The sequence below is a fragment of the Nicotiana tabacum genome, chromosome 11 (assembly GCF_000715075.1).
Source record: "Nicotiana tabacum cultivar K326 chromosome 11, ASM71507v2, whole genome shotgun sequence".
NCBI classification, from domain to species: Eukaryota; Viridiplantae; Streptophyta; class Magnoliopsida; order Solanales; family Solanaceae; genus Nicotiana; species Nicotiana tabacum.
In genome coordinates this window covers 180679265-180751043 of record NC_134090.1, presented here as the reverse complement: position 1 = coordinate 180751043, position 71779 = coordinate 180679265, and the positions used below count along the sequence as shown (strand labels likewise).

General features: G+C 37.5%; 4 protein-coding genes and 1 long non-coding RNA gene across 7 annotated transcripts; 1 reads left to right on the top strand and 4 right to left on the bottom strand.

Annotated features, from left to right (window-relative positions):
- Nucleotides 1-23703: 23703 nt before the first annotated feature.
- LOC107828722 (cyclic nucleotide-gated ion channel 1) lies at nucleotides 23704-30893 on the top strand. 2 transcript variants are annotated; one of them, XM_016656084.2, is made up of 9 exons: nucleotides 23704-23833; nucleotides 24342-24492; nucleotides 25014-25593; nucleotides 25838-26050; nucleotides 26493-26788; nucleotides 27084-27195; nucleotides 27972-28208; nucleotides 29049-29443; nucleotides 30331-30893. In XM_016656084.2, the coding sequence occupies exons 2-9, from the start codon at nucleotides 24461-24463 to the stop codon at nucleotides 30632-30634; spliced, it is 2169 nt and encodes a 722-aa protein (XP_016511570.2). In that variant the 5' UTR covers nucleotides 23704-23833; nucleotides 24342-24460; the 3' UTR covers nucleotides 30635-30893. The 2 variants fall into 2 exon arrangements, with proteins under 2 accessions (XP_016511570.2, XP_075081921.1); XM_075225820.1 differs by having other exon boundaries at nucleotides 23735-23872.
- A 295-nt stretch (nucleotides 30894-31188) lies between these two features.
- Nucleotides 31189-33526, bottom strand: LOC107828728 (uncharacterized). Its single transcript, XR_012696890.1, has 2 exons — nucleotides 32813-33526; nucleotides 31189-31821 (listed from the first exon to the last, which is right to left on the bottom strand). It is a non-coding gene; the product is annotated as an uncharacterized LOC107828728 (long non-coding RNA).
- A 3338-nt stretch (nucleotides 33527-36864) lies between these two features.
- Nucleotides 36865-44293, bottom strand: LOC107828723 (beclin-1-like protein). 2 transcript variants are annotated; one of them, XM_016656086.2, is made up of 9 exons: nucleotides 43932-44293; nucleotides 42488-43023; nucleotides 41994-42118; nucleotides 41198-41246; nucleotides 40904-41062; nucleotides 39333-39418; nucleotides 38706-38777; nucleotides 37991-38140; nucleotides 36865-37286 (listed from the first exon to the last, which is right to left on the bottom strand). In XM_016656086.2, exons 2-9 carry the CDS (start codon nucleotides 43019-43021, stop codon nucleotides 37055-37057), a joined length of 1407 nt encoding a protein of 468 aa, XP_016511572.1. In that variant the 5' UTR covers nucleotides 43022-43023; nucleotides 43932-44293; the 3' UTR covers nucleotides 36865-37054.
- A 4259-nt stretch (nucleotides 44294-48552) lies between these two features.
- On the bottom strand, nucleotides 48553-56501 carry LOC107828729 (wax ester synthase/diacylglycerol acyltransferase 11). The gene is made up of 8 exons (XM_016656094.2): nucleotides 55974-56501; nucleotides 54077-54443; nucleotides 52692-52939; nucleotides 51824-51890; nucleotides 51607-51716; nucleotides 50617-50835; nucleotides 49660-49797; nucleotides 48553-49019 (listed from the first exon to the last, which is right to left on the bottom strand). Exons 1-8 carry the CDS (start codon nucleotides 56229-56231, stop codon nucleotides 48831-48833), a joined length of 1596 nt encoding a protein of 531 aa, XP_016511580.1. The 5' UTR covers nucleotides 56232-56501; the 3' UTR covers nucleotides 48553-48830.
- Nucleotides 56502-59178: 2677 nt separating this feature from the next.
- On the bottom strand, nucleotides 59179-70176 carry LOC107828725 (dynamin-related protein 5A). The gene is made up of 16 exons (XM_075225819.1): nucleotides 69854-70176; nucleotides 68218-68281; nucleotides 68040-68144; nucleotides 67761-67862; nucleotides 67091-67141; nucleotides 66828-66889; nucleotides 66513-66603; nucleotides 63052-63116; nucleotides 61887-62081; nucleotides 61528-61647; nucleotides 61274-61344; nucleotides 60954-61179; nucleotides 60335-60385; nucleotides 59979-60207; nucleotides 59691-59830; nucleotides 59179-59554 (listed from the first exon to the last, which is right to left on the bottom strand). Exons 1-16 carry the CDS (start codon nucleotides 69980-69982, stop codon nucleotides 59426-59428), a joined length of 1830 nt encoding a protein of 609 aa, XP_075081920.1. The 5' UTR covers nucleotides 69983-70176; the 3' UTR covers nucleotides 59179-59425.
- Nucleotides 70177-71779: the final 1603 nt, after the last annotated feature.

Below are 71779 nucleotides of genomic sequence, written 5' to 3'. Positions count from 1 at the left end.
GCCATCCTCATTTAGATGTTGGGCTTAACTAAATGACTCTACACATGTTCGAACTTTAAGAATCCGAAATGAAAGTGATGCCTAATGAAACCCATTTTTACGAATTCAGATGAACAAGTTGTTAACATGAAATAGTTTGAACTATTGAGTAATCGCCTAAGGCCTGATACGTATTTGGAACATGCTGTTTAATCGACTAAATTGAACTAGCAGAATGTTACAACTACACTGTCAGTCCATTTAAACAAAAAGCCTACGGGGAAGTAGTTTACGTCTTAAACTGCTATAGGATAAAGCCCATGTTATACATAAACAACAACCAACTGATTCTAGTTCATGCAACTAGCTAACATATATACAAATGAGATTCAATATGTAAACAGAGTTTACATAGGCAATGCATAGAATGTTTTAAATACAGACAATAAAAAAAGAAAGAAAAGACTACATTAAACTATAGCTTCAAATCTTTCCCATTTCTCGCATTTAATCACAGGAGCTTACAAGATGTACCAGTGTGTTCAGTTTGTGTACCTGGTATTTGGAAGAGCAAAGAAAGGAGATGAAGATCAGTGGAAGCAGCAGTAGATGTTCCGCAAATAACAATAGCCAACAGCAACAGTAACAACAAGGCAGAATAAACCCAAGTGAACAAACCAGAAATAACTCAATGAAACAGTACCCAATATCCAAACAACAGACTCAGGAGGCTTAGTTGAGATCCGGAAATACCAATGTTAATCACAGGCAGAAATAGGTGAATCCGAAACAACAATGGAATAACAGTTTCTGATTTTCCGACACTCAAAGAAAGAAACCTAAGTTTCAATAGAACAATAGCAGGTTAATGCTGATTTCAAACAGAAAAAGTGAAGAAAAGCAGAATTTTCAGCTTCAATGGAGCAAAAGAGATTTTCTTTTGTTTATTGTCTACCCAGGATTGAAGTCCAAAAATGAGCTCTCTTTACTAGTTCCAAAAAAATCCTCCTTTAGGTTCTAACTCCTTTTTGGTTCTCCCCCTCCTTCTGCCTATCAGTGACTCTGTATATATCTCCAAAAGATCCCTCATTCCAGCTCTTAAGAGCACTAAAATCAGAAAAATATCCTCCCCCCCCCCCCTTCTTTTGCCCACTATTGTATGTTTTTGTTCCCCACTACACATGTCCTATCCTGTTTTTAATTCAAAGATTATGGGCGACATTTATTTAATCACTCCCCAACAAAACCTCCCCCATACCAATATCTTTGGTTCCTAACTTTATTTGAACAAATGCATTAGATTAATGGTATATTGGTACTTCCTGACAGTCCACTCAAGTTAACCTTCTTTTTCCAAGTTTTGAAATCCCCAACTTACCCCTGAAACCCTTGAGATTCACTGTCCTAAACCAAACCCCTTAAGTGCTGGATACAAACTTTGATCAACGACCTACTCAAACCTACTCATTCACTAAACTGAACCCAACTAGTTACAACAGCTACAATCAATTCAAATAAGCTAGTAATTCAAAAATACTAAATCAGATGGCATTTTGAATGAAACCTAAGAGTTCAGGGCAACATATATTGAACTAGCTATAAATGGGGAAACAATCATATTTAAACTCAGTAAGACAAGATGGACTGAGAGCAACTTGACCAGCATATGCCCTAAACAGATTTGGAGTACAAAAGTAGGGAACAGCCAACAGAGTTTCAAAGGGGGGGGGGGGGTTGACTAATTCAGGATGAACAAACGAACCATAAGTTAGTCTCAATGAACTGAAAACGACCACAGGCTCAAATCTGAACTCAATATTACCTAGGAAAACATGTTACCACAACATTCAGAACACAAACGAAGCATGAGGGGTCACATCCAAGAATGAACTAAACATCAGACTAATTCTCATGTTACTCTATCATTCAAACATATCAGACTAATCGATAACACATTACAGCGTACAACAAATGACAATAAACAGAAAAATGATAATAAAATTGGATCCAATAAAAAGGCCTGACGGGGCACAATGGGATCAATCAAACGAGGCTAAATTATAACCATCTAAACAACAATTAGACGTAACACCAAGAACAAGAGAGGAGGAAAGGAGTACCTTAAACAAATACAAGACTAGACGAACCCAGGTTGAACACTTGACTCGACTCTTTTGAGGTCGAAGGGACCTTAATCGAGTGTTCTCGACTGAGAACACATCGACTAAGGTCCATTAGACACCCAAATTTCTCCCCTTCGGACTGGTTCCAGCTTTGGTTTTCCAGGGTTCTTGGTTTGATTTTAGGGTTCGAATGGTTCCAACCAGGTTTGAAAGGAAACCAGTGTGTCTTAGGTATAAGAGAGGTTAGGGGATGTCAGGGTGTGAGTTTAGGTTGGATTGGGGGTATGTCCGGGGCTTTGCTCGAACCTTCAAATGAAGATTCAAGAAGCTCGAAGATGATTCGATGCAAACGGATACTGGTGTTGGATTGGGGTGGTTAGATGATTTAAGGGTGTTAATTTGGGGGTCGTCGGGTGAACTAAGGTCTTTGACTGGTTTTCGATCTGATATTCGAGACATACTAGTGGGATTCGAGGACAATAGAAGGTATATTCAGAAAGAGGAGGGTGAGGGGGTTCTATGGTGTGAAGATGGGGTTGTTTGGACCACCGGAACCGCCGTGAGGCGATTTCCGGTGGGCGGTGCATGGTGGTTGAAGGCAAAGGGTTTGTTTGGTCTCCGAGATTTGGAGACGAAGGTAAAAGGGGGGTTCGATTTAGGGGGCGTGGGGGCAAGGTGTTAAGGTTATATACGGGGGGGGTGTCTTAATCCTGGCCGTTGGATCAAATCCGTCCAACGGCCTAGATCAGATCATTTAGGTCACGACGTCATTTAGTTTAAGCGTTGGGAATAGGTCAATCCGGGTACCAGTGGGTCGGGTATCTGGGGAAAGTCTGGAGCCGTTAGATGAAGTGAGATGAACGGCTCCGATCAAATACATCTAAACGACTTCGCTTGGAAAACCCAGGTCGTGGACTGGGTCGGTGTAACGAATTGGGCCTGATTTTCAAACGGATTTTTTGGCCCAAATCCGGTATTTTCCTCCCCTTTCATTCTTTTAATTTAAACAAAAATTCCTAATTAAATTAAAACCAAAATTAAACTACCCAAATATTAATTAACATTCAACAATAATTAACACACAAATTAGAACGTAAAAATAAAAATCACAGGATAACGACAATTAGAATAAAAATGCATATTTTATGATTTCCCCCTTAAAAACCAAAATTATGGTTTAATTGATTCCTACATGCACAATTAAATTCTAAGTATGCATGCGACCTATATTTTTGTATTTTTAAATAACTAAAAACAAGGTAAACATTTACGGAAAAAAGATAATTACCAAAATGTCACGCAAATTCTCAAAATTGTACACAGATGACATTTTGTTTTATTTTGATTTTTCTTTTGGAGTAATTTCCGCGAAACAAAAATCACGTGCTCACAGCTACCCCTCTTTGTCCGAAAACACGAAGGGTTTTCGTGCAAAGATAAAGTGAGCGGATATGGGCGATTGTTTGCCCGTCGGAATACTCCGTGTGAAGCGCACACACATTTTCTTTTGAAAGATTTGACCGAATCTTTGCTTCAAAGATTTCCTACATATCCTGGGCTAAACAAGAATCAGGTCAATGTAGTTCGGGAAGTTTTGGTAGCTGGGACTGCAGTGCTTGCTGTTGCTGCTGCCACTACTGTTTTACCGACCTCCTTATTACAACCAAAGAAAATTGAAACTGAACTAACTACTTATGCCTGTTAACCACTAGTTACAAGATTCCTATCTATAAGTCTTTCGCAACTTGATCTTGGGTCTTACCTGATTCTGCTTGTAGACTTCGATCCGAATCATGATGCTCGCAAGTTGTAGGCGCTTGTTTATTTCTTCAGTATTGAGTGAAACGAGATTGGCGGAGCTCGGGAATTTAATCAAATTTTGAGCAACCTGCACTTTGTTTGTTCCAATATTTGGGAACATCTTCTTTTTGTTCTTTTCTTCTTTTCTTTATTCTGGATTGAGACTTATCCCGTAGGCCATCTCGATCCATGCGCCTCGAGGTCAGACCTGCTGAGATAAACAAAACAAACGAACGAAATTTTCTGCCCCAGTTTTACTAGGAAAATTTCGTGAGTTAATTGCCATAAAAATCTACAAAATTGATGAGGGGATTGGAAACCTCAAGTCTAAAGGGCGCAACTAAGGGATCAGAGCCCTAATATTGGCCAAAAAGGAAAACTGCTCGACTCAGGGATTGGAGCCCTAATGTAGGCTAAAGAAAATTGCTCAACTTAAGGATTAGAGCCCTAATGTCGGCTAAAAGAAAATCGCTCAACTCAAGGATTGGAGCCCTAATGTCGGCTAAAAGCAAATTGCTCAACTCAGGGATTGGAGCCCTAATGTTGGCTAACAGGAAAAACCGCTCAACTCAGGGATTGGAGCCCTAATGCTGGCTAAAGAAAAAACGTTCAACTCAGGGATTGGAACCCTAATGCTGGCTAAAGAAAAGTTGCTCAACTCAGGGATTGGAGCCCTAATGTTGGCTAAAAGAAAAGACGCTCAACTCAGGGATTGGAGCCCTAATGTCGGCTAACAGGAAAAAACGCTCAACTTAGGGATTGGAGCCCTAATGTCGGCTAACAGGAAAAAAAACGCTCAACTCAGGGATTGGAGCCCTAATGTCGGCTAAAAGAAAAATCGCTCAACTCAGGGATTGGAGCCCTAATGTCGGCTAAAAGAAAAATCGCTCAACTCAGGGATTGGAGCCCTAATGTCGGCTAAAGAAAACTACTCAACTCAGGGATTGGAGCCCTAATGTTGGCTAAAGAAAAGTTGCTCAAGTCAGGGATTGGAGCCCTAATGTTGGCTAAAAGAAAAAATGTTCAACTCAGGGATTGGAGCCCTAATGTCGGCTAACAGGAAAAACGCTCAACTTAGGGATTGGAGCCCTAATGTCGGCTAACAGGAAAAAAAATGCTCAACTCAGGGATTGGAGCCCTAATGTCGGCTAAAGGAAAATTCTCTCAACTCAGGGATTGGAGCCCTAATGTCGGCTAACAGGAAATTGCTCAACTCAGGGGTTGGAGCCCTAATGTTGGCTAAAGAAAACTGCTCAACTCAGGGATTGGAGCCCTAATGTCGGCTAAAGAAAAACGCTCAACTCAGGGATTGGAGCCCTAATGTCGCCTAAAGGAAAATTGCTCAACTCAGGGATTGGAGCCCTAATGTCGGCTAAAGAAAACTGCTCAACTCAGGGGTTGGAGCCCTAATGTTGGCTAAAGAAAACTGCTCAACTCAGGGATTGGAGCCCTAATGTCGGCTAAAAGAAAAATCGCTCAACTCAGGGATTGGAGCCCTAATGTCGGCTAAAAGGAAATCGCTCAACTTAGGGTTGGAGGCCTAATGTTGGCTAAAGAAAACTGCTCAACTCAGGGATTGGAGCCCTAATGTCGGCTAAAGAAAAATCGCTCAACTCAGGGATTAAAGCCCTAATGTCGGCTAAAAGAAAAAACGCTCAACTTAGGGATTGGCGCCCTAATGCTGGCTAAATGGAAATCGCTCAACTCAGAGATTGAAGCCCTAATGTCGGCTAAAAGAAAAAACGCTCAACTTAGGGATTGGCGCCCTAATGCTGGCTAAATGGAAATCGCTCAACTCAGAGATTGGAGCCCTAATGTCGGCTAAAAGAAAATCGCTCAACTCAGGGATTGGAGCCCTAATGCTGGCTAAATGGAAATTGCTCAACTCAGGGATTGGAGCCCTAATGTTGGCTAAAGAAAACTACTTAACTCAGGGATTGGAGCCCTAATGTCGGCTAAAGAAAAACTGTTCAACTCAGGGATTAGAGCCCTAATGCTGGGTAAAGAAAAAACGCTCAACTCAGGGATTGGAGCCCTAATGTTGGCTAAATGGAAATATTGGGTATTCTAACTAACCCTCTTTTTTGAATTTTCTTCTTACTTCCCTTTTCGTTTTTTTATTATTATTATTTTTTCATTTTTGTTTAGTAAAATGCAGGAGAGAATTTGGGGAAACTTCCCTTTTGGGTTGATTCCTTATTGCAAAGTTGTTTCTTGCATTCACGCATTTCTTTTCCTTTTGGGTGGCACCTGCTTCTTGCATGGTTGCTTTGGATCGCATCTGTTTCAATTTTCCAAACAAAGAGCAATTGTCAGTTTGAAAATGGTGGTTGGTTCGGTGGCCTTGATTGTTCCAATTGCTTGGTCCCGGCCTCATTCCTGTTGAGAAACTCTGCCATTGATTGGATTCACAGGCGAAACCCTTTTAAACTGATCAGACTCGTATCTCCGGATTTTGTGATGATTCGCTCGTGTAAGGCTTTGGTTCTTCCATCCCATCCGGACTCAGTGGGGATTTTTATTGGGGCAGACTCGTTGGGGATTTTTACAAGGTAGACTCTGTGGGATTTGCTGGGATAGACTCTTTGGGGATTTTTACAAGGGGAGACTCTGTGGGGATTTGCCGGTTTTTTTTGTGGCTTTACTTCGAAAGCAATCAACACCATGAACAGTCGGGATCGAACTGACGTACCACCGAAGCGGGGTATTTTCTTCGCTTCTTACTAAACGGAGCTCCGTGAAACCGGTCCTGCCACCTTTTTTTCCAACACATTTGGAATTTAGGGTTAAAACGAAAAAGATTTAAGGAAAGGGTAAACAAAGAGCGGAGAAAACGAATTTAAAAAGAGAAGTGTCCCTTTCGGGACAAGAAAAACTTATCTGAGGCAAACATGCTGACTTTAAATTGACATGACATACTTTTTGGACTGGATGCCCGACCTTCATGAACTTGCATTTCCTCATGAACCAAAACAGATTTATGTTCCCAAACCAAGGAACCTTGCCAGAACTTTCTGAGGTGGAATCATCTTTTCAGCCGACAACGCCCTTTGCGGGTTTTCGCTAGTCGACCTCTCTCATTTCTCTTCTCATTGTCGCCTGATAGCACTCTTTGCGAATTTTTACTAAACAAGCTCTCTCATTTTCGATTTCTCTACTCTCGTCACCTCATGGTGCCCGAAGGTTTTCACCGACAAGACTCTCTCATTTTATTTCTCTCAATTTTAGAATGTATCGGCTTCCAACCATGATATCTCTTGGTTTCTCAAGCCTTTGACAATTGATCCGAAGGACTTGTACTTGGTTTTTGGTAAAAAGAATTATGGATGAAATTACAACTTTTGAACCATTTGGTGGGTCCCAGTTTCAACTTCAAGGTAAATTGGATTTTATTTTTTGTGTGACTGAACCCCAGAGAGAGGCTGCCTACGTATCCTTTCGGAATCAAGTCAGATGTAGTTCAGGCTCAATCAATGTTGGGTTTTTTTTTGTAAGGTAGCCAAAGAAATGTAACCGGCTCAAAGGGCTTGTAGAGAGAGTTGATAGTGTTTGGGTAGTGGGAATAAAACCTTCATCATCTCAACGTGCCAAGACCTCACCGAAGTAAAACTCAGACATAGTACCTTTTGACTGCATCTGCATTCACTGCTGTTTCAGGATCATTTCCTTCAATATCACCCAGATACAACGCTCCTCTTGGCAGTATCTTCCTGATGATGTACGGGCCTTTCCAATTAGGAGCAAATTTTCCTTTCTCTTCCTGGTGATGTGGCAGAATGCGCCTCAATACCAGTTGACCTACTTCAAAATTCTTGGGTCGTACTTTCTTGTTGTAAGCACGGGCCATTCTTTGTTGGTACAACTGCCCGTGACAAACCGCGGCCATTCGTTTTTCATCAATCAAAGTCAACTGCTCCAATCGAGTCTTAACCCACTCGCTATCTTCAATTTCTGCTTCGACAATGGTTCGGAGCGAAGGAATTTCTACCTCTGCTGGTATCACAGCCTCGATCCCATGTAGTACGATATCCCAGCAAAGCAAAGGGTAATTGTTCATGCCATTGTTGGGAACTCTAGATCGTCTTCCTCAAAATCTTCTTGATGTTCTTGTTTGCTGCTTCAACAACGCCATTGGCCTTGGGCCGATAAGGAGTGGAGTTCCTATGCGTTATTTTGAACTGTTCGCATACATCCCCATCAAGTGACTATTCAGGTTTGTCGCGTTATCTGTGATGATAGTTGCAGGAATACCGAAACGACAAATAATATTTGAATGTACAAAATCCACCACAGCCTTCTTAGTGACTGATTTAAGAGTGACAACTTCTACCCATTTTGTGAAGTAGTCGATAGCGACTAATATGAACCTGTGCCCATTTGAAGCTTTCGGCTCAATCGGACCAATGACGTCCATGCCCCAAACAACAAATGGCCAAGGTGCAGACATGGGGTGCAGTTCTGTGGGAGGTGCATGAATCAGATCGCCGTGCACCTGACACTGATAACACTTTCGAACGAAGCTAAAACAGTCCTTTTCCATGGGCATCCAGTAATATCCCGATCGAAGGATTTTCTTTGCTAAAACATAACCATTCATGTGGGGCCTGCATACTCCCGCGTGTACCTCGTGCATGATTCTTCCTGCCTCCTCGGCGTTAACACATCTCAAGTTGAGGTCCGGGGTTCTTTTATACAATACCTCGCCGCTCAAAAAGAAACCACCCGCATGCCACCTAATAGTCCTCTTTTGATCTCCAGTAGCATGTTCGAGGTATTCTTGTGTCTTCAAGAACCTCTTGATATCATGGTACCATGGCTGGGTACTTGATCCCGCCTCGACTACATTACAGTAACCGTGTCTTTCCCTGATTTGGATTTCTAAGGGATCGACGTGGGCGTTGCCTGGGTAAGGTAACATTGAAGCTAAGGTGGCAAGTGCATCCGCTAGTTCGTTGTGACACCGCGGGATATATCTGAACTCTATCGATTTGAATCGCTTGCCGAGATCCTCCACGTGTTGTCGGTAAGGAATAAGCTTGACATCCCGAGTTTCCCATTCACCTTGGGCTTGCCGGATAATCAGGTTAGAGTCCCCCATAATCAATAAATCTTCAACATCCTGATCGATCGCCATATGCATGCCCATGATGCAGGCTTCATATTCAGTTGTATTGTTCGTGCAAAAGAAGCGAAGCCTAGCTGTAGCAGGATAGTGCTGACCAGTGGGTGAGATCAAGATTGCCCCAATTCCTACACTTTTGGCATTTACGGCCCCGTCGAAGAACATCTTCCAAACATGAGCGTTTTCCGAGACTACTTCTATGGTGTTTATTTCTTCATCTGGAAAATAAGTACTCAATGGTTGGTATTCCTCATCACTGGGTTCTCGGCCAAATGATCTGCTAATGTCTGGGCTTTCATCGTCGTGCTAGTGATATAGACTATGTCAAATTCAGTAAGCAAGATTTGCCACTTGGCTAGTCTGCCAGTAGGCATTGGTTTCTGAAATATGTACTTCAACGAATCCAAACTGCTTATGAGGTAAGTAGTATTCCAACAAAGTGTACTTGGCCTCATAGCTGGTGAATTTCTTGCTCAAGTAATAGATCGCCTACTCTTTCTTTCCAGTTATGTCGTGTTGCCCGAGGACACACCCGAAGGAATTTTCCAATACTGTCAGATACAAGAACAGGGGTCTCTCTGGCTCTGGCGGGACCAAGACTGGAGGATTTAAAAGATATTCTTTGATCTTGTCAAAAGCTTCTTGACACTCAGCCGTCCATTTGATTGCTGCATCCTTCCTCAATAGCTTGAATATGGGCTCACACGTACTAGTTAGCTGGGCAATGAATCGACTGATATAGTTTAACCTGCCCAATAGACTCATCACGTCTTTCTTCGTTCTTGGGGGAGGTAGATCTCGGATAGATTTTATCTTTGTTGGATCTAACTCGATACCTCTCCTGCTTACTATGAAACCCAAAAGCTTGCCCGATGGGACTCCGAAGGCGCATTTAGCTGGATTCAGCTTCAGGTCATACTTTCTCAGCCTTTCGAAGAATTTCCTCAAGTCTTGGATATGATCGCCCTGAGTCCTGGACTTGACTATCACGTCGTCCACATACATCTCTATCTCTTGATGCATCATGTCATGAAAAATGGCAGTCATGACTCTCATGTAAGTTGTCCCAGCATTCTTCAGACCGAATGGCATAACCCGATAACAGTAAGTACCCCAGGGTATAGTGAAGGCGGTTTTCTCGGAGTCTTCTTCATCCATCAACACCTGATGATATCCAGCGTAACAATCTACGAAAGACTGTATCTCATGTTTGGCACAATTGTCAATAAGGATGTGGATGTTGGGCAGTGGGAAATTGTCTTTGGGACTCGCCCTATTCAAATCTCGATAATCCACACATACTCGAGTCTTCCCATCTTTTTTCGGCACTGGAACTACATTCGCCAACCACGTAGTGTACTGGACTACCCGGATTACTCCTGTTTTCAACTGCTTAGTGATTTCTTCTTTGATCTTATCACTGACATAAGTCTTGAACTTTCTCTGCTTTTGTTGAACTGGAGGACAATCAGGGTAAATTGGCAATTTATGCACCACTAGATCAACACCTAATCCTGGCATGTCATCGTACGACCAAGCAAACACATCTTTAAATTCAAAAAGGAGTTGAATTATCACGTCTCGCATTTTTTCGTCCGTGTGAATGCTTATTTTGGTCTCTCGGATTTCTTCAGGAGTTCCCAAATTAACCGGTTTGGTGTCATTCAGATTCGGCTTAGGTTTATTCTCAAAGTGTTCCAATTCTCGATTTATTTCCCTAAAAGCCTCTTCTTCGTCATATTCTGGTTCTTGGTTCATTATTTCACAATTAAACAGCTCGTTGTGATCTGGGCGTGAAGTCCGCAAGCATGTCATATTATTTAAAGCCGCATTATTATAACTGAAAGGAAAAGATAAAGGAAAAATAGCAAAAATCAGAATAAAAGAAAAAAGGAGGAAATACTGATTTTATTCCTTGGAATTGGTAAGATAACAAGGTTTATAATTCAGGAATTCAAAACAAGAAACTAAAGAAAAACATCCGAGTTACATCCTAGGATAACTCGTGATGCAGGAAAGGTGGCAGGACAGGTCTACCCGGATTCCTGCCTAGTTGGGAACGGCGTGGCCTCCCAATTCCGAAGCTTGGCATTTGGCCCCACATATAGCATTTCAGCGGTGTTTGTGCCTTCTCCCGGTTGAACCATGTGAGTTTCATAGAGCATTCCTCTCAATGCCCCACATATTTCCTCGATCTCTTCGGCCGTAAAAACCTCGTCGTCTTCTTCTTCAATGTATTTTGGTCCGACAAAAGTCTCATATAAATGTGGCAATGGTCGAGGCAGCTTCCAACCCTCATTTTTCCTCTTCTTTGCCCACTCTTCATCTTTTGGAGTGGGTTGAAAACCTATCCCAAAAAGTTTCTTAGTGGAAGGCAAGGTGATAGGTTCCGTTATTCCTTGCAGCGTTCGTCCAAGCCCTTTCCCTGGTCTGAATCCATGTCGGATCATTTCTTTAGCCACCATGATTGAGGCGTTGGACAGGAAAGGTTGGGGGCAAGGTCTTCCTTCTTCATACTGCTCTGCCAGCACAACTTCGAAAGCCTGATAAACCGTGTGCTCACTCCTTTCCCCTGCTTCAAGATATCGGATGGATGGGTCTCGATAAATAGACTGTTTGTCTTCCCCGTGGACCACAATTTCCCGATCTTCATATTCAAACTTCACCATTTGGTGGAGAGTGGAAGGTACAACCCCTGTAGCATGAATCCATGGTCTTCCGAGGAGGAAGTTGTAAGACGTATCCATATCAAGCACCTGGAAAGTTATTTCGAACTCCACCGGTCCTATAGTCAACGCCAAGTCTATTTCCCCGAGGGTGTCCCTCTTGATGCCATCAAAAGCCCTTATGCAGACATTATTGAGGTGAATTCTTCCAGTCCCAATTTCCATTCTGTGTAGCGTGGAGAACGGACAAATGTCAACACCCAAACCTCCATCCAACATTACCCGCTTGACGTAGTAGTCTTCGCACTTAACTGACAGATGTAAAGCTTTGTTGTGAGCCGCTCCCTCCGGAGGTAAGTCGTTCTTGCTGAAAGAAACCTGATTAACTGCGAAGAACCTTTCCGTCATTCGTTTCAGTTGTTCAACTGAAGTCTCAGTCGGTATATATGCTTCGTTCAGGGTTTTGAGCAAGATCTTCTGGTGTTCGGCCGACCTCATCAACAAAGATAACATAGACACTTGCTCAGGGCACTTGCGTAACTGATCCACCACTTCGTAGTCAGGCATTTTCATTTTTTGGAAGAAAACTTCCGCTTCTTCAACGCTTACAGGCTTATTGGGTGGGAATCGTTTCCGTGTGGTGTTGTTTAACTCTTGAGTGTCTGAATATCTTCCAATGAAAGTATTCTCCGGAAGTTCCCCCGTGACTTCTCTGCCTTTGTACGTAACCAATGTTCTTTGATAGTTCCATGGTACTGTGGACGGGTCTGTCATCGGCTTTTGTGGTACGCGTCCGATGACCACTGGCTCATTCAGCCGAGGTGGTTGAATTGTCCCCCGGACCACATAGGCCCCTTTCGATACGTACATTGGTTTTGCCCTTTTGACTTCTAATCTCTACGGTTTCTCTGCTCGACCTCATGGAATGTAAAAAACTTCATTCCTCGTAGGCACCATTGTTACTGTCTTTGTCTCGACCTTCTCTTCGAGCTCAACCTTGATAGTACTAATCTTCTATTCCCCTTTCTCTAGCTTCAAGGCGGCTCTAGGCTTTTTCCCTGCATCGACGATGGTGATTATAGCTTTCAAGGCGGGATCAAACTCTTTGTACTCACAAATTATTCCAATCAACGACCCGTTATTGTGAGCGGGCAACGGATTGTTGGTCACATTTGGGACCTCCTCGTCCCTCAGTACTATCTTTCCCTGCTCTATTAAGTTCTCAACCACCCTTCTCAAAGTCCAACAATCATTTGTATCGTGCCCTTCTGCTCCCGAATGATAAGCACACCTAACACCGGCTTTGTAAGCAGGTGATGCCGGATTGTGCCTTGTCTGAGGGACTGGTTGCAGGAAACCCATCTGGACTAGCTTTGGGAACAAGTAGAATACGGTTCACCAATGGGTGTGAAAGTCCGTCTTCTGGGTGGTTCTTGAGGGCGGAAGTTATTTTGAGGTGGTTGTGGATTATAGTGGTTCCGGTAAGGAGGCTGATTTCTGGAAGGTGGACCTTGGCCTCGATTGGCTTGTTGCGGTGGCTGGACATAAGGCTGGGTATTCATTACCATGTAGGGTTGAGGAGCATAGGTCACATTTTGGTGGGGGTAGTAATGTTATGGGGTTCTTTCTGGAAAATAGGGCTTGGGATTACGATATTCTCTTGCTTCTGATGCCGCCATGGACGTCTCTTCCTTTTTCTTCCCTCTTGCCATTCCTCCGGACCCGCTTTGGACGACTTGGGAGGTTGCCCTTATGGCTGCCTGACTCAAAATTCTACCCGTCTTCAAACCATTTTCCACCATCTCCCCGATCTTAATTGCTTCCGCGAAAGGCTTTCCCATTGCTGACATCATGTTTTGGAAGTAGTCTGATTCTTGAGCCTAGAGGAAAGTAGTGACCATTTCTATCTCGTCCATGGGAGGTTTTACCCTTGATGCTTGCTCGCTCCATTTAATAGCATATTCTCTGAAACTTTCCAAGGTTTTCTTCTTCAAGTTTGACAGAGAATTTCTGTCCGGTGCGATGTCAATATTATACTGAAATTGTCTTACAAAATCTCTAGCGAGATCATCCCATATATGCCATCGAGATATGTCTTGGTCCATATACCACTCTGAGGCTATTCCTACCAAACTTTCTCCGAAATATGCCATCAATAATTCTTCTTTGCCGCCGGCTCCACGCAATTGGTTGCAATACTTCTTGAGATGAGCAATGGGGTTGCCGTGCCCGTCATACTTTTGAAACTTTGGTGTTTCGAACCCTAACGGCAAATGTACATGTGGAAACATACACAGATCAGTATAGGAAACACTCTTTTACCCGCTTAAACCTTGCATGTTCTTCAAACTCTGCTCGAGGCTCCTCATTCTTTTTTCCATCTCATCTTGCTCAAAAGCTTTGGGATTCTGGTCTTGCCCAGGCATAAACTCGTGTTGAGGTTGTTGAGGATGAGTGCTGGTGGTAAACCGAGTTGGTTCCAGGGAGAAATATGGTGCTTGGAATGTGAATGAGGACGAGTCAAAATTCGGCCTGTGTGTAGCGGGTTGTGCCACGATTGGACAGGGCGGTGCAGTGAATATGTTCGTAGCTACATCTGTTATTGACATCCGGGGATAAGAATCAGAGGGTGATCCAGCAGAGTGGGCTGAAATGGCCGGGTACCCGAATGGGGTAGTTGGATAGCTTATGGGGACGTTGGAAGTCCCACTTGTCCTGGAGAACAACTCAGGGAACCCAGGGATTACACTCGGTGGCTCTTTTCCGTTATTCCAATCATCCAACATTTCCAACATGCGGAGCCGCAAGATTCTGTTTTCCTCAGCAGTTGTTGACTCGGGAGTTGGGATGGCCGAGATTGAACTCTCCTCGGAGACAGGAATTGTCGGCAAAGGAATTTCTAAAGACATCTCTATACTTCCCTTTGATCTCGTGAAGTAAGTGTGAATACTCCCTCTCGACTTAGCGATGGGCAACTGGACACTTCCTTTCGACCTCGTGAAGTATGAATGTGAGGCCAAACCTCCACCAAACCAAACCACCTTTTCTAAAAACCTGGAACTTAGCCGCAAGCAAACAGTTAGTTCGAAACAAATAACAGACAGGTAACCTCACGTTGGGGTGTGATGCACCTATACAGTTAAGTGAATTTCTACATGTTTGCAACGATGACATGTGTCATTCCGGCTTCTCTTTAGGCTTCCCTTTATCTATTAGACACATTTTTTTTATTATTATTATTTTCATTATTTGTAATTAAAATGTGACCGGATCCGATGAGGATTGCCTACGTATCACGATGTCGCGTGAATCAGATCATTACGTAGTTCAAAACCAACGAGTGTAAAAGAAGCACACATTTTTTATTACTGAAACAATCTATTACAAACTAACATTTTTTGAAAAAAAAGGGGAAAATAACAAAACTTGAAATAAGTACAGACTCGACAACTACTGATACATCCCGATGCGAAAAGACGGACAGAAGATGCTAAGATACAGACTCGACCTATAAATACATTAAGGTTTCAAGAATTGACGCTCGCGGGGCATCGTTCGGCCTCGCCGCGGTCTTAGGTGTGAGGTCCTTTTCAAGTTGTTCCAGCTCGTGCATGGTCTGCTTGACATAAATCATCACTGCCGAGAGAACGGTAATGCTGGTCATGTTTTCACATCGTAGACACCTTCTGATGATGGCATGGGCAATGGTCTTAATCTTATCCCTGGTTTTCCTCTTTTCCTTGAGTAGGTGCTTTATTTGATCATTACGGGCTGTCATAATCTGAGAATCCTGGAGATATTGATTTCGCCACTGCTGAATTTCTACTTCCATTTGGGCTAGGAGCTTGTGGTGTGGCAATGTCTATTTTCAGCTTCAAGGGTTCGGGTTTGCTCAACCGCTCTGTCCTCGAGAGTGACCACCTTTTCCTTCAGATTGGCAATGGTTTGCTCGTGATCCCTTTTCAACTGCTGCAGGTACCGGTTACGCTTTTCTGTCCTTCTTGCCCAGTGTGCTTCGAGTCCTGCTATGGTATTTTCAAGATTTTCTGACTCACTGGGCCCTGAGCATCTCGTTTTCCTGGGTCAACCTGTTATTTTCTCCCAGATCAGTAGCAACTTGCACGTTGTGCTCATATTTTAGACCTTCAACTTGTCGCTTCAATTTGCTGATTTCGACACGATAGCCTCTTTCTTTTGCTAACCAACCCCACTGCTTTTGTGATGACTCGGTAAAATTCAGATGTGGGGTCTTTTAGCCGGCCTTTCATGTTCAAGTTCTCTTCTGTAACACGCAAGGTAACCTGACGCCATTTCACCTTTGGCCCGATCCTGCACACAAGTATCCGCTTTCAAATATTGACATTCATTCCAGATCTGGCGGACTTTTGCTTCAGGAAATTGTCCGTTAGGGCTAATCTCAATTGTTTAAGCACTAAGATCTTCCTTGTGTGGCACTATCTGGCATCTCCCGAGTTGTCTCAAGACTCGGTAGGGCGCGTAAGGTTGAATTCTCTTAAGTCCCATCAGTAGAAAGTGAGTTCTAGCTGCTGGCATATACATGACCTCATCAACAGGCAACCATCCCAGTGTCCACTGTATTTGGCTGGCAGTGAGAGTCTGAAAGAATGAAGTCCATGCCATAACTCCTTTGGGCAGACTGACCTCCTTGGTTCTCGTGTAAAACTCTTCTATGCAAGTTTTCTTCGAGGAACCATGGCTCAAAAGCTCGGAACGATGGCAGAGATGTTCAGTCATCCATATTTGTAGCAGCAAGTTACACCCTTCGAAGAAATTCCCCGGCTTTGCAGGCTGTGAAAGCTCGAAAGATATCAGATACCACCATAGGCGCGAGAGTACTTTCATTCTGAGTGAGCAAAGTACTGACGACCCTGGATATTTTAAGATCAATATTTCCGTCTTTCCTCGGAAATACCAGAAGGCCCAAAAATGTTATCATGAAAGCCACCCGTCTGTGCTCATCCCACTTCCGACGACTACCTTTTCTGCATAACTTGTTAACCGGATTATTGAATCCTCCTACATGAACTTACCTGTCGTATATGAAGCATGGATTACAAAAACCGGCGGCCAAATCTGGGTTATGGACCGTCCTGGGTATCTTTAGTGAGTCTAGAAATCGATGCACCGTGACGGCTCTTGGGGCAATCAGGTATTTTTGCCTCAATGGAAGTTCAGCATTTTCGATGTACCCAGCTATTTCCTCCAAAGTCGGGGTGAGTTCAAAATCGGAGAAGTGGAAAACATTGTGCGCTGGGTCCCAGTAGGTGACCAAAGCTCTTATGATATCTCCCCGAGGCTGGATTTCCAATAAACCCGTGAGACCTTTCAAATATTTCTTGACCTCATCTTGCCCTTCAACACCTAGATCATTCCACCATAGTCGTAACTTGACAGGGATTTTAGTCATTATCGAAAAGCGTTCATTTTGCATTGTGCTCATCCTGCACATTTATTAAGGTGACTTAAGCAAAAATGATTTGATTCAAAAATGTTTTGACTATATTTTAGAAAAAAAAAATCCGATTTCGACCACGGCCTTTCAGCACTTCGGGGATGAAGATTTTAAGGCTGTGAGGGTCAACCGATGAAAAACTCTAAAAGATGATCGAAAGTGGCCGTTTATGCAAAATCAGCCTTCCGCCGTCCCTTTCGGGAACATTTGGCTATTTTTGACAAAAACAATCACTTGATTTATTTATGACTCTTTTTTAGTAATGACCCGACATGAGGAACACGGCCTCACAGAGCCTCGGGGACGAGGATCCTAAGGCCGTTGGGCAATTTGACCAGAAAAAATAAAAAATGACCAACAATGGCCGTTTGTGCAAAGTCATCCTTCCGGCGTCCCTTTCGGGAACATTCGACTATCCTTGACAAAACGGCATCACCCGACTCATTTATGACGAAATTAAAATTCTAACATTTTGGCTATTTTTGAAAAAGGGGCGGTTGGACCCGATGAGGGTTGCCTACGTATCTCGCACCCTGTGAGAATCAAACCGGCGTAGTTCGGGCCGATCAGGAACAGGGAAATAAACTAAACCCTTTTTTTTAATACAATCTTTTAAGGAAAAGGAGAAAATACTTTTTCTGGATTTTTATATATATATTTTTTATTATTTTTGGAAAAGAGATGAAGACTAAAGAAATATTTTTTCTTTAAATTTAAAACTCTTTTTTTTTTGAAATTTCGAAAAAACTTTTAAGGAAGTATTTGGACTATTAGTCTGAATTTAATGAAAGAGGTACTTACAAAAGAAAAAATATTTTTTTTTGAATTTGAATTTTCCCCCTTTTTTTTTAAACAAATACTTTTTTTTTGTTTTAGGATTTAATTTTTTTTATTATATATGTTTTTTTTAATAAATCAAACTAAAAGACAAATTTTGTTTTCATTTTCTTTTTAAGAAAATTTCAACGAGGTTTTGACACTACTTGAACATTGGTTTTATTTTTCCAAAATAAGTAATTACCTCCCTACGCTGCTATTTTTTTTTTCCTTTCTTTTTTAATTTTTTTTAGAAACCGGTCAGCATGCAGAACTGAAGCAAATAAATGCGCAAAACAAACAGGATGCAGCAGGATGATCTTTTCATTTCGGGTTGTCTGTCCTAGACGGACCCAACCCCTGTGTTGAGTCTCCTATGTCGAATGCAACATGATGCAAATAAGCGTTCCTACTAGGGATCCAGCATAAGGTTTTGTTATACTAAGTTCATCCAGGGTATATGTTCTAGACTGTGTACCCGAGCGGACAAACTCGAGTCGAGGAGGGGGCTACGTACCGGGGACCCGCGAGATCGTCCGGCTTTGTAACTTGTCCGGCCTTCTTTCTTATTTCAGGTATTGACACTAATAGAATAGGGAGTCTCGACCAGCGAGCTTCTCCCCGGAGGTAAGAAGAGAAAGGTTTCGGTACAGTTTATATACAGTTCAGATAATATCAAAGCGGTAAAAGACAACATTTAGCATGTTATGCCAAAACATGTAATAAAGATCAGATAATAAAGCCAAATATAACAATTATCCTAAGCTCGAATTCTTGAACCCTGAACCAGAGGTTCTGGGTTCTTGTCCCCAGCGGAGTCGCCAGAGCTGTCACACCTCCTTTTTGCGCGCCTACCCCGAAGGATAAATGCGTGAGGGAGTTTTTCCATTTTAAGTGACAATATTCGAAATGAGATTATTTATTTAATTCAGAGTCGCCACTTGGGAAAGGTTTGGCTTTTGGTGTCCCATGTCACCGGTTTATCTTGAATCCCAATTCGAGGAAAATATTCGACTTTCCAAATGAAGTCTGCGAACCAGAAATTCTAAGTAAGGAATTCTGTTGACCCGAGGGAAGGTGTTAGGCACCCCCGAATCCCGTGGTTCTAGCACGGTCGCTTAAATTGTTATAATGGCTAAATATCTGATTTTAATACATGTTATAACCTGTGCTTTTATCAACTTTAAACCGCTTTTATTATTATTATTTTTTAATAGAATTGCAACGTCGTGAAAATGCATCTCGAACCACGTCGCAATCAATGCACCCGTGGTTGTTAATACATTCCGACTTCGTTGAGATTCGGATTTGGGTCACATAGATGCGCACCCGAATTTAAGAATGTAAATTAATTAAAATCGCGCCTAAGAGTCTAACGCGTTGTTATCCTCGAGGAAGGCAATGAAATTCACTAAACGGCCCATCCCAAATTCTAAGTATTTATTATGACCAAATATTGAAGGCCCCGCAATTTGCATTTTTTATTTGGCGAGACTCGTCTCATTATCAAAAAGGATAACCTATAGTGGCTATGTTTTTTTTTTTCATTCGTCTCTATAATGAAAGAAAAAGAGTTCTAACTTATTTACATGCTCACGAGTTATTATAGTTGAGTTTCGAAAGTGAGTCATTAAATCTGAAAACGATACAATAAGAGCAATTTGTTAACAATTATGGGCCCAGGTCCGATGTATAAGGGGTAAAACTGGACCTGTGCTATCCTCATTTAGATGTTGGGCTTAACTAAATGACTCTACACATGTTCGAACTTTAAGAATCCGAAATGAAAGTGATGCCTAATGAAACCCATTTTTACGAATTCAGATGAACAAGTTGTTAACATGAAATAGTTTGAACTATTGAGTAATCGCCTAAGGCCTGATACGTATTTGGAACATGTTGTTTAATCGACTAAATTGAACTAGCAGAATGTTACAACTACACTGTCAGTCCATTTAAACAAAAAGCCTACGGGGAAGTAGTTTACGTCTTAACTGCTATAGGATAAAGCCCATGTTATACATAAATAACAACCAACTGATTCTAGTTCATGCAACTATCTAACATATATACAAATGAGATTCAATATGTAAACAGAGTTTACATAGGCAATGCATAGAATGTTTTAAATACAGACAATAAAAAAGAAAGAAAAGACTACATTAAAATATAGCTTCAAATCTTTCCCATTTCTCACATTTATGCTTCGAATAGCTTACAAGATATACCAGTGTGTTCAGTTTGTGTACCTGGTATTTGGAAGAGCAAAGAAAGGAGATGAAGATCAGTGGAAGCAGCAGTAGATGTTCAGCAAATAACAATAGCCAACAACAACAGTAACAACAAAGCAGAATAAACCCCAGTGAACAAACCAGAAATAACTCAATGAAACAGTACCCAATATCCAAACAACAGACTCAGGAGGCTTAGTTGAGATCCGAAAATACCAATGTTAATCACAGGCAGAAATAGGTGAATCCGAAACAACAATGGAACAACAGTTTCTGATTTTCGGACACTCAAAAAAAGAAACCTAAGTTTCAATAGAACAATAGCAGGTTAATGCTGATTTCAAACACAAAAAGTGAAAAAAAGCAGAATTTTCAGCTTCAATGTAGCAACAGAGATTTTCTTTTGTTTATTGTCTACCCAGGATTGAAGTCCAGAAATGAGCTCTCTTTACTAGTTCCAAAAAAATTCTCCTTTAGGTTCTAACTCCTTTTTGGTTCTCCCCCTCCTTCTGCCTATCAGTGACTCTGTATATATCTCCAAAAGATCCCTCATTCCAGCTCTTAAGAGCACTAAAATCAGAAAAATATCCTCCCCCTCCCCCTTCTTTTGCCCACTATTGTATGTTTTTGTTCCCCACTACACATGTCATATCCTGTTTTTAATTCAAAGATTATGAGCGACATTTATTTAATCACTCCCCAACAAAACCTCCCCCATACCAATATCTTTGGTTCCTAACTTTATTTGAACAAATGCATTAGATTAATGGTATATTGGTACTTCCTGACAGTCCACTCAAGTTAACCTTCTTTTTCCAAGTTTTGAAATCCCCAACTTACCCCTGAAACCCTTGAGATTCACTGTCCTAAACCAAACCCCTTAAGTGTTGGATACAAACTTTGATCAACGACCTACTCAAACCTACTCATTCACTAAACTGAACCCAACTAGTTACAACATCTACAATCAATTCAAATCAGCTAGTAATTCAAAAATACTAAATCAGATGGAATTTAGAATGAAACCTAAGAGTTCAGGGCAACATATATTGAACTAGCTATAAATGGGGAAACAATCATATTTAAACTCAGCAAGACAAGATGGACTGAGAGCAACTTGACCAGCACATGCCCTAAACAGATTTGGAGTACAAAAGTAGGGAACAACCAGCAGAGTTTCAAAGGGGGGGGGGGGTTGACTAAATCAGGCTGAACAAACGAACCATAAGTTAGGCTCAATGAACTGAAAACGACCACAGGCTCAAATCTGAACTCAAATATTACCTAGGAAAACATGTTAACACAACATTCAGAACACAAACGAAGCATGAGGGGTCACAGCCAAGAATGAACTAAACATCAGACTAATTCTCATGCTACTCTATCATTCAAACATATCAGACTAATCGATAACACATTACAGCGTACAACAAATGACAATAAACAGAAAAATGATAATAAAATTGGATCCAATAAAAAGGCCTGACGGGGCACAATGGGATCAATCAAACGAGGCTAAATTATAACCATCTAAACAACAATTAGACGTAACACCAAGAATAAGAGAGGAGGAAAGGAGTACCTTAAACAAATACAAGACTAGACGAACCCAGGTTGAACACTTGACTCGACTCTTTTGAGGTCGAAGGGACCTTAATCGAGTGTTCTCGACTGAGAACACATCGACTAAGGTCCATTAGACACCCAAATTTCTCCCCTTCGGACTGGTTCCAGCTTTGGTTTTCCAGGGTTCTTGGTTTGATTTTAGGGTTCGAATGGTTCCAACCAGGTTTGAAAGGAAATCAGTGTGTCTTAGGTATAAGAGAGGTTAGGGGATGCCAGGGTGTGAGTTTAGGGTGGATTGGGGTATGTCCGGGCTTTGCTCGAACCTTCAAACGAAGATTCGAGAAGCTCGAAGATGATTCGATGCAAACGGGTACTGGTGTTGGATTGGGGGTGGTTAGATGATCTAAGGGTGTTAATTTGGGGGTCGTCGGGTGAACTAAAGTCTTTGACTGGTTTCGATCTGATATTCGAGACATACTACTGGGATTCGAGGACAATAGAAGGTAGATTCAGAAAGAGGAGGGTGAGGGGGTTCTATGGTGTGAAGATGGGATTGTTTGGACCACCTGAACCACCGTGAGGCGATTTCCGGTGGGCGGTGCATGGTGGTTGAAGGCGGAGGGTTCACGACATCGTTTGGTTTAAGCGTTGGGAATGGGTCAATCCGGGTACCAGTGGGTCGGGTATCTGGGGAAAGCCTGGAGCCGTTAGATGAAGTGAGATGAACGGCTCCGATCAAATACATCTAAACGACGTCGCTTGGAAAACCCAGGTCGTGGACTGGGTCAGTGTAACGAATTGGGCCTGATTTTCAAACGGATTTTTTGGCCCAAATCCGGTATTTTCCTCCCCTTTCATTCTTTTAATTTAAACAAAAATTCCTAATTAAATTAAAACCAAAATTAAACTACCCAAATATTAATTAACATTCAACAATAATTAACACACAAATTAGAACGTAAAAATAAAAATCACAGGATGACGACAATTAGAATAAAAATGCATATTTTGTGATTTCCCCCTTAAAAACCAAAATTATGGTTTAATTGATTCCTACATGCACAATTAAATTCTAAGTATGCATGCGACCTATATTTTTGTATTTTTAAATAACTAAAAATAAGGTAAACATTTACGGAAAAAAGATAATTACCAAAATGTCACGCAAATTCTCAAAATTGTACACAGATGACATTTTATTTTATTTTGATTTTTCTTTTGGAGTAATTTCCGCGAAACAAAAATCACGTGCTCACAGACACCATGTCCTTAATATTTACACAGCCCTCATGAAGAAAGGGTAAAAATATCTTTTCGTATTAATTTTAATATAGTAGTGCCTATTTTTACTCAGCATTAAAAATACTGGATAAAAACTAAATATCATTTTAAAAAGTGGTTATCCCACGCTATTTTTACTATTTAATGTGAAGGCAAATTTGATCAGTTCATGAAGTTTAAGGACAAATTTGGACCTTTTCTCTAATTTTAATCCAGGTGATTTGATATAGCCTCTTTCAACTCCTATTGTACCACGAGGGCGGGGAGAAGGGGAGGACCACAAGGGTCTATTATACGCAGTCATATCTTGCATTTCTCGGAGAAGGGAAGGACCACAAGGGTCATACCTTGCATTTCTAAAATTTCTAAAAGAATTTATTTCTACGGCTCAAACTCGTAACCTCTTAGTCACATGGCAACAACTTTACCAATTACGCCAAGGCTCCCTTGGATTCGTAAATCATATTTTTTAAATTTCAATTAAAGAAACATAGAAAATAAATATATATATCTAATAATGAGAATAGTTGATCTATAGTTTTCATGGCACCTACCAACCATGCATGCAGGGAAATTTCTTTAAAAAAAGTACGTAATAAATACTTTTGTCGTAGCTCTTTGTTGACTTATGACTATTCTCTCCTCCCAAGTCTTCCTATACTTATTTTTGTGTTCTTATGGAAAAAGGACCAAGTCTTCCTTTCATTAACATGGCAATCTCCAGGAACTTTCTCAAACAAAGAAAACACACCCTTATGTATACTTGTTCTAAAATGGTAACTTTAATTTTCTCTTCATTCTCTCTTTTCTCAAGTGTAAGTTTCTCTTTTAGTTCCAGTTTCCTAATTAGGCTGCAACTTTAGCAGTTGGACTATGCTAAAACTATGGTTGTTTATTTAATTTAATCTGTCTGTTTGATATATTTATCTAGTTTTGGTTTTACTTCTTTAATATCAGTTCTGAAATCACAAGTTCATGTTGCATGAAACACGACGGCTTCTTGATTTTATCGTAGAAAAGATTGAATTGTAAATTTGATGAGTTTGACTTTTACAGTACTGAACTTACTATGTAAAATTTTAGTGGATTTTCACATAGGTATATAGATATATCTATGCTTCGTATTGAAATTACTAGGTTCAGATGAAGTCGCCGCTGATTACAGCTTCAAATTTTGACTATTGACTTTCACATTCAAGTCTCATTTGAACTTTTTTCTTTCTTTTTATGTCATGAATTATTTGGTTTTGTTGTTAATGTAAGCTAGTTCTTATTATCTTGCAGTAAAGAATGAGCTTTATGCTAGGAGACTAGAGAGAAAGGAAGGAAGGAAGCTCTTGTTGACCATTTTGTTAGAACAAAGAAGCTGAAATTCTGAGCATCATATTAGGCCTAAAGCTGAAATGATGAATCTAACGCAAGATAAATATGTAAGGTTAGTTCAATCAGCCTCCTATACCAAGTAATGTGCAATAATTTTATGTTAGACTTTTTCTTTTTTGGCTTGTTAATAAATTATGAAGGAGAGTCTTGGCGCAACGGCAAGACTAATCGCCCTGTGACTAATAGGTCACATGTTTGGGCAGAGCAGCCCGGTGCACAAGGCATCTCGCGTTCACGCAGGGTCCGGGGAAGGGTTGCACCCTTGGGGTCTGATGTAGACAGTCTACCCTAATGCAAGCATTAGTGGCTGCTTCCACTGTTCGAACTCGTGACCTATAGGTCACACGGAGACAACTTTATCGTTGCTCCAAGGCTCCCGTTCAAATAGGTAACATGTTTAAATAGTAGAAATAGCCTTATACAAATATGCAATGAAACCAGTCTAATCCGTTTAAAGAGTTGTGTATAGCCAGAGCTTAGTGCGCCGAACTGTCATTTTTAGATGTAAATGTTACATTTCCCAATGGCTCTCCCAATATTTCATTAATATTTTTCCTGCTTTAAATTTTATAGGTTTGAGGACTGGAAGTCAGAACAGTCATCCTTCAACTCTGAGCATCAAAATTCTCCAAATAAGAAGCCATTTCATATCAGAAAACCATCATTTAGTTTGTTGATGAGTAACATTAGAAGAAGATTTGAGAGTGGTTCTGAAAGAATTAGTAGTTGGAGAAAATCAATACGCGTCCATCCTCTAACCGATAACCCAACAAAAGATCAATCTATCTCGTCAAAGAAACAAATTCTTGATCCTCAGGGTCAATTTGTTCAGCAATGGAACAAAATATTTGTATTGATTTGTACAATTGCAGTGTCATTGGATCCACTATTCTTCTACATACCTGTCATTGATAACAAAAACAAGTGCCTTGATTTGGACACGACGTTAAAGATCACTGCTTGCGTTCTACGTTCGATCACTGATCTTTTCTATATCTTTCATATTATCTTGCAATTTCGTACTGGCTTTATCGCTCCTTCTTCTCGAGTATTTGGAAGGGGTGAGTTGATTCAAGATTCCTCTGCTATAGCCAAGAGATATTTGAAATCTTATTTCATTGTTGATGTTTTAGCAGTCCTTCCACTTCCACAGGTTTGTGTCCTCAAAATCTTGTATTCTTAACGTTCTCTTAATATCATATTGGTAAAGTTACTGCCATGCGAACAGGAGGTCACGAGTTCGAGCCGTGGAAACAGCCTCTTGCAGAAATGCAGGATAAAGTTGCATATAGTAGACCCTTGTGGTCTGGCTCTTCCTCGGATCCCGTGCATAGAAGGAGCTTAGTGCACCGGACTGCTGCCTTAATATTAACAAGTTAACCTTATTTTTGTTGCAGATTGTGATATTGATTATCAGTCCAAGTGTGAATAGCCCGATTTCTCTGGCGACGAAAGAAATATTGAAGATTGTCATTTTTGTCCAATATGTTCCAAGAATTTTTAGAATTTATCCATTGTATAAAGAAGTAACAAGAACTGCAGGCTTATTTACAGAAACGGCATGGGGTGGAGCTGCTTTCAACCTTTTCCTTTACATGTTAGCCAGTAATGTAAGTTACTTTTCAACTAATCGATTAATTAACATCACCTAATAGATTAGTTGCAGGTAACTATCCATAATAAGTGAAATCAGTAACCTGAAAAATAATGTAAGCAACCAACTTCAACACGTTAAATTACACTGATAGTATAAATATTGTTATAGACGACATACTCTATAACATAACATAATAATCTGTTCCGAGAAAAACTTGGCTTTTATAGTGAATGGTTGTTATATAGGGCTGCTTTTATAAAAAGGGCTAACTGTACAACACGTTAAGTTACACCGATAGTATAAATATTAGCTACATTGTCAACGTATATAAGTTATATTTCATCAGAACGCGAATGTGATATGGTTCTGAAAGATGAACTGGATATGGACAGTTGAAATAAGATTTCATTCTTGAACAAAAGTTCGTTTTAATAGGTGCAATTCTGTTATCTCAGGTAGTCGGAGCCTTCTGGTATTTGATCTCAGTAGAACGCCAAGATACATGTTGGCGCGACGCATGTAAGAAGATTGACTCATGTTCTTCAGACTACTTATACTGTGGAGGAAACAGAAACGGAAACGCTTTGCTTCTAAATTCTTCTTGCCCTCTCCTGAAATCAGAAGATATAAAAGATCCAAATGACTTTGATTTTGGTATATTTCTTGATGCTCTTCAGTTTCGGATAGTAGAAAAGCAAAATTTCTGGTCCAAACTCTTCTATTGCTTTTGGTGGGGGCTGAGAAACTTAAGGTCTGTTTCCTTTACTTATTTCCATATACAGTCAAATCTCTCTATAACAGCCTTGTTTGTTCCGAATATTTTTGGATGTTATAGCGAAGTGCTGTGATAAAGAACATATATCATAATATAACATGAAAATTGATTCCGAAAAAGCTTGGCTTTTATAGAGAAATGTTGTTATATAGGGATATTGTTATAGAGAGGTCTTACTGTATATGCATTTGGCCTTAGTTTTGCTTATGCAATTGTTAATGACATTTTGAGTATTCTTGTATTTAAGAAAATGTCTTGTTTTATATTTCAGTTCTCTTGGCCAAAACCTTAAGACAAGCACATTTGTTGGGGAGATTCTCTTTGCTGTATTCATTTCAATTATTGGGCTAATCTTGTTTTCCTTGCTTATTGGCAATATGCAGGTGAGCAACACTTACCCTTTATCAAACAATATTGAACAAGTGAATCTGTTTAGATTGAATTTTTGAATTGCATATGACCATTTATTTTGTTATACATTTTCATTTACAAAAAATCTGCCTTCAACTACTCTTATTTTCAAATTCCCACACCACATGAAATAAGATTTTCAGTGGCGACTTTTTGTGGCGACTAATCTAGCCTCCACTAAATGTTGTAATATATGTCGCTTATCTAAGCAGCGACCTATGAATTTAGTGGCCACAAATATGTGCTTTTGACCTACGAAAAATTATGTAATCACCTTATTAGACGACTTTCTGTCGCATAGAAATGACATCATGTAGCCACTCTAGAGGGCTGTTATTTCAGTTTTTCAGGACATTTTTGTTCTGAATTGCCCTGAAGTTAAGATTTTTAGTTTAAAATTTCGGGACAAAATAAATACTGGCTAATCTCTAAATAGCATCCCTAAGAATGACTATCTATGCACTTGCCCCTTATGTGGCGACCAAACTAGTCGCCACTAAATGTTGTGATATATGTCGCCTTCCGAAAAAGCGACCTATGAAAAATCTATTTATGTATTCACCTTTTCACTAACAACTTTTTGTGGCGAATAATTTAGTCGCCACAAAATGTTGTGAAATATGTCACACAGCTTTATTCCCTAGTGCCATTCCTCAAACTAGATAAAACTGAGACCTCTTAAAGATGACAACTTTGACATTTTAGAACTAAGTTCAAGTGATTTATTCGTGTTTGTTGTTTGATACAGAAATATTTGCAATCTATCACAGTTAGAGTAGAAGAGATGAGAGTGAGAAGGCGGGACGCAGAGCAATGGATGTCTCATCGGATGCTTCCTGATAATCTGAGAGGGCGTATTAGACGACATGAACAATACAAATGGCAAGAAACCAGAGGTGTTGAAGAAGATTTACTTATTCATAATCTTCCTAGAGATTTGAGAAGAGATTTAAAGCGCCATCTCTGTTGGTCTTTGGTCAAAAGAGTAAGTATATAGCTACATTTATAATTTTTCCTGTCCAACTTTACTGGATTTTAATAGCTATTTCTGTTGTTTTTAACAAGAAAATAACATACTATTGGTACATATCATAAGTACCCTTAGAATTTGTAGCCTTAAATATGCCATGACATTTCTATACCCGTAAGAGTGTGTCATTAAGGTAAAATGGAAAGTTTCAAGTTAAAGAGTTCTGAACATAGAAATGTCTTGTCCTTCTTCTGGAACAGACTAAAAAAGAAAATAGTGGCATAAAATGGAACGGTGAGAGTATTAAATCTGAATGAAATCTTATTGAAGCACACTAAGTATTTTCAATCAATCAATTAACTATACATCAAGCTCAAACTAGTAGGGAACCACAACAAGTCTTAAAGGATAGCCCGGTGCACAAGGCATCCCGTGTTTACGCAGGGTCCAGGGAAGGGCTGCACCCCAAGGAGTGTGATGTAGATAGTCTACCCTAATGCAAGCATTAGTGGTTGCTTCCACAACTCGAACCCCTGACCTATAGGTCACACGGAGACAACTTTACCGCTCCTCCAAGGCTCCCCTTCGAGCACAGTAAGTCTTAAAAGGTAGCCTGGTGCACAAGGCATCCCGCGTTCACATAGGGTCCAGGGAAGGGCCACACCCTAAGGGGTGTGATATAGACAGCATACTCTAATGCAAGCATTAGTGGCTGCTTCCACAACTCGAACTCATGACTCATAGTCACCCGTGTTCTAAGGCTCCCCTTCGACCACAACAAGTCTTGTAATATATAAAAACAAGAAGTTTGTTCTTTGTGTTTCCTCTTATTTTTGCATTGATTTGGTAATGCAGGTTCCAATATTCGATAAAATGGATGAACAGTTACTAGATGCAATGTGTGATCGACTTAAACCAGCACTCTACACAGAGAAGAGTTTCATAATCCGAGAAGGCGATCCAGTAGATGAAATGCTCTTTCTAATGAGAGGTACTCTATTAACTATGACAACAAATGGTGGAAGAACTGGTTTTTTCAACTCTGTATCACTAAAAGCTGGTGATTTCTGTGGAGAGGAGCTTCTTACTTGGGCTTTAGACCCTCATACTTCCTCTAGTCTTCCTATTTCAACAAGAACAGTTCAAGCTGAAACTGATATAGAAGCTTTTGCCCTCACTGCTGATGATCTCAAGTTTGTTGCCTCACAGTTTCGACGCCTTCATAGCAAACAGCTTCAACATAGTTTCAGGTATGTTGTTTTAGCCTTGTTCCATTTCATAACATGCTTCAATCCTGCTTTGTTTGCTTAATACAACAACGACAACAACAACAACAAAAACCCAATGTAATCCCACTAGTGAGGTCTGGGGAGGGTAAAATATACGCAAACCTTACCTCTACCCGAAGAAGGTAGAGGGGTTGTTTCCTGAAGACCCTCGGTTCAAAAAAGATAGACAGAAAAAAGTAACAGCAAGCAACAACACCAGCAAATAAACATGCTTCAAAAGCATGATGCATAAGTTACTGGTATAAGTTTTGGTGGTTAATTCATATTTGGTCATCTAACTTTAAGCTTATTGTACCAAAGTCATTAAAATAATTTTTGTAAGAAATAACTCAATTATGCCTATATCTGATGGAAAATTAAGGAAAAAGGCTAGAAAATGCTAAATCTGGATGAAACACAAGTTGTCACATCAACAACTTACTTACATAACATCCATGTGGTGCCACTTAACAAAATAATAGCTTGTTTTCTGACCAACTAAAAAACAAAAAAATAAAAACCACAATATGCCACATAACGAAAGACATAATATATATTAGGTTGGATCAGAAAAATGAGTTTTTTTTTAACTGGTACTACGTAGATAGTATGTAACATGAGTTGTTGACATGACTATAAGCCTACTTGAGTTTCTCACGACTAAATATAGCATTTCTTTTGGTACACATTTTATCTTCTATAACATATAACAACAGTTGAGCTATTGTTCTATTACAAAAGTCAAATTTTATGACTTTGAAACGCTAAGTTGAAAGTTGAGTGATCACCTGTGAAATTAACCAGACATAAGTTACTGGAGTATAAGTTTTGGAGGAAGCCATTAACACTTGTGTACTTGATTATTTCAGGTTTTACTCACAGCAATGGAGGACATGGGGTGCATGCTTTATACAAGTAGCATGGCGTCGACATTGTAGGAACAAGCTTGAGAAATCTTTAAGAGAGGAAGAAGATAGATTGCAGGTTGCATTAGCAAAAGAGAGTACAAATGCACCAAGTCTTGGAGCTACCATTTATGCATCAAGATTTGCTGCTAATGCACTACGAGCCTTACGACGCAACCATACAACTGGGGCTAAATTATCTCCAACATTACCTCTACTGCTTCAGAAACCAGCTGAACCAAATTTCAGTGAGGAAAATCATTCATGAGTTGGGGAGCTAATATACTAGAAATGCTGGGAGATGTATCCATGACACGTCAATCGAGTTTTTCTCTTTTCTTTTTTCTTTTTTTCTTTGTAAAGCAACTCCTTGAGTAGTACCTGGTGAAAGGATGCGCGGGAGCTTAGTGCACCAGGCTGCCCTTATAGCTCCTTGAGCAGTACATATGCTATGCACCTTGATTAATTAGGATTCTTGTATATATAAGCATGCATACAATTCTGTTTTGAACTAAGGTTTTTTTGAATTCTTATTAGTTTAGCCACTTAAATTTGAATTCTTAAGTCTACTTGGGCAAATCAACCAAAAGTTACAAACTCAGAATATAGTACTTGGAGCTGAATAAACATGTCAAAAGGTGTCTATTTGTGTGAGTTCTGCTGGACCTGGGGTATCGACGAGACACACTTGTGCCAAGTAGAGGTGTCCATTTGGTTACTGGCATAGTTAAGGCGACGTCTAACTGGATTTCAATGCCAACTTTAAGCTTATCTATCTATGTTTCGCCTTAAATATAAGACAAATCAAAAGAAAATAAGGTCTAAAATGAAACAAAAACATTTATTTAGGAATGACCAGACAAAAAGAAGAGGAACATAAATTAGGTGTTTACACATTGCTGCATCTGTTTAATTCATAGGATACCTATTATAATTGCATAATAGTTAAGAAAAGTAGCGCACCAGCTATAAGTAACGCGATAATTGACCATGGAGTGCTAAAATAAGTCCAGTAGCACTCTGCCATCGATGTTTTAGCTTTGCTGCTAACGTGGTTCTGAATATCTTTTATAACATCAACAAGAGTACTGCCATGAGAGACCACGTCATAAGTAGTAATATCTTGGAACAGTTTGGCTGCATCTTCGTCTGTTCCCAAATGGTTGCAGATTACTCCTTTTTCTCGTAGTTCTTTGACATCCTCTGAACATACTATCAGTGACTTCATAAAATTCACATAAGATGTCACCTCATATCGAGTATTCGTGTTTGGGCTCATCTCATAAGCTATCATGTTTGCATAGATTACCTTGCTATAGATGTTCATATGTTCCGTTGGAAGATCGAGTTTTCCAAACAACTTGTAGGATTTGAATTTGATTCCATGGATATATGCCCTTCTGTTTGAGATCTCTAACTGATCGAAAGGGGTAGATATGACTCTTCGATTCCGTTCTGAAAAAATTAAACCCCAACATGTAAAGTAGAGAAATGGAAATAACTCGTGCTCAAGCTTTAGTAGCTATAGGAATGATAAGAATTATGCAAATACTAGCAAATTCAACAAGCTCAAGTTTTCAAGCAAATTATATCTAACGTATACTGCAAAAAGAGCATCCCAATGCACTAAGCTCCCGCTATGCGCGGGGTCCGGGAAAAGACCGGATCACAAGGGTCTATTTTACGCAGGCTTACCTTATATTTCTGCAAGAGGCGGTTTCCGCGGCTCGAACCAGTGACCTCATGGTCACATGGCAACAACTTTACCAGCTACGCCAAAGCTCCCCTTCTTAACGTATACTCCAAAAAAGGCAGCCCGGTACACTAAGTTTTTGTTATGTGCGGGAACCAGGGAAAGGACGGATCGCAAGAGTCTATTATACGCAGCCTTACTTTGTATTTCTACAAGAGGCTATTTCCGTGACTCGAACCAATGACCTCTTGGTCACATGGCAGCAACTTTACCAGTTACGTCGAGATTCCTCTTCTTAACGTATACTCCAACTACTAGTAATTGCCAAAGAATTGAAATCTAACAAGTTCAACTTTTCAAGCTTTAGTTCTATTTGAATTATAAGAAATTCTTAAAATGCATGGGAAGCATAGTTGAAAGTTTTATCAACAACAACGAGAAGAAGCCCAGTGAAATCCCACAAGTGGGGTCTGGGGAGGGTGAGGTATACGCAGACCTTACCCCTACGTAATAAAGGTAGAGATGATGATTCCGAAAGACCCTCAGTTCAAAAGAAATGAAAATGAAGCAATAAACAGGCAGTAGCAACAACCAGGTAATTAGACAGCTGAAAGTTTTATCGCTACACCTTCAATTGATGGACTCGACTGTAAAAACCATATAAGGTACAGATAATGTGCAACTGTCCATAACAGTTAAATCGTTGTAAAAGAGAACACGAACTGCACATAATTTACCAAAATAAATTCTTACTTGAAATCCTTTTGCTCAAGTGTTTTTGATTGAATTGGTTTGGAGATGATGACATCCCGAAGAATTTCAAGAAGATGCATAGGCTGCTCATCCTCAGTACTATTTTTTTCCATCAGCCCCTAACTTTTGTTGGCTGATAATCACAAAACCAAAATTTCTTACAAAGAAATCCTTAACTTTTGGATAAAGTGTGAAGGATTCCATATAGCTCAAAAGAAAATTTGTATCGAGGAGCATCATACGCGTAAAATCAGGATCACTATAACAATCCGTCCAACCTTCAACCTAACAATGCCTGATATCATTGATAACTGCACAGAAGATGTTATCATAATAAGTTATGCGGGAATCGAACCCCCTCCGCTGCTGGCGGACAGATGTATAATGTACTAAATAAGGGGAGATCTGCTGTTTACTGCTCACGGAAACATCCGACCTATACTATAGTCAAGTCGTTCACCTATCTTTCTGATCTACTTTCCTTCTATTCATCAGATTTTAGGCTTTGACCCAGTGAAAAATGGGGCTCTTCCGGGAAAAGTCGCTTCCTTTTTTCGGGGACTTTTCCGCAACTCCTTATCACTATTTCGCTTTCTATAAAGCATAGTGTCAGTCTCCAGAGGGGTATAAAAGAATGAAAGGAATGTCTTCGATCTGGCTCTTGTTCCTATTACCGCTCTGCTAGCAGAGCAAATGAACATAAATCTTTCCGAATATCATGAATATCCTTCGCCCCTTATCTCCTTATCTTCCTATTTATAAGTCACAACTTACTTCGACGTTTTCGATTTCCCATAGAATCTCCGGAGCTTTCTCAGAGATAGTTATGGACCGACTAAATGACTAGATTCTCCCGGAACGCGGTTTCGATAATTTCCATGGGCCAATAAGACGGTGTCTAAGATGGCAGCCAACTATCTTTCCGTAGGGATTATCATTTCCAGTCTGGCTCTCGAAGACTCAATATCAGAGGAAATTTTGACTACTCTAGGCTAGAGGACTTGACGGACCTCAACATGGGTGTGCTATAAAACTAGGAGAAGAACAGAACTAAACGGATCAATTCCTTTGACCGCTCGTTTCGAGCTTCCAAGCGATAAGCTTGTGCTTGTTTGGAGGGATCATCATAGATGATTAAAGTGTGTCGTTCACTCGGGCACCTCCATTTAGAAAGAAGGGTCGAAGGTTTTGGGCCTGTAGCTTTCCCCGTCCCCCCTTCGTCACAACTCGACAGCATGCGAGCAGTATAAGCCCTTCTCCTGCCTGGGAGGGCCACCTCTGAGAGTGAGACATTGTATTGTGTCTATGTAGCGATTGGACAGAAACGAAATAGGCTATGGACTTGGATCTACCAAATGATAAGAATGCCTCTGAGATTCAATCATAAACCATCCCCAGCCCCTTCTCATCAATGGACTCCTGACGTATACGAAAGAGTGCAGTTCGTTCGAGAAATTCCTACCACCAACAAGCAAAACGAGTTCTCATTCACGGATAACTAAGCTTTGACAAGGAGCAGTGATCTAAACCAAAGCACAAGCTTTGAAATAGAAAGAAAGATAGAAGTGCCATGGTGAAATGCAAGACAGAAAAGGGTGTTGGCAAAATCCAATACATAATGTCCCGAGGGGGCATTGTTGAATGAATTGACTTCGGTTTGATTTTCAGTCGCAAAATCCAAAATTCAGGCTTCATGCAGGCGAGTTGCAGCCTGAAATCCGAACTGTGGACGGGTTTTTTGGAGTTAGCTCACTCTCGCGGGATCACGACCCATGAAACAAGTAGCTGCATAGATTCGATTGGGATTGATTCTCGGGATCATCCTAAAACGTGAGATGAGCTGCTGATTCTACTCTTGGAGTGACTCAACATAATGCTTCCAGAAAAGGCTTTTAACCGGAAATCACACCAGAATATGAGAGCAACTGAGATTCCAACACCTTATTTAATGGTTATTGTTATTGCGTTTTAACTATTTTCTGGTTCTTATATTGCTGTTATTATTTCGATGGTTGGTTTCTGTTGATGATACTGATATATTGTCTTTTTCGTTTTCTTGAGCCGAGGGTCTATCGGAAACAACCTCTCTACTTTATCGGGGTAGGGGTAAGGTCTACGTACACACTACCATCCCCAGACCCCTTACTTGTGGGATTTCACTGAGTTGTTGTTGTTGTTGTTGTTGTTGTTGTTGTTGTTTACAAATGCTGGAATTCTCAATGGTGTTATCAAGGCTGGAATGTGTCACGCATACATTTTTTACCAGCTTGTTTGAATGGTTGTTATCTATCGTTCATAATGTATCGTATTGTATTGTATTGTATTGTACTGTATCGCTTTGATGTATATAATGTTTGGATAGATTATATTGTTTATTAACATTTTATGATGTGATGCACCAACAATATGAAGAATAAACTTGCAATATTATAAAGAAAAAATAAGGTACAAGGTAATATTAGTATATAAAAAGGTAGGGTAAAAGATAAATTAGGACTATTTTAATAATAAAAAAGGGCAAGATGAGAAAAAAATAAAGAAACGACGCCACCACACCAAATCGATCGTTCCATAAAGTGGTACTTTTCGTTGTTACGTAACGACAAATTTCATGATACGATACAATAAAATTTAAGTTACATTCAAAACAAACATTGTATTTAAAGTAACAATACGATACAATACAACCGGTAACAACCATCCAAACTAGCTGTAAAGCTCGGGGAAAGGGGCATATGAGTACTTCCTGATCCGAATAAACTGGGGGCATCAAATGAGATAAAATTTTAATTTAAAAAAAAAAAAGAGACCAAGACTTATAATACAGTGATATAAATAATTAAAAAGAATGGAGGGGATGAGGGATAACGCGTGCAATGGTTGTTAGTTTCCATCTAAGTCTTAAAATAATGAAATGAGTTGGACACACTAATTAAGGGTTGTTTGATTTGAGAGATCAAGGAAATCCAATTTCATTATAAAACTTCGAACTAACACAATACTACTATTTGATTTTCAGGGCGTATCTAGGCTTAGCCATATGGGTTCACGTGAATCCATACTTCTCTCCGTAAATTATGTATAATAATATTATATTTCTTCAAAATTATTTAAATATATGTGTGTGCACCATGCTCAAAGACTCCTATGATGCAATAATTATTAGGTGCACCTCTACAAGTAAAATTGGGTTTAAAATCCTATTTTGGACGGTCTTATTTTCGGTACAAAGTATAGATATATAAGTCAAAATTACTAAAATTTTAAAAAGAATATAATTTTGAACCTATAAGTGTAGCGGGTTCATAGTAAGAAACTATAGTTAAACCTGTTAAATTTAAATTTTAGATCCACCTTTTCATAATAGTGCACACATCCTTTTGAAATCTTGGATCCGCCTCTGCGGGCATCATACCTCGTATTACTAAAATAATCTTTGCATAACTAATGTAGTACTTTATTTTGGTTTTTGGTATCAAACTCCACATAACTTATGCATAATTTACTATCAGAAACCAGACGTCTTATTCGTAACACCAGTGAAACTTATATGAGAATCTATGCATCATTCTGCGAAATAAAATGTGAAATAAGAATATCTACAGTGTGAGGTCTGAAGAGAGTAATATAAATGTAGACCTTACCCTATCTTGGGGAGGTAGAGAGACTGTTTTGGATAAACCTTCTGGCAAAAGCCTGCTACTAGAGATTTAGAGAAAATCACAAGCACGATTTAATGTGACCTATATTGGAATATACAGCTTCAAAAAATTTTATCGAGTCAAGAAAATAATATGATGCAACATTACAAGTGATTGCGTTGCACTGATAGAATTTGACATGAGATTAAAACAACAACAACAACGACGACCCAATACAATTCCACAAGTAGGGTCTGGGGAGGATAGTGTGTACGCAAACCTTACCCCTACCCCGAAGGAGTAGAGAGGTTGTTTCCGAAAGACCCTCGGCTCAAGAAGACGAAAAAGACGAGAAGAGAAAGGAAGGTACAATATATTAGTACCATCAAACAGAAACCATCAGACATGATATTAGAGAAAATAAAACAAGAAGCACTATTAAATGTGATCCATATTGGAATATACAACTTCAACCTTTTTTAACGAGTCAAGAAATAATATGATGCAACATTACAAGTGATTGCTTTGCACTGACAGATTTCGACATTCTTGTCTATTTACAACATGCTAAGCACAACAGGAGAAGTTGGTATTAGTGATTTCAAGATTGAAACTTGGGATTAGTTGGTTGTTTGCTGTATAGTGATCCTGCAGCTGGAACTTCAGCTTGTGAAGAGACGGTTGCAGAAAGTGGCTGGAAATTTGTATTTCCAACAAACCAGTAGAGCACCCACTTCAAATTGCAGAGTGTGTACTTGAGAGCTTTGGTCCAATTTTCCTGCTTATTGAAGCTCTGAGTAATGGAGTAACTTTCAACTTTGTCATTGTCAATCCTGCAAGAAAGCCATAGATAATTAAGCAACAGTTACAGTACTCTGGTTGAAATGCATCAGACCAGAACTTTGTTGGAGAACGCCAATTCTATGTCTAACATCGAGTCGAGTAACCTATGGTCCAATTGTGGCTTCCAATATGTACATCCTAACATATGTCATATAAAAAGCTCAACATTCACTTCAAAGCAGCAGTTCGAAGATCAAGATAAATTGGTGTAATACAAATTACAAAATAACAGCAGACTCATAAAAGTACTTCGCAAAAGCATCAGGTTTAGCTCCTTCCATGTTGGAATTTGTCCAACTCTCCCTTAGTTTAAGTCCCATTGGTGCACGCAGTTGTCTAAGACATATTACAAACTCATATGAATGACCACGCCAAGTCACTCACCTCTTTACATTCTCAACCTAAAAAAGAAAAGGGAAAAGCAAAAAAACTTATGTAATTATTTCCACTGATCCAAATTGATGTCATTGCTCGAACTTCAAGCTCCTTCTTTCAGGGATAAAATGGAGGAAATAAGCAGGCAACCTTATCATAAAAACAAAATCGACCAAACTCTTCTTTGCAGAAATCCTGACTACCAATTACACAATACCAATGTATCTGAGAAATGTAAATCTGAGATTTACTATAGAACATTTTGCTAAAAGATTGAAGCTTCTATGGAATCACACTTCTTGAATATGCAGAGGCTTACTTGTACGGAAGCTTAAAACATTTGTCAGGACGAATATTGTTCTCCCTATCTTTTGAATTTGCAAAGTCGGCGAACTCCTTTAGGCAGGTCAAGAACAATGTCATTGCTTTGTCATATCGTGTGCTCCAGAAGAGATTTACCGGGCCAAATCTTCAAAAGAGTAAGAGGGATCACATTAGTTACTGGGATCACATTAGCTACTTCTAAAAGGTTAAAGTTTGCTATTGGAAAACCAAAAACAGTGTCTGTTAATCCCAAAGTTCTTTAAGACGCCTTTCTAGTGCAGCGGGTTGAGATGAAACTTTATGTCATGAAGGTTTCGTGTTCGATCCTCTGTACTTAATAATTCAGCTATTCTTTCTTTTATCTTATCAAAAAAAAAAATATTTTTTCTTTTATAAGCTGCTACTGCCTAGGTATTAAGATAACTGGAAGGGAAGATTCAAAAGAACTGGCCTCCAAAAAGTGATTTTGGAGTTTGTACATTTCATTCACTATTATCAAGTCGAAAGCTCAATGTATTACAATGAAACCACGTCAATATTAAACAAACTACCCCTCCTACATTTACTGAATATAATTATCATTGCATCATCACCCACCTGAAATCAACTTATTTGTATCAAATTGAAATCAACTTATTTGTACCAAATTGACATACTGGTAATAAATATCTTTGGGAAAAAATGTTTGGGAAAAAAAAGAATAGACTTACAGTTCATAAGTATTGTTATTGGTGTCCATGATCCGAGGATAACTTCCCATAGGAAGAATTTTTATCCGATATCTGGAAAGGGAAAATCAAGGATATACATCGGACAGATAACAACAAGAACACTATGCTTTACGGGGAAAAAATGCAATATATTTGGTGTCTAGCTTCCAAAAGTTTATATGCTGTCCTACTTAGTATTGTTTATCCGGAGCTGAACATTAACTCTAGTCAGATCAAGTCTACTTGAACAAACATGGCAACTTGGTGATTGGGTAAAAATAATCTAATGAAGGCTTGAATAAGAAAAGTTAGACTGGATTAAAAATACACAGGTTATTCAAAAATTCCACAAGGACTGAAGGACCATATGCTAATTTGAGCGGCAAGGTCAAAAGACTCAGCAAGAACTTTATGCACCTTGGATCGGACCTAATCAAGATCTATCAAAAACAATTTAAGATTCATAATGCATAAGCACCAACAGTTCTTAGGCTGAGAGTTGCATCCTGACAAGCAAACTAGGCAGTAAAAGATTAATAAAGTTCTGGATTCAATCAATCAAGGAAATGACCGAGAAAAGGATTATATTTTTAACAAATAGATAGATGTATATTCCAATAAGGATACTGAAACTTTGGCCGGAAATGTTGAGCCATTGTATGGAGAAGAAGGCAAGCTTGGCCCCATGCTGCATTTATCTCGTCCCACTCAACCTAAGCATTTATCATAAATGTTGAACATTTAATTAAAAAAAATAAAAAAGAAGAAAGATAATATAATTACGATGAGAAAAATTGACCAGACAAGAAAGTATGAGATACAGTATCATAATATGAAATAATGAGTCCTTTCTGCCATTTAAAGTGTAGCACAAAATAACACTTCATAAATGCAAAGAAAAAAATAGGTAAATGGAAACAGCTACTACCAGATAACATTATTCAAGATGTCTAAATGAAGTACAAAGACGGATTTATGTGGAAGGGATAGGGTACATGCACCCATGCTCCCCTCCCTAGGCTATATATAAAATACTAATTTTTTCAATTATGTGGTTAAATATATTTGTGGCCACCCATGCTCAAGTGATTGGTTTGGTGCATTGGTGACTAAGTGCCCTTCTTATCTCCTTTTTGTCCCCAAGGTCAGGGGTTCGATCCAAATACAATTCTTTTTGATTAATTCCTTTTATAATTAATTACAATAAATAAATTCCCAATTTCCCACACCCTTTTATATTAACAACATATCCCTATGCCCTTTCTTTCTTTTCAATTAACAAACAAATACTTTTTTTTTTTACTTTTTTTAAAAAAAAAAACCTTTTGCCTACGTCTTTTTTATTTTCTTCTCCTAATCATTCTTTTGAGTACAAAAACTTTGAAATCCCTAAAAGTAAAATACTCATGACTCGTCTCTCTCGTCTCTCTCGGCTCTCAGTGGATTCAAAGCAGGAAAACCCCTGCTCAATATTAAGCGCTTTTAAAAACGTTTTTGAATGATTGTTTAATTTGCTATATAGAGCGTGAGATATTTAAAACTGTAAGTAATGATGTTATTATTGACTGTTTTCAATAAAAACTCGTCGAGGACAATTGTAAAGTGAATAATATTTTTTGCAAATATAATATTAATATAATTTGCTCGTCAACTTGCCGCCATCATAAATTTTTATATAATGGAACAAAACAGCTATCTTAAAGATAATAGTGCACCCATGGTATTAAAATCCTGGATATGCCTCTGGCAGTCAATACACCAAACAGAATTCATCTAGTATATTCTCTAGTACTTGCACAGCATTTATTTCTCCATTTCCTTTCATCAGATTCGGTATTAAACAGGACATAGAATTGAAGATGTAGCATATTTCACAGTGGCCTAAACAGAGGTTTGCTCTCAACCAATTTCCTTGACCTATTTCTGCTTTCAATTAACAAATTTACTTGACTCCTTCTCCAACCAATAACCCGAAAAAATATAAATTTTATAGCATATTTTGAATATTAATCAGATATATTTTTTTTGATAACCAAAAAACTAGGATTATAAAGAATATTAATCTGATATATTGAGGAAGTACTTTAAGAGAAAATACGATTACAGTATCGATTATCAAACACTGCAGTAAAGCATACTGCTGAATTTATCTACCAGGAACCACACAATTATATCCAAAAAAAATTATAGTAACATACCGGAATTTTAGGAAGTCTTCCGAGACGAAAGTTGTTAATCGTTCCGAATTCACCATCATACCAGATTGGGAATGCATCATTGAGCACATTAGTCTTCTTTAACAGCTCTAAATGAGCTTGTGAAACTTCTGTCTTAGCTAAAATTGCATCTCTCTCTTCCTGCAGTAAAAAGATCATTTCTAACACTGATTTCCTTCCTCCAACACAAGACACGACACATGACCAAAGCTTATCTCAAACAGGAAACTAAATATGTCAGATACAAACAGACGCATGGTGAGAAGTAGCAAGAACCTGATGAGATATCAACTGAAACTGAAAGTTGTTGAATTCTTGCCAGTACCTGGCAAAGAGAAGGCATCTAACTATTAGCAATTAGTGATAAGAAATCTCAAACGACTATTTAATTAGTAGATATCATTTATTACACTATTGGTCCATGCAACCAAGCCCGGCTATAGTGACAGGTACTCTTTTAGTTGTACGTTTCTCTACTTCAGGCTATTCCGAGTTCCTTTATAATACTACAACAACATCATCAACCACTACATCCTCAATCTCGAGCTAGTTGGTGTCAACAAATAAGGTAAATAATTTTATTAATGATAGAAAAATCTATGGTATACAAGCAGCAAAAATTGGAGAATCTTCAACAGAATATGACTCCCTACGAATCACCACCAGATCTATGTACAAACTAGGATCTCATGGGTGCACCGAAAAGAAACAATGTGTCTCCCTGCTACTAATTTGAGTTTTACCCCCCTTTAACTCTGCTTGCTTCTAACTTCTTATGAGCTGTTTTACGACCACTTAGGATTTTAATGTTTTTAAGCCAGCAGTATCCTTGTATTTTTACAGTATCAGCTTGATACTGTTTTTAATAAAATCTTCACCTTATCAAAAAAAAAAAAAAGTTTCCTAAACTACATTTATGACGGCTAGTTGCTGCACCACCAACAACAACCACCACCCATTAAAATCCCACTAGTGGGGTCTGGGAAGGATAGAGTGTACGCAGACCTTACCCCTACCCCGGAGAAGTAGAGAGGTAAAAGGTGAAAATGCAACTCAGATCATTTGAAATTACCGCTCCTCCAACTCCTTAAAGCGGCTAGATTTTAACTCTAGCTCCTTCAGTTCGGCAGTGACCACAGCACATTGCTTCTCTGTTTCTTCTATTGCTGCTTCAAGTTTTCGCTCTTCTTCTTCTATCTTCAACAGCATGGAAACACATTAATGTCAATAAATACTCTTCAATACAAGAGATTTTACAAAAAAGTGCAGTAGACGTTTTTGCAAAAAAGGTACGCGCTAAGCCTCGGTTTTCTTTATCCACAACTGTGTTTCCCATTTTATTCTAATATATTAATTTTGTAATATCCTCACATTCATACCAACTATCAACTGAATGCACTAGGACCGAGGACTTCAGGGTGCTAAAATATTTTTCCAGGTCTAAGTTTTCCTAAGGTACTTCCATGCTGCATCAGGTTATATAGCATCTTAATTTATTTGTTCTCTATGTCATGTATAAAGGTGAAAACTACAATGCCCTTTAGGTGACCCAAAATTGTGATGCACCTTCAATTTCTCCTTCAGAAAATCAGCCTCACTAAGAACATTTCTTGCTTCTCCCTCTAGTCGCTGAAGGCAAGCTTCGTAGGCTTGTATGTCCCTGTTAACATCTTCAACCTCCTTATCAAGTTTATCAGACAACACTCTCATGCATTCAAGACACAACGGTTGCTCAATCTGGGTCTGCGTTGAGGCAATATCAAAAGCACGCTTTAGCACAGTGATGGTGGAGTGAAACCCAGAATTATTTGGCTGCGTAGGAGCATTTTGAGGCCCACCATCTGGTGATGGAACATTTGTACCAGCTCCATCAGATGTAGGCTCACATTTATACACTGAAGCAGCTGGTGGAGGCAAAACCACGAATGATTCTTCCATGGCCTTCCCAAACTGGCTTGCATCTGGTTGAGCGGATACTCCTCGTCCTCGAGGCGGAATCCCTGGTCCCTGATTTCTTTGCTTTGGCAATACGACGTAGGAATGTTCCATACGACTCGACCCTATAACACTACCAGCTCCATGCATTGAAGAACCCTGCATCCCTGCACAAAACCCCCAAATCAGCAAATCACAGATGTATTATCTGTGCTTGTACTATTCCACAGGACATAGAAAAGAAAACTAACAACAAAATGAGGATCTATGGGAACAAAAAATCTAGGGATTTCGTATTATGGAAATCCAATACTCCCTCTGTTTCAATTTATGTGAACCCATTTGACTGGGCACGGAGTTTAAGAAAAGAGAGAAGACTTTTGAACTTGTGGTGTAAAATGAGGCACATATATTTTGCGTGGCTATAAATCATTGCATAAAAGTAAATTGTTTCCAAATAAGGAAAGGGGTCATTCTTTTTGGCACGGACCAAAAAGGAAATAGGTTCACATAAATTGAAACGGAGGGAGTAGGACTTAGAGAGTGTTTGGCTAAGCTTATAAGCAGGTCAAACTAGTTTCTAAACACTTTTTGGCTTATCTACGCGTTTAGTAAAATTAAAAGTGCTTATAAACTAAAATCATCCAAAAGCCACAAGTTGATCCCTCTCCATTCCATTTTCTTCATTTGTTCTTCTCCTTATTTAGATACACTTTTTAATTTATAACTTTTGTGAATAAATTCAAGGACACATTTTAATGGAAAAATGCTTATCAACACTTTTTTACCACAAACACATCAACTGTTTATTATCAGTTTCAGCACTTCTACCCAAAAATTTAAAATTTCGCTTCAGCACCAAAAATTATTTTTCATCACTTAATGCTTATGAGCTATTTTCAATCAGCTAAACCAAACGGACTCAAAACTCTAAACGTTGCGTCCTCCATTGAACTAAGTAGCATCCCAAATTAAAGCTTCTCTAACACACAATTACTTCACAAATAAATTCACTAAAGGTAAAAAGCTTTTATTGCATACAAAATAAAAATAACCAAAATTTTCCAATTATTACCTCCAATACAGCAGTTCCCATAATCTTCTATACATGATTAATTGATTGATTGATGAATATATAAAGGTAGAGAGAGAGAGAAGCGGAGGCAAACCGGAGCGAGAAGGAAAATCCGAGAAGAATTTATCGGCATAATTATCGACGCCGACGATGCACAGAGGATTGTGGCAGTTCTGACAGAGGTATCGAGGAAGATTCGGGTCAACCGGTAAAGTCCGACCCTTATCCGGCGTAAGGTTATTAGTACTACTGCTGCTATTTTTCGTCATGATTGAAGATCGACGAATTCTGTGTGTTACTGTTGGAAAATTTAGTTATATGAATTTGATGGAATATTTGGAAGCTCCGTTAGCAGGTGGATCGGAACCTTTTTCCGGGTCGACTTGGTTTTAATGCGATTACTCAGCAATTAAAAAAAGGAATTTTTACGCCCCGTAGAAAATTTTAGTACCATATTTATTTTAAATAAATACCATTTTAAAATATTACATCCTATAAATACCTTTTATCTTTTATAGCAAAAAATCTAAATATAGTTATATCCTACAATTAAGGCACCATATATGCTAAATATTATTTTTCTCTCTCCCTTTTTGTATTTTCTCTCACATAATTACCGCGTATTTACAAACCCCAATACAATCTCTCTCTGTTTGCATACAACCAGACTCTCTTCTCCTACAAACCCTAGTTTCTTAACTCTTCTCCCACCCAAATTCTCAATTTTCAATCCTTAAACTATCAGAATCATCAATTATATATATGTGGAACAGTCCAATGCAGTGAGTGTGACATATCTCTTTGCATTTGTTATCAAAGAAAAGGAGGAGAAGGAGAGAGATTGAGTACGGGGAAGTATCAAAGAAATTGACTCCGAGGCGAAAGGCTTCACGGACGGCGGCAAATGCGTCTTGTTCGGAGACATCCCCGAAGACTTTGCCAAGAGGATAACATGGAAAGATTCCTTTTCACGTACCTTTTCAATTTTTGTGGATGTGTTAGGGGGCTGACCAGCCGGAACTAATGGCTGGCCGCCGGCCGGCGAAGCCATAGGGCTGTTTCTCTCTCTAGATCGCCCAAATCGCCTGTTTGTATTCAGTTGTATTCGAATGTATTCTTCAGCTGTATTCACTTGTATTCAGGTTTAATCAGTTGTATTAAACTATTTTATTCAGCAATAGTTAGTTGTATTCAAGTGTTTTATACAACTGTATTCAGTTGTAGTTAGTTATATTCAACTATTTTATTCAGCAGAAGTTAGTTGTATTTTGTTGCATTCAAGAGTTTATTCAGCTGTATTCAGTTGTATTTTTGTTGTAATCAAATGTTTTATTCAGATGAATTAAGGTGTATTTTGTTGTATTCAATTGTATTATTCATATGTATTTCTCTTTATTCAGCTATAATCTTATTATGTATCTTTCAAATACAGATTAATGAGGGATCGTTTTAGTTCGTTGAGTTAAATTAGGAGAATATCATGTGATTTTATTTCCTTCCGTTTTTAGCGCAAATACGTTACTGTATTTAATGTTAATGTCGCTTGAATACAGCTAAATACATGTCAAACTTAGCTGGAATTCCAGATTTTATGCCTATATTTTTGGTTGTATTAATGAATACAACAGCTTAAATACATGAAATACATTGTATAAAAACATAAAAGATATCTATAACACGTAATATAGCAAAGAATATCTATAAATGACTAATTAGACCAAAAAGATGATGCTTTATGAAAAATTCTCATTAAAAAATTAAAAACATAAATATAGTTTGGAATATTTGGGCCGCTAATTTTTGCAAATTTAGCCTAATGCCACATGCTACTAGGTGATTGACAGGAATGGCCCTGTAAAAGCCTAGACTTTAAATGTTATCCTAGTTTTGAATGTATTTAGAAAACGACCCTATATACTTATTGGTTGTCAGGGTTTTTTTTTGGCTGGATTGGTAGATTTTATGTGCTATTTACTCTACTTATATTGTTAATTATTCACAAACTTTACTCGTTTGGCATGACTTTGTGATCGTTCGGTTCACCAAACATTACCATATTGACATTACATTATGTTATCTGCATTCGACATATTTGTTAGATTGTTCACAAACTTTATCCAATTTGTATAATTTTATATTTGTGTTATTTGCAGTTGACCTATCTATTAAATTGTACATCAAATTCTACCCGATTGACATACTTGTTCCGTGTTGTTTAATAAAGTTTTACGAAATTGCAACTCTAATTTCAATCTATTAACCCAAAATTGCTCCAAATAATCTCAAATTGCTCCGAATACCAACACAAATATTCTCCAATCACCAACTTAGCTAAATAACACCAAAATAAGAATAATCATTTCGTTTTCATCAATACTTTCTAAGGATCAATAATGGAGTTTTGAAAATTTTAAAGTAAATTACTAAATTAATATTTGAACTAAAAATTTAAGTATAAATTATCAACATTCAAATAATTTTAGCAATGATCAATCATTAGCTTTCAATTTTCACCTCCAAATAAGTATTTTAAGACTATAGTGTTCTTCGTATACTTAATCAATTAAGCCACTGAGAACCTTATGTATTATAAAGTAAATGAGTTATTCTTACGTTTGTAGGAGAAAAAAAAAGAACCGTGACTATAAGCATGTAAAAGATGTCACCAAATTGAGCCCTTCATCCACAAAGAATTAAGTAATCTTTTTTATTTAAGCAGTATAATATTATGAAATGACGGGAAAAAAATATTATCTATTTAAAAATTATATTCATCAAAATAATATAATACGTATAATACAATACGATAAAACAAAAGTACGTCTGAAAAACACCGGATTCTCTTTTGAAGTTTCTCTCGGCGCACGTTAACGTGGCTTAGCTAACGTACGCTGCTAGAAGCCATGAGAGGAAGAGGACGACCTAAACGAAACTCAACAAAAATTTCGTCCACTGATTCGAGATCCACTGATGCAAGAAAAGCAGTAATGGAACTTTTTGTCTCACCAAAAGGGGTTTTCACACTAACATTGGTGGCTCGTGGCAAATTATACACAAAGGATATGCTATTAAGATGGGGCATCCATAGTGATCAACTACGTCCCTTATGTTCACATGCAAATGAAAATATTGAACATCTATACTTTGAATGTCAATATGCTACATGTTAGATCTAATTTTAATGATGCAAATAATAAATCTGTGCATGGAATCAATTATAGAAGATCAAGGAATCAAGGAGCTACTACAAGATTGCTGAAGTCAATCTGGATGCTTAAGGAAAGAAATCAATCAGCAAAGATTACGAATCAATCAACAAAGATCATGGACAGCTACGATGGAAAGAATCAAGCAAGTCTAAACTTAAGGCATCAATCAAGGCCAGCACATTCAATCTGAAAGATTGAAGCAGTAAAAAAGCATCGAAGATTCTGTAAGAAGATTAGCTGAGCGGCTAATTTAGGAAGGACCAACAATCAAGGAGTAAACCCTCGTCGTTAACATTTGTAGAAGGAAAGCTATCAATTTCCTCTCATCAAGGAAGAGCAACGGCAAGCAATCTTATTCTTGGAAAGAATCAATCTCTTTCCAAGGATCAAATCTCTTCGGTTGCCAAGTCTCGTCAGCAAACGGTCTTCACCAAAATATTTATACTCAGCATCAAGCCTTAGACAAATATACTTTGATTGAACCAAAAATCCTCTCTTTAGTTTATTCTACTGCAAACAAACATTGTAGTTCTCTAAGATCTGTTGTGTAACAAGTCAGAGAAAAAAGGAGAGTACAACACTGGTGAGGCATTGTATCAAAAGAGACGAGTGTTATAGGAACTGAGCTATCACGTCATTTTCATTGTACTCGAAGAAACGCATTTACTAAATAGAACTCTTTTGCAACCCAAGGGGACTAGGCTAGGATTCACATTGAATACAAACTAGTATAAAATTTCGGTGTCTTTAAATCCTGCACTTACTTTCTGTATTTTATATTCTGCTATTATAACTGTTAGGTTTTTGCATCTAGTCGACTAATTGAGAAACTAGTCAACTAATAGAGATTAAGTTTAAAAATATACAATTCACTCCCCCTCTTGTACTTTCAATTGGTATCAGAGCAAGACTCACATTCTACTTTTGCTACGTATGTACAGGAACACCTATGGCTGGGCTGAGGAACAACTTTGGGTTGAGAACTGGGCCGGAAACAGAAGTGCAAAAGCAGAATTGTTCAAGGTAGTGCTAGCAGGCTGCGTATATTATGTGTGGCGGGAGAGGAATGCAAGACTATTTTAAGCCAAGTCAAGAAATTGTGAAACACTTACCAAGTTGAATGTGTAAGAAGTGCATTATCGAGGCAATAGGAAAATAGAAAAAAATACTGAGTAGATTAGGCTACTATCCAAAGTAGAGTGAATATTAGAAGGATAGTAGAAAGAATGTACATGGGAGGAAAGGAAGCACAGTAAAAGTTGTAAGGATTCTGTATTGAGTTGTAAATACATTTTCCCTAGTATATATAAAATTTAATTACCAGAAAAAACAATACGATACATTATGAAACAATCATCTAAATAAGTTATAAGTATCATAAGAGAATATAAAATTTATTCTAGTCACACTACCAGTCAGATTAAACTGTCTCATGAGCAAACATTTGATACATTATACGTTTATATATAACTTTATCTCAATTTAAGCCTTGGTCCGTATTTGGTACGACAGAAGTCATTTTTCAGAAAATATTTTTTGGAAAATGACACGTACTCTTCGCGAGCATTTTTATGATGGATCAAGTTCACAAATATAACCTCTCTTCTCACAAATATAAAGGACAACAAACTGAATTAGTTACAAGTGGTGAATTATGGGCAAAACACAATTTTTTTTCCAGTATAAATGCTCATATATCTTTCATTTCTTGGTCATTTCTATTATTGACGAGTCCTCTTTCGATAACAGCATCTTTTATTAGCTTCATAGAATCTTCAAAATCATCAAGTAGTTGTTGTGGATCAGGAATAGCACTTTCATCAAGTGATAGGACGATAGTCATCTTGTTGATATAGCTTTGGAAATTGATCGTCAATGCCTACAATTGAAAAAGAATGGTATCCCAACATTAGAAAAAGCTGCAGCTCGGTGCACAAGCATCCTGCATTCACGCAGGATCCGGAAAAGGCCACGCGCCCAAGACAATGATGTACGCAAAATATTTCATAAGCAGTGTCACAATTTGCACGAGTGGACTAATAAACAAATCACTGTAATGATAAGTGGTGTCATTTTTTCTATTTATCCTCAATATTTTTATTTTTCTTAAACATAAAAATATGACGAAGCAGTGTTTCATGACACCGCATCCAACAAGGTGTGTACATCCCCCTCCCCCCTCCCTCTCAAGGGGTGTGGTGTAGACAGCTTACCAAAATACTAGTATTAATGACTGGTTTCACGACTTGAACTCGACCGCGATCTATAGATCACATGAAGATAATTTTATCATTGCTCAATGGTATCGTAACATTGATCTTCAATATTTCAATAATAATGTGAATATTGTAATCAAAATAATCTGCTTACTATATGAGCTAGTGATATTAGTATGAATTTTCACGTGTTGGAAAAAAAGAAAAATTTATAATCTAGTTTCCCATTCAAGATTCAACTAATTTATATGACGACAGAAAAAAAAACCCAGCCAAATACAAAAGGAATAATGCAGTGCTTACATTTGGTTGGCCATAAGAAGTTGGAGCAAAATAAGCTAAGGGATGGCCACAAAACTCAATTTCCTCCTGTGGTCCAACCAAGTTGGTGAAGCAAATTGTTGCACTTGAAAATACTCTCTGAGTCATAGCACTCACTGCCTATCAATCAAAGATTAGCATTCAATCACTTTGTAAATCATGAGGTTCAAAGTTCCAAAAAGAAAAACTAGAGAAAATAGCCTAATAGACATCTCTACTTGTCTCGTTTTAATATTCCGGTACCCCTACACCACGGGGTTTCATACAAGACACTTATAGTTGTTAAAACGCACCATTTCGAAGTTTCATAAAAGGCATATTGATGCACGAAGCATCTCGCATTCATGCAGGATCCGGAGAAGGACTGCAACCCAAGGGGACGTGACGTAGACAGCCTACCCTAATGCAAGCATCAGTGGCTGATTCTAAGGCTCGAACCAGTGACCTATAGGTCGCACATAGACAACTTTACCGTTGCTCTAACGTCCCGTCACTATTTTGAAGTTGTATGCATACCATAATTTGAAGGCAAAATAGCCTAATAGACATCTCTACTTATCTTGTTTTGACATTCCTGTCCTCTCTAGTCCATGGGGTTTCATACCAACACTTATAGCTAAAACACACTATTTTGAAGTTGCATAAAGGGAAGCCCGGTGCACAAAGCATCTCACGTTCATATAGGATTTAGATAAGGACCGTACCCCAATAGGGTGTATGTAATGTAGATAGCCGATCCTAATGCAAGCATCAGTGGTTGGTTCCACGGCTCGAATCCGTGACCTATAGGTCACACAAAGACAACTTTATCGTTGCTCCAAGATTCCACTTTACTATTTTATAGTTGCATGCCTACCATAATTTTGAAGTCGTACAAGTAGAGGTGTCTATTAGGCTAATCAGTTAGTACCATAATTTTGAAGTTTCATATATACATACCTTGATGCCAAATATCTTGCTGAGTAATTCTGCCATGACCAAAGTGTACAAAGCTTCAAATGAGTTCTTCTTTCTATCAATGGTTGCCTTAGCTTCTTTAACATAATCTAAAGGATCATCATGTAGTGCAATCTTAAATGGTAAAAGAGCACAACCAAACCAATTTCCCCAACCTCCCCACTTCCCTTTGCTACCTTTCTCCATCATATCAGCTAAATCCTGTATTTTTAAACATATCATAAGGTTAATTTTCTGTATTCTTGAATTTAATTCTAGCTAATGAAACTTTATTATTTCAGTTTAAATTGTTAGTATTAGATAGTACTACCTTCATCTCATTTTATACCAACTTGTTTGATCGGGTGCAGAGTTTAAAAAAAACAAAATCTAGCTTTTGGAATAGGGATCTTTACACAAATAGCCGACTGAATTCACTGTTTACTTTTTCTAGTTAGTATATATAGATTATACGCTGATTATACATAGTTATACACATATTATACATGGACTATACATATATTTACATCCGTCAGCTATTTTTAGTTTAAACAGTTGAGTGTACGACTATTTAGGTTAATTCTTCTTTAGAATATGTGGTCTTAAACATACATGACATTTACATGGATATAATATGATCATATGACGCTAAGATTAAAATGAAAGTTTAAAGTTAAATAATTTCTATATATAGAAAGGTGTTATACTTTTAGACGGGACTATAATAAAAGAGTGTAATATATGGATCATGACGAGTATTATTTTTAAATTGCCTTAAAAAAGATAAAATTAAAATTATTCAATAATGGGCTAAAAAGGGTGTAAATTATCAGGCAAAGATCACTTTTAGCCCGCGACCAAAACTATTTATATCCGGTAGTCAAAAACATATATAAAATTATATATTTTTTTGTATATAACATACAACAATGTGTATATATATATATATATATATATATCGGCTATTAATGATACTAATAAAAATAATAATACCTGAATTCCTGGTTTTGATCTTAAATTTATCATAAGACAAGAACGAAGTCGAATACCCAAGGGAAGATTGTTGTTTTCCTCAGTGTCCCCCTTGTCTTCCTTACCAACAGCTGCAAATATTATTTAAATCAGTGGTAATTAAAGGAATGAATATCTTATATATTTTACTAGAATTTTAAAATATAAATAATGTAAAATTTGTAAAATTTTGACTTACCATATCTCCTGTTGAGATACTTAGATAAACCAGCTTGAGTAATTCCCAAGGCAACATCATTTACAGTCTGTGGATTATAATATATATTAGCATAGGACACAATGTCATGTAAATTTCACTGAAAAATTCTTAAAGAATTTCAGGAGGATGAGCTAAGAAAAAAAATAGTAAAACGAAACTAAGCTCGGGTCAATCTATGTGTCAGTAGTTGCTTGAGAAAGGACCACTCAATTCAGACAGATTCTAAATTTTGAAACGACGACTCTTTCAAGTACAACCTCAATGACAAGCTAATGATTCTAAATTTTGAAACGACGACTCTTTTATATATATTTAATATAAAATTTAATACAAATGCATTATTTGATCAAAAGTTATTGAGTTTGATCGAACCTATAGCCGGGCTTCTAGCTCCGCCCTAGTGACAAGATCTCTTAAAAAAAAGAGAAGAAAAGGTTTATCTACATAATTAGAAAGCGTTTTATGGTATTTTCTAAATCTATTTTGGGTTTAACTTATATGCATTTTAGTTATAGGGAAGCTTAGGGGCCAATTACGGAGAGTCGAAAAATATTGTATCTTTTCTAGAGCGGCACCATGGACGGCCGTCAGGGGCGAAGCCACACCTTGGTTAGGAGGGTCAATTGACCACCCTTTGTCGGAAATACACTACGCATATAGATAAAATATTAGGTTATAGAGGTATATAACATATATTGAACACTCTTTATCGGATTATTTTAGTTATTTCAAGTTTGAACACCCTTAATAAAATTCCTATCTTCGCCACTGACAACCGTGGAGGCCTGAAAACAAGACAGTCCGAAAAAAGGGCCTTCGACCTAGGAGAAGAGAGTAATTAACTTACCATGTTCAAAGCATTTTTGACCAACTTCATATCATCCAAACTAATTGTCCGATGAACAATTCTTCTAATTTTAGACTTGGAATCTGCAGCCAAACTATTGATAGGGGTTTCTGTATCTTTCAAGAATACAAGTGTGGCTATGAACATGAAAATGTCCACTATTGTATTCCCAATCATTTTTATGAAAATCCAAACTGCTACCACATACCCCCATAATCCTAATAATCCTCCCTCCACTTCTGATTTACCTGCAAAAAAGATTAATTAATTAGTTAGTTTAACCGTCTCATTTAAAAGTTTAAACAACTTTCGTTCCTTATTTTATATCTGGTCATAATCTCCTATACCATATACCATTTTGTAAATAAATATATTTTGTTATTATGAACTTATCTTAAAGCCAGCTACTTTTGTGAGTAGTTAAAGTTGATGTTGCGCGGATTCTCCAAAATGTTGCTACATTCGTATTGGATATTCCAAAAATATATTACTTTTGGAGTATCCGACACGCACCCAACGATATTTTCGGAGAGTCCCAGCAACATAGGTTAAAGTATTTAAAACGTACTCCAACCCTTTCTCTTTAATTTATTCTAAAAAGAATAATATTTTTGTATATTTGGAAGCTCTTTGACTTTAAACTTTCTCTTTTATCTCAATGGCGTATTTTATATAACAATAAAAATATAATGACATATTTAAGACTACAAGTTCTAATGATTTGGTATGTATCAAAAGTCATTGATTTTTCGTATATATCATGCTCAGTCAGATACTATAATATAAAATAAAAGAAGGAGCAAATGATAAACCTATTGGATTTTATTAACCTAAGTCCTTTTCAATAGAATCTGTTGCATTCACAAATTCGTTGTTTCCATAACTTCTTACTTAATGGTTAGGTCTGAATTCTAAAATGAAAGAATGAAATTAGTTATTGAGTCAATCTTCTCGGCCTTTATTAACTCGAAGTTCTTAGTTTTTGTTCTATCTATATACGAACTAGAGGCATGTAGCTTTTCGAATATTTCAACCGAACCAATACGCGTTGATTCCTTTTTTTTAATTAAGACAAAAGTAGGGCTATCTACGTCACACCCCTACGGTGCAGCACTTCCTCGAACCCTACGTGGATACAGATACTTTATGCACCAGGACCCTGCGGCCCTAGTGCGTATCATCGTGTCTAAATCGAACCAAGACAAGATGATTCCTTTTTTTTTTTTAATTAAGACAAAAGTAGGGTTTTCTACATCACACACAATACACCGTCCTTCGTCGGACCGTGCGTGAATACAGATACTTTATGCACCAGACTGCCGTCTATATCTTTATGCTTAAAATAAGAAATAAAAAGAGAGCTCAAAAACTAAAAGAAATCAAACCTGAGTCATATGTAGGTCTTCTTTTCTTGGTAGGAATAGTAGGAAGTTTGAGTTCATCAGCAGTTTGACGAGTACAAGCTAATAATAGAGAAATTAAAGAAGTGCCATCACCAAGAGAATGATGAGCACGAAATATGCTCACACCTTCAGCATCACGAGTTTTAATATTCAAAAGATGAAATTCCCATAGTGGTTTTGATTTGTCAAGATTTGTTTTAGTAAGATTGTGAACATAATCTTCTATGTATTTTTCTGGTGATAATAATTCCAGCTTACTTTCATCAACTTCTGGTATTATAATATGGTGGTTTAAATCAACTTTTGTTTGTACCCATTTCATTTCTCCTCCATTTTCTTCATCTACCACCTGTAATTAATATTTCCCAATAATTTGTTTAGCATGTATCACTACTAAAAAAACAAGAATTAGAAACGGACAAATTCTGTAGTTAAACAGAAAAATTCATGCTAACAAGGGCGAATCCAGCATAATAATTATGGGTTCCCGTGAACTCAGTAGTTTTTGTCTAGATCTTGTATTTGTATTAAAAAATCCATAAAATGTATAAGAATATTTAGCTTGGAACCCAATTGGTTAATCCAATTACTATTATATATTAACTTGAGATTCTTTAGGAACCCATAAATTTAAAATTCTGAATCCGCCGCTGCATGCTAATCCTATTTAGCGACGTATTATCAAGAAATTATGTTAGCTATGAGCGATTTAACAACAGATTAGCAATAAAGTTCGTCACTAATTTCAATTTTTTTAGTGTATGATGCATGAATCTTGAGGTATACACACTTACTTTACGTGCAGAATATGGAGAAAAAACAGAGAACAGACAACAACAACAACAACAATAACAACCCAGTGTAATCCCATAAGTGGGGTCTGGGGAGGGTAATATGTACGCAGACCTTACCTCTACCCCGAGGGGCAGAGAGGCTGTTTCCAGGAGACCCTCGGCTCAAAGAGGCAAAAAAACATACATGCAAAGAGCACTTGAGCAAAAGTTGTGTTTTAGGTTTAATTTAAGGTGGTTGATTGCACTTTTTTTTTAATCTTTCAAAAAGAACGGGAGCAAGAATTTGAAAATAACGGGTTCTAAATTTGTCACCGAATTCATAGCTCGTCTTAGTTATTAAGTTAAATATTTATACATATTTAATAAAATATTTAATACTAGTACAAGATCTAAGTAAAAAGTAGTGAATTCGCCTGAACCCATACCTAATGCTCTAGCTCCGCCCTTACTTATAAAGAGACAAGTTTGAACCAAAAATATTCTTTTAATTTTAAGTTAAGTTCTTTTTTGAAAAATTTCAACGAACAAAACTAATGTAGAAATTATAGAAACTAGGGTTCGAATTTAGAGAAGCTTGAATAGATTCTACTGCTGAATCCATTGCATTCGACTCAATTCACAAGTATATATGCAAAATCAAAATATGCATAGGTACAAACTTATAAATTAACTTATAAATCCGTTGATTATAAATCATGAATTCGCCTCTAACAAAAATATATACCAGGACGGCAACTTCACAAGTGTAGAAGCAAAATAAAAATAAAAATAAAAAATGCATGTATACAAACTTATAAATTAAACTCGTCAACTATAAATCATGAATTCGCCTCTAATGAAAACATACCAGGACACTAACTTCACAAGTATATCTACAAAAACAAACTATGCATATGTACAAACTTATAAATTAACTTATAAAACTCATTAACAATAAATCGTGAATTCGCCTCTTCGTCTAATGAAAACATACCAGTACGCTAACTTCACAAGTATATCTACAAAAACAAACTATGCATATATACAAACTTATAAATTAAACTCGTTGACTATAAATCATGAATTCGCCTCTAATGAAAACATACCAGGACGCTAGTGAAACGTGGATGCTTAAGCAAAGTATGAACCAACTTGTCTTTAGTAGGCTGTGGAGAAATCCTAGTTTTGCAAAACATAATGGCCATTACATGAATATTTAATATTGGATCTAAGAACATTTTTGCTGTGGGACTCAATGGTTCTTCTTCTTCAACGTCCATTTCCAACTCTTCTATGGTTTTTCTCTTTGTTTCTATTGGTTTCAGAAATGGTTTTCTACATATGAGTTCAGTGGAGGACTCCATTATTTTTTCAGCTTTAATTTTATGTCAAAAGGAAGGCAATGAATATATAAGTTGAAGTATTAAAGAAAAGGAATTGTTTTATAGTAGGTGTTTGTTTTGCATATATATAAAGATTGAGAGAAGTTGTGAGTTCGAGTCTCCCCAAGAGCAAGGTGGGAAGTTCTTGGAGGGAAGGATGTCGGGGGTCTATTTGGAAACAGTCTCTCTGCCCTAAGGTAGGGGTAAGGTCTGCGTACACACTACCCTCCCCAGACCCCACTAAGTGGGATTATACTGGGTTGTTGTTGTTGTTGTATAAAGATTGAGAGAATTTGTTCTACCAAACTTGTCATTCTTCTTGCATTTTGAAAGATGCATTGAGATTAAAATATTACTCTGTCCATTACATTACGTATGACAGTTTAATTATGTGCAAATTTAAAATGGTTATTTGATTTTTATATATACCCTTATTATACTAGGATAGTAACAAATAATAAATTATACAATGTTAAAAACAACAAACAGCAACAACAAGCCCAGTGAAATATCACAAGTGGGGTCTAGGGAAGGTAAAGTGTACACAAACCTTACCCCTACCTAATGAAGGTAGAGAGGTTGTTTCTGAATGACCCTCGGCTCAAAGGAAGTGAAAATGAGGCAATAAACAGACAGTAGCAACAACCATTTTCTTCATTTTTTTAAATATTTTCTTTTTGTAAAAACTGAAAAATAATTTTGTATAAACTGAATTTTTTTTGTAAAAACAGAAAAAAATATTTTCGTTTTTTAAAAACTGAAAAAATTATTTTCAACAAAATATTTTCGTTTTTGAAAAATATTTTTTTTCAGTTTTTTAAAAGAATTTTGTTTTGTAAACTGGAAAAACAAATTTGTAAAAACAGGAAAAAATTATTTTTTGTTTTTTAACAAAATATTTTCGTTTTTAAAAACTGAAATTTTAAAAAAAATGGAAAAAATTGAAAATAGGGGCCGGGTTGTGGGTTTTTTTAAAAACTGGTCGAGTAAAAAAAAGAAATGAGTCGTTTTAAACTGGTGTAGCCACGTGTCACTCCATCTAAAATAGGGGTATTTTTGTTTCAAAGTATGATAGTAGGGGTATAGATAACCCAATAGTATGACGGTAGGGGTATGGATAACCCAATAGTATAACGAAGGGTACAAGTAAACAATATTTGAAAGTAGAGGGGTATATTTAGCCCTTTGCCGTAAAAAATATTGTATTTTATTTTCGCATAAACTAATTTTATATTATATTATGTCAAAATAAAGGTCGGAAAATACCCATAAAACGCACGGAGAGAAAGTCTATGGTCATAACTAAATTAGCAGGAACGAGGAAATTTCGTAGCCCATGCTGATTTGAAGTTGCCTTTTTTGGGCAAAAGATATGTATTCAGTACGGCGCTTCAGCTTGATTTGGGTATACGTATAGTTGGATCTTTCTGTTGTAAACAGGGGCGGAGTCAGAATTTGAAGGTTATGGGTTCGGGTTTCTAATTCTTTTAAGTTATTGGGTCTAATTAGTACATATTCATTGAATTTCATAAGATAAATGTCTATCGAAAACAGCTCCTCTGTTCTTCCAAGATTGAGGTAAGGTTTGCGTACGCACTACCCTTCCCGAACCCCACTTGTGATAACTCACTGAGTTTGTTGTTGTTACTGTTTGTTATCGATCGTTATGCTTAATAAATCCTGTTATTTCCAATTTATATAATGCAGATATACCGATGACAAGATCAGAATTTCAAAACCTCACTTGTGACATTACACTCGAGTTGTTAGTTGTTGTTGTTGTTGTAATGGCTAGTGTTTCTTTGTCAAATATGTCATTATGGCTTGCATCATAACATGCAAGCCTGCTTTTGCTTCTCAACTTTTGGATAACCAACCGAGCTCACTAACCGAATTTACTCTTTAATATTTATATATTTTGTCACTGCATGCCATTTATCTGCATCTGTTAATCCAAAAACTTATTGTTTTTTCTTCAAAGCCAAATCTTTCTTTTAATCATCACCTGCATTTCGCTAAAACAATTTCATTTTTTTTTTTTTGGACTTTTTTCTTTCTTATACATGTTTTAAATGGTAAGTATATGGTCTAGCTAATGTTTCACTATATCGTAGGCTCAATGATCCTGAAAAATGACACTTCAATTAAGCTGAATTTCATGTAGAAATGACACCAGGTATCCACTTAGGGCTGATATTTAGGAATTAGTCAATATGTTCTGAATTTCAATTTTTAAGGACAAAAATGTCCAATTTTGTCCTGAAGTTGAGATTTTTTGGTTTAAAATTTCAGGACAAAATAACTATTGGTTAATCCCTAAATAACATCCGTAAAAATGGTTATCTGTGCACTTGCTCCGAATTTCATTGTGTATGAGAAGGCAAGACAAAGTAAAAATAGCACGGTATAGTCAGTTTTCGAACTGGTCATTCAAAAATAGCCAACATTTACGAAGTCAATAAAAAATAGCCACTATTTTGCTGCAACAGAAACCGATCCAACATAATATACTGGAGTCTGGTGCACCTGTGTATGAACTCCAGCATATTATGCTGGACCGGTATACTTTGCTGACTCCAGTATAATATACTAGAGACTGGAGCACCGATGCTCCGAACTCCAGTATATTATACTGGAAATTATACTTGCTGGAACTCCAGTATATTATGCTGGAGTTCTAGTGTACTTATGCTGGAGTTCCAGCATACTTATCCTGGAACTCCAGTATAATATGCTAGAGTTCAAGCATACTTATGCTGAAACTCCAGTATAATATACTGGCATATTTTCCGGGTTTTGAATAGTGTTTTCGCTCAGGTTTATCTTTTCATGAAAAGTGGCTAAATTTCGATTACTTTTGAAACTGGGCTATTTTTGAACGACCAGTTGTAAATCTGGCTATTTTTGAATTTCTCCCCGAGACAAAGTACACATTCAATATATACTCTTTAATAAACAACAAGAAGTACTCTATCTACTACCAATATCAAGTCGATGCACTTGGCTTTTAGTACCGTCAATAAGACTAGCCACACAAGCAGTAGCCTTGACCCAATCACTACTAATTACTACTACGAGAACAATTACATGTCGAGGCAAAGAATCACAGGCCAACTATCCCTACATGCCAATCGTGGTGAACAAAAAGTGATGAAAAATTGAAGCTTCTGTCGTGTTTATTTAGACCATGCAACTGAATCAATCTCAGCTTGAGCAGATCTGTACAACTCAAGTCTCTTCGCCAGAGAGAGGCGGCGCTTCATAATTGAGGGATCCTCGTCCAACAAAGTACCCAGCTGTTTTCCCTGCAAAAAGAAAAAGGGGGGGGGGGGGTGGGTGTGAAATGGGGGGGGGGGCAAGTCATATCATTGCTACACTCCTCTCCTACCCCCATACTGAAGAAGAGTTTCAGTTAGCTGAAGAAATGAGGCCGATTCTCACCTCTTTCTTGCCTAAATCAGCAAAGAAATGATCAAGCAAGCTGCGTTTGGCCTCCCGTACTTGACAATGAACAACAGACTTTGGAATAGAATTCCTCAAACTAGCACAAACCATATTGACATAAGACAAGACATTTGACCCTGTTCATAAGAGGCAGTTAGACGATAACCCCACAAAAAGTTTACCAGGAAAAAGATCATTACAGGACTATTTTACAAGTAATTGCAAATAAATTTATATGCATTTTACTTCAAGGAATTAGGAGGAAAATGCTAATTCACAACTCACCTATCTTTCGAAGATAGGAATCATTATAGCGGTCAAAAATAGAATGTGTTGGATTCCCTCCCTTCTCTATATCTTGAGGAAGCTTCCGGAAGAAATCTACTGTCAGGTAACTACACTCCATTTCAACCAGCTGAAGAGTTGCTCTTTTGCTTTCATCCCTCATACTTTCTAATGATTCAATTGCTGCATTGCTGACCTCTACTCGTAGGGAGGGATACTGCTTTAGCTCCTGCACATAGAAGAGTGTCCAGTTGTTGGACCCTTTAATACACCAAAATAATTATTATAATGAGACGTTCACAGCAATTTATGTATCATAAGCTCAGAATAGTAATTAGAAAAAGAAGGGAACTTGCCGCGGTCTCACTAATTGCCTTGTGAATCAGTTCCTTCAGTATCGCATGAACCTGCAATCATCACAAAGGAAATAATTTAGTACTCAGCAACTTGTTTGCTCCACTGTTCAAGATTTTTCCCCAGAATAACAAAGAAAAACCACCTATTATAAGCAGAAAATACTTCAGACAATAAGCATCTAACTACATTCAGAATAGACAGATTAGCTGATCAAATTTTAAGAAATGAATCCACAAAATTAAATATAGATTTCTTTCACAACTTTTTTTGTTTTTTCATAGGGAATTAACAGATTTGTAGGACAAATTGACAGGGAGGAACAATCTGATAGGGTCAGACATAGACACAAAGGATGGGGAATGCCCCAATCTGAGTCTAGTTGGGTCCACTATATGAATCCTCATTATCCAGCTTGCTCCATTTGGACCTGTTTCAATCCAACTCTCAATAATTTAAGTTTCTCTAATACTAGACGGGAATGCCCAAAAAGGGGCAAAGAAGAAGCAATGGCTGAAGAAAAGGGGACATCTAATGCACTCAGAAAAGATAATAATGCAAGCTGAAACCATTATTTATAGGATATTTTGGGTACGTACAACAGGGGATGAAAATTCATACCGCATCAACAGCTGCTTCAGCAGGACCCTTAATAGAGATTACGGAAGATTCAATGAGACGACGATAACCTTGTTCAGGAGCTATCAAATGTGGTTGATATCCATCAGCTTCAGTTATAAGTTTCCTTACATTGTCCAATGAAAGTTGCTTGTCAAATTGCAATCTTTTCAATGCAGCTGGGAGCTGATTATCAAAGACGTAATATATTTTATCTCCTCCGGGTCGACTGTGATATTCAGACATCATCAAAACAAGCTTAGACCACATAAAAGTACAGTATACTCATATATCGTAACAAAACATAAACATGGAACACTTACACTCCATCAAGATGTTCTTTGAAATTTCCGTCAAAACTACGACAGATTTCCATTATCATGTACAATTTTCCCTGCAACAGAACATGCAAAAACAAGGATGTGACATATGATTCACACTAACAAAAACAACATTCTACAAACTAAGGTAGAAAAAATTGAGAGAATCAATTAACTCTATCTAGAGAAGTAAAATCGCCTCACAGGATTTTGTAACCTATTCAACATAAAGGTATAGGTTTAAATAGGGTACTTACTCCCGCATCCGTGGCAATGGGCTTTCCAAGACTGCTCAACTCAGTTTCTAGTTCAATTATAGTTTTGTTGATAAGAGACTGAAGGCCTGGAATCCGAGACTTGATAACAGTCTCCAAATGCTAAAAATGTAGACAGAATCAAAGAAAAGCATTTAGTGTCCAGCATAAACCATAACTATATCAAACAGGAAAAGTATAAAGTCCTTAAAGGCTTCATTAGAGCACCAAGATGAATTTTTCTATGGAGACAGAAAAGTGAAATTAGATTAAAAATGCTCTAACAAAAAATTAAAAAAGAAATCTTCTGCATGGGCACCAAAACCTGGAATACAGATTCAATAAGCAAGAATACAACATACTTTTGACAGAACTTTCCCAAGATGTTCTGAACCCATCCTGTGAGCAAGATGCTTGTACTCGGGGGTACTAGAAAAGTACTCTCTCTCCCTACGCCTAGCAGCAATCATATCCACATTTTTGTTTATATCAGCTTGTGAACGATTGACAACACCAATCCAGGGAAACTGTAGCTTATATGCTTTTCCTTCCAAGATCTGGAAATCCAAGAATATGATTTAGAATGATAATATGATTTAAAAGAAGAATACTCTAGTAGAGTGATCGGCAAAGTCAAAACATTCCTCCTCAATATCATGTCCTGCGTATTGCCTTAATTTATTTTCTTAAAATAAGCACACTCAAATTGTATCATAATGTGTAATCACCAGATCTGTTCAGATAGCTATTCACCCAATACGAGAAAATTTGTTCACTTAGATACTACAATAACAATAACCACAAACGGAAAACAACAAAATATTTCGGCTTCATCATGCTAGAATTAGAAAACATGATCACCTTAACCCAATTAGACTCAAGTTAGATAAGTTCTCCAAAAACTAGAAAATGTTGGGAAACACTACCGAAATAAATGTATCAAAAAAAAGATTAAATGGATAGGTCCCTTATCTCATCATGAAAGCTTTGATATTTTTCATTATACTAAGATACTAAACCATCTTTACCATGCAACTAATCCCTCTTTTACATTTTGTGCGACACTATTTCCTTATCAGTCCGTTCAATATAAATGGGCACCTTTATATATGTGGAAACAATTTAATTTTAAATTTCCATTTTACCTTTTAATAACATGCTTTCACAGCCACATAAATGCAACAAAGAAGTTTAAAACTACAAGCTCCAAAAGTCGTTCTTTCTTAAACTCCGTCTCAAGTCAGACACTGCCACATAAATTGAAGGGATTACAATTAATGGCGTGACTCAAAAATAGCTACATGTATGTAGAAGTTCCCTAAAACATCTAAAATACCATCTTATGATATAAATTTGAGACCCAAAGGGGTAAAAAAAGGACTAAAAGCAACTCGTCTCTAGCTTTGTTTAAAGGATACCAAAATATAGGAGGAGCCTATACTCATATATGCTCAATTAAGCTACATTTAAGTGATATACCTGTTACAACAAATAGCAGTAGCTATTATTAACCAAATAAAAGCTTACCTCAACAGCATTGGTACCCTTATCCATCAGATCAATCTTGGTCAGAACTCCAAATGTTCTTTCTCCTGATACAAGTGGCCAGATACCGAGTCAAAAGAGTGTTAAAAGATGACATTACTCTTGATATGAGCATACATATTCTTGACCGAGAATGAACTATTGTCAAACTAACATCGAGCTACCACATTACCACACAAGGAAAAGACGAGAACAGTCAGAAGAGAGCAAATGAGAACTTGAACCTACATAAAACTTAAATTACACTATTTGCTCAATTAAAAATGATCATAAGTGAGTGCAAGAACCAACAGTTTGCTGAATTATGCAAGATAACTGAATCGATGAATCCACAACAACAAGAAGTTTGCAAAATGACAAGTAAAAGGTAAAGAATACTTGAATAAAGACTGTGCAAGCTTAAAAGAAAAACACGTCTTACTAGACTTCACTAGAACGACTGTGGTAATTAAGAAAACAGCAATGGTCTTTCTCACTTTCTTTTTTCTTTCTCTTTCTGTTTCGATAAGTAAGAAAATTTTATCATCAAAGAAAAGGAAAAATGCACTGGACAAACTAGAAAAAGAAAATTTTACCATCAAAGAAAAGGAAAAATGCACTGGACAAACTAGAAAAACTTTTAGGGCTTCCAAAATTAGAGTTTTGACACCGCAAACAAGATAAGTAAAAATACGAGACGCATGCTGTTTGAAAGGTCTATGCTGTACTAGGTTTCTTAACTCCTCTTCACATTGAAGAGTGTGAGCATTGGCAAGTCAAACACAAACAGATGTCGGATAAGAAACTTCAATTTGCTGTAGAAAGAAATACATGAAAGAAGATATAAAAATTGTATGAGTTAATGATAGATTCATAGTCAATAAACCTAGGGTTAAAATTGCATTCATAAATAAAGTAGAATATGTTCAGAGTTTTGTTTTAGATAAAGTATATTAGCTTGGCTAAGAAGATACTGTAAAAACAAGAAGTTGCAGAATACGGACGTCCTTGGAAGGATGGAGGTTAAGATAAGGGAGTTCATGAACGAAGTGGGAGATCCAGAAAAAATGAAGGGGAAAAGAAAGCTAAACGAGGGAGCAAAATGAGAAAAGAGGAGGTGAAAGAGGATTTAGCAATTTTGCAATAGCTCGGGAGACTAGCTGAAAACAAATAACTAAAGCCCTCTGGTTAAAAGAGGAGGATCCAATAAATTGTTCTTTTATAGGATGGCCACAGCTAAAGGAGAAAGAACTTAGTGGATTCAATAGAAGTGGGGGGGAATGATTTATGAAGATGAGGAAGAGGTCAAGGCGGACCGTTGTGTGTTTTTATTCCCAAGTGACAAAGAAGAGGAGGAATAGACACTAAATTTGGGAGGGATAGAGTTTAACCAGATAGGAGAAAAAATGAAAGAGTGGTTGTGGAGTAGAATAGGCGAGGAGGTGAGGAAGACACCGGAGTGCAGGAGATAAAGCATTGTGGCCAGAGAACTTCACTCAAATCTTTTTCCAGCAATATTGAGGTGTTGTGAAGGAAGACAACATGGAGACAACTACCTCATTCCATGAATCAGGAAAGTTTGAGACGAGCCTCAATGCATCTTTCATTGCATCACCCAAAAAGAGGAGGGAGCCTCAAATATTAAGGAATATAGACCTATTTGGCCTCATTTGTTTGCACTTAATGGAAGTCTGAATCTTAATCATTCAGATTTCTGGCATTAAGTGCGTTTGTTTTTAAAGTTTGAATCTTAATTATTCAGATCTTAAGTGTGTGTTTTTTTTACTTCACAACCACTTAATAGGTCTAAACAAGCTATAGGTCTGTATGATTAAGATATATAACAGAGACTAATTTCATTAAGATGCTATCTTCCATATTCATTATTAGCTGCCGCCACCTCCTATAATTATCAACTACCGCCATACCACCCATCACCACCATACTCAACCACTACCACCACCATCATTCTCAATCATAGTCGCCACCATTATCGACTACCACCACTCACCATCCCCGCCACTTCCACCACCATCATTCTCAACCACAACCAACACTCATCCACCTCAACTACCACACCTAACCACCCCATTACCATCAATAAACATAGTTGGCACTGTCCATCATTATAAACTACCACCACCTTCCTCAATCACAACTACCGCCACCACCCGCCATTATTAACTATCGCCACTCACCACCAGCACTACCAATCACCTCTAGCTACTACCCTGAACCACCATCATCAACCAAAATTACCACCAATCACTGCCTCTAGTCGGCATTCACAAGCACCACGTTAGTCATCACCATCAGCAACTACCATATTTTTAAAAACTATATATTTTATTGATAGAATATTAAATTAAATAGTATTTCATGTGAATTTTATGTTTTTAAATTTTCAAATAAAGATAAATTCTATACATTTAGATGTTAAAAATCTAAAAAGTCTTAATCATTTAGTATTCAGAATCATACACATCTTAATATTCAAATGTGTATTCACATTCAGACGTCTTAATCTTAAAAAAACAAATGAGGCCTTAGTCTAGCAGGAATCATCAACAAGATCAGTTCTAAGGTGGTCCCAAATAGACTAAAGAAGGTCTTGATTATAAAATGTTTCACTCTTAGAATGCGTTTGTGTTTCTGGAGGGCAGACAAATTCTAGATGCGACATTGGTAGAAAATGAGGTGGTGGCTTCCAGAATGCTAGTTGGATCTAGAAAATACTTACGACCACGTGAATTGGAACTTCTTGGATTTGTGATGCTAAAGATAGATTTCGGAGAAAGGTAGAGAAGATGGATAAAGTTTTGCATTTCTGCACTAAAGTTGTCGGTTCTCATCAATTAAAGCCCATGTGTTTTTTCCAAAGCTCTAGGACCCAGAGACGAGGGATCTTTTAATTCCTATGCTATTTATATTGGTAATGGAAGCACTGAGTAAGATGATGAACAAAGAGGACATAGCAGATTTCTTGAAGGGCTTCAAGGCATGTCTCTAGTAGTTCAGGGCTGAAAATCAACCTAAAGAAGTGCAAGATCATCCCAACGGAGGATGTGGACAACATTGAACAACTCGCACAGGTGTTTAATTGCAAAATATGAACACTCCTGACTACTACTTAGGACTAGTGCTTGGAGCTTTAAGAAGGGATCTTACAATTCGGAACCTAGTAATTGAATAAGTGCACAAGAAACTCGTGGGGTTGCAAAAACAGTATCAGTCTGTGGAAGGAAAGGAAATTTTGATCAAAAGTACACTATCAAGCATCCCGACTTATTAAAGGTTCATAATGCACGCACCAGCTTTTGTTCACATGTATAATTTGCCTATCAGTAATTAACTAAACCAGCTACAATAACTAGATCCAACTACTTCCCACCAATTAAAAAACACGTCCATTAACACATCTAGAGGGATGGAACATGACAAGGAGAAAATTCCCAAACACTGACCTTTTGGGTCTACTTCACGAGAAACCTTGATTGCGTCCGATGTTGCGAGATCTTGATTGGCAGGAGAAACTGCAAGAATAATACAATTTGGCTGCAATGCCAAGAAAACAGAAGGTAATGAGTAATGACTTTCACAAGTATGAAGAGTAAATTGAGATCTTTAAAAACAATTTTAGATGTTTCCCAATATATTATAGAAAAGCATAGCTAAGCAAACTACTGAAATACTAGAGAACTGTAGTATTATTGTTTTCCAAAACGTTAACATGATATATTGGAACATTTACTTGTGGAAAGAAGACAAGTATAACTGACCTTCTCAATATAAGACCGAACCATGTTTTCAATATCCTGCACAATGCTGTCAGACTGTCCCTCTACATAAATTCAACGGACAGTATTTCAATTCAGCAACAGTTTTTGTTTTGGGAACAAAAGCTAGGCATCAATCCAGACAAGTTCAGGTCCGTTCTATGAATCCTCGATATACATTTTGCTGCACTTGAACCCATTGGATTCAACAGTTCCTATGAAATTAAATGATTACGACCCAAATGAACAAAAAAAATTATACTCACCAACTGCCACTTTTGTAAGTCCAGGAAGATCAATCAGAGTCAAGTTCACAACTGTCATTACAAAAATCCAAGATAAGTAGATGGAGTAGCAAATGTCAAGGCATGCACCCAAATTAGAATGGAATGAGTAAACAATGTATTCTCAGACTATTTGGAGTAATTATACAATGTATTGGTGATTTGCTGTTACAAAAACGCCGCAACTCAGGCACATAAAAAATTAGAAGTCTAAGCCTAACAGGAAAAGAATTGTCAAAAACACTTGACGAGTGAATGAATAACTGAAAAAGAAATATTGGTAATAGTAAAGTATACACGACAAATGAATTCACCAGCAAACTATCCACTATATGTGATTTAAAAGCAATTGTCCAGACAGTTATCAGATGCAACAGTTTCATAGTTGCTAGCACCTGAATGCATTAATTGTGGGAGAAACATTTAACACCAGACTTAATTAATTAAATAGGTATCAACATTCTTAATCAAATTCAACCTCATCCTACAAATTTCAATGTCATGCTTACTTAAAACATTCACACCATCAACAACCTTTGTCTAAAAAACAAAAGTGAAAAAACAAAAATCACCAACAACATCAAATGGACTTAAAAATATACCATTACAGGCAATTGAATCGCACAGATAGAGAATGGAAAGCTCTCCGTACCATTAGGAGAATATATACTGAGATAAATTGGCACACTAGAAATCTGTTTGCTGCGGCCTGTCTCTCGATCAGTCTCATCAGCAATCTCCTTCCTGACAGCAGCTGAAAGAGACATATACGACTTAGAAGCCAAAAGAACAACGGATCAAAGTGAACAAATGTCAAGGAAAAAGTTGACTAATGAAGTCCCAGAAGACAATGACAACAGAACACACAAAGATAGGTGCTACATGCAGAAGATGCAAACAATACAGTAGTATTACTTGTCCAAAGACTCACCAAAATCAGTAAACCTCTTCCTTGGAAGGTGTCCAAATTCTGCATATTCTCTACCTTCATCTAGCCGATGAAGCTGTAGGACCAGGGGGCGACGGGTGACGATTCCTGTACGTGATATGTGAGTAATCTGATATTAATAATGTTTTTCATCTAGATTCCAATTGATTGAATTATTTACCTGATCCACGAGGCAAAAAATCCTTTCCAACAACACTCTCAAGCACTGAAGACTTCCCAGAACTCTACAAGTCATCCAAAAGATGGAGTTAAGCAACATATATGCAAAATAAGCCTACACATCTACGGAATCAATAGTTACTGGAAGACATTACAACAACAATGACCCAAAGTTACTGGAAGACATTAAGCATAGAATATAAGACAGATTATCACAGAGAAGACACATGATACATGATACAGGTCATGGACACCACGACTAGAAAACTAATTAGCATGCACCCAAGTTCTAGTTGAGCCTACAGGCACCAGGTTATTCACTCTCAAACCTAGACATACATTTTCCATACCAATTATTGAATATTTACATGGATAAGCACACTCAGAAAGAGATCGATCTATGGAACAGCACGTTTATAGTATTGATGTCAAGCAGCTTACAAAACTTGATCAATATGACGGGCCATACAACAACACTACATTCAGCTTCTACATTTCAATAAACAGACTGTGGTACCAAAATGCCGCTTAACATGTGCCTGACATGAACCAAAATTCTCAAAGTCTTTAACCAAATAAAGCTAGAAAAAACTTGGCTGTGAATGATTCAAATAACGTATATATCCGAATCACTTTTTTGACATTCCAGAATGTTAACACAATTTTATTTCTATATAGCATTCACAACTTTCAGGAATTCAAATTCGTCAAACTATTCAATTTTTAAACTTTTAACATGATGCTTCTTCTGTCAAACCAAATTCTCAAATGCTTTTCCACTACCACTACTATAATTTATAAGTCAAATAAATATCCAGTTAAATATCATCACATAAAATGAAAAGTTACATGCATTGACAGTGTAATTAATTTTTTACACCAGCAGCAATGCAATTTAACCTGCTAAATAGGTTCCATACCATATCTTAAAGATTACCAATCAATGCTACATTAAATATAGTAACTTGCAACTACCCTTTATATAACCTGATTGCGTAGTTTTTTTATATATATTGTTTATAGTGCCAGGCATAGAACTTAAACTCGTAATTAGTGAATGTAAACCTACTTATATGATCACTTCAGGACTAATGCTATTGGATCAAGGCATCAAGCTTACGCAAGTAATCAAGAACCGGGGATATTATCTCACAACAAAACTTTCAGGTAAAATATAGCAAGCAAATGACCAAAAGGGGAACCAGTACTTTTAAGTTACATGCACTTATAGTGTAATAGGTTTTACACTAACAGTGTAAAAAACTTAAATAGAAAGGATTTAAGCGATATACACCGACAATACTAAATTTTTACATCATAAGTGTAATTTAACCTATTATAGCAGATTACTTAACATTCATTCTAGATTATCAATCAGAGCTTATTAATTGAGTTACCTACAAAATCAGAAAGTAGGAACTTAAAGTACCAAAACAATAAAGCGCAGATCTGACATCAATGAACACGCAAACTAACAAATTCAAGCTCACTAAACACGAACGAATATTTAAAATACTTAATAACGTTCAAAACGTCCAATCGCCAGCTAACAGCTTCAGATTCACACGAAAAAAGCCGCAACTGATTTGTTAAACGAAACAGAATATGAAAATAGAAATTAAGAGATATTGTGAAACCTGTCCACCGACAACGGCGATAGAAGGCAAAGCATCCCAAAGAGTGGGCAATGAACTCTCTTCGCCATGATCTCCGAGTGCCGTGCAAGCTCTTTGTAATCTGTTAACTAATGCTATGAGATTTTCCATTTTAGATTATAGAGTTGAAGATTAGGATAGATATGGAGAAGAAGAGTCTCTGGAAAGTCTCAGGTGTGGGTTTTGAACTAAGATTTTGAAATTACAAAATTTCTTAAATTTCGGATTTGAATTGGAGAGCCGTGTTGGCATGTGGGGGATAAGTGTTGGATTACGACGGCACAAAGACCTCCCTGTAGTAATACGGCACGGTGAGTCTCGGAACCGAATATTATATTATATTATAATATATATTTTTTATAACAACACTAATTATAGTAGCCAAAAAAATTCGGAACAAATAAAGACTGTTATATAGAGATTTGACTGTATACGTATATATTTATCCACACTTGTATTTACGTCAAATCATAGTATTAATGACTAAATTATTTAATTAGTATGATTTAGTAATAAAAATATGTGAAGATATAATATAAATTTATCAAATTGATATAAAAATATATATAATACAACACATTTTATCATACGAGTGCACAAAGTAATGTGTTAATTAAAGTTTTCACTAGGATTAACGCTATTATACATTTATACTTTGATCTAGTTAACTAAGTTTAGCGGTGAAAGTCGTAGTTTGAACTAAATTAAAGAGATTTAAAACTATTACTACACATAGTTTAACTGCATTCTTGGATTCGATCTTATTTTATCTTGTTGTTATTCCTACTTGTTGTAATTATTTTTTCTCTTTTAGCGTTCTCTACCCGAGGGTCTATCGGAAACAACCTCTCTATCCTTCCAAGGGTAAGGGTAAGGCTGTGTACATTTTACTCTCCCTAAACTCCACTTATGAGAAACTATTGGGTTTATTGTTGTTGTTGTTGTTGTTGTTGTTGTTGTTGTTGTAACTATATGGGTCAAAATTCGACCGAGGAAATTCAGCACGAGGAGGCGATTATCATGAGAATTGTAACTTATCATGGGCAATTTGGTCGAGGTCGATCAGTGGTCGACAAGAACAAGCCGTTGAGTGGCTCATCAGGGTCGAGGTCGAGTAGCATGGAGAGAAATAACGGCTAGTATACCTTTGGAACTTTCAAAGAGAATCTGTTGTACCTTATAGGGTTCTTTGGGAATATCCTATATAAATAGTAGGAGAGATAAGGAAAAAGGCATGTAAGATTTTATTTGATAAGAACACTTTTGGAAAGTAAGCTCTCTAGATAAATATAAAGAATATCTTTCTGAGAGAGATTCGATCTTTATGTTCTATCCATTGTCATTTCTACCAAATCCGAAAAAGTGTATAATATTTTCTCGTATTCTTACCATTCATCATTGTCAGAAGAAAGAATCATTCACCTTTTTCATTATTGAGTGAATATTCCTCCTTATTTATATTTAGTGTCATTTATTGTTATTTATTACTTATTCTCATCCCATTAATAACAGAACACTTATTGCATATTGCATTTAATCCACTTCAACATGGTCCCACATTATCCACATAAAACCAATTTTGGATCTAGGGTTATTATGATTAACTAGGATTAATCCTTTATCCATTTATTTAATTAGTTTAACAAAGAGTTTCATACTTTTTGGTCAAAAAATTTGACAGCGTCTGTGGGGATTTTCTAGTTAAAATTTTAGTTTCTTCTAGAGAAAAAAAAAAACAAGCGAAAAAACCTTACACTTCTTTGTGTACAAAAATCTAACATGGCAGGCAACGGAGAGGATAAGAGGAAATCAATAGCCAACCTCACCACCAATCTCCTTCACACCATCAACGAAGTTGATGAAACAGAGGGTGAAGACGTAACACCAAATACCTCTCTCAGGCGCAAT

Excerpts from the sequence above, each read along its gene's own strand:
- LOC107828722 (XM_016656084.2), top strand. The coding sequence starts at position 24,461 with ATGATGAATCTAACGCAAGATAAATATGTAAG. Across the intron at positions 24,493-25,013 it reads ACGCAAGATAAATATGTAAG|GTTTGAGGACTGGAAGTCAG; the intron begins GTTAGTTCAATC and ends TAAATTTTATAG. Across the intron at positions 27,196-27,971 it reads TGCTTATTGGCAATATGCAG|AAATATTTGCAATCTATCAC; the intron begins GTGAGCAACACT and ends TGTTTGATACAG.
- LOC107828723 (XM_016656086.2), bottom strand. The coding sequence starts at position 43,021 with ATGCAGGGTTCTTCAATGCATGGAGCTGGTAGTGTTATAGGGTCGAGT. Across the intron at positions 41,247-41,993 it reads TTTAAGGAGTTGGAGGAGCG|GTACTGGCAAGAATTCAACA; the intron begins GTAATTTCAAAT and ends TCTCTTTGCCAG. Across the intron at positions 38,141-38,705 it reads AATAACAATACTTATGAACT|ATTTGGCCCGGTAAATCTCT; the intron begins GTAAGTCTATTC and ends ACTCTTTTGAAG.
- LOC107828729 (XM_016656094.2), bottom strand. The coding sequence starts at position 56,231 with ATGGAGTCCTCCACTGAACTCATATGTAGAAAACCATTTCTGAAACCA. Across the intron at positions 54,444-55,973 it reads CACGTTTCACTAGCGTCCTG|GTGGTAGATGAAGAAAATGG; the intron begins GTATGTTTTCAT and ends TATTAATTACAG. Across the intron at positions 51,717-51,823 it reads GTATCTCAACAGGAGATATG|CTGTTGGTAAGGAAGACAAG; the intron begins GTAAGTCAAAAT and ends TAATATTTGCAG.
- LOC107828725 (XM_075225819.1), bottom strand. The coding sequence starts at position 69,982 with ATGGAAAATCTCATAGCATTAGTTAACAGATTACAAAGAGCTTGCACG. Across the intron at positions 62,082-63,051 it reads AGGGTACCAATGCTGTTGAG|ATCTTGGAAGGAAAAGCATA; the intron begins GTAAGCTTTTAT and ends TTGGATTTCCAG. Across the intron at positions 61,180-61,273 it reads AAAGAACATCTTGATGGAGT|TCGACCCGGAGGAGATAAAA; the intron begins GTAAGTGTTCCA and ends TGAATATCACAG.